This window comes from Mustela putorius, unplaced genomic scaffold (assembly GCF_011764305.1).
Source record: "Mustela putorius furo isolate JIRA1106 unplaced genomic scaffold, ASM1176430v1.1 tig00000253_pilon_pilon_pilon, whole genome shotgun sequence".
NCBI classification, from domain to species: Eukaryota; Metazoa; Chordata; class Mammalia; order Carnivora; family Mustelidae; genus Mustela; species Mustela putorius.
The window spans coordinates 10,130,656-10,202,149 of record NW_025421329.1 but is presented as its reverse complement, the minus strand read 5'-3'; the positions used below and the strand labels follow the sequence as shown (position 1 = coordinate 10,202,149).

At 40.6% G+C, this 71,494-nt stretch overlaps 3 protein-coding genes and 1 pseudogene across 7 annotated transcripts in view; 2 read left to right on the top strand and 2 right to left on the bottom strand.

Annotated features, from left to right (window-relative positions):
• The window catches only part of CSTL1 (cystatin like 1), a 5,399-nt gene extending 5,384 nt beyond the window's left edge, over window positions 1-15 (bottom strand). Inside the window, exon 1 of the mRNA XM_004754104.2 lies at window positions 1-15. This exon is cut by the window's left edge and continues 131 nt beyond it. The gene's annotated coding sequence lies outside the window, so the exon portion shown is untranslated.
• A 14,773-nt stretch (window positions 16-14,788) lies between these two features.
• On the top strand, window positions 14,789-65,696 carry NAPB (NSF attachment protein beta). Of its 2 annotated transcripts, XM_004754105.3 has the most exons (11): window positions 14,789-14,969; window positions 37,355-37,434; window positions 40,106-40,222; window positions 42,524-42,570; window positions 42,734-42,811; window positions 51,587-51,642; window positions 51,822-51,906; window positions 60,143-60,247; window positions 61,249-61,317; window positions 61,689-61,739; window positions 62,711-65,696. In XM_004754105.3, exons 1-11 carry the CDS (start codon window positions 14,872-14,874, stop codon window positions 62,819-62,821), a joined length of 897 nt encoding a protein of 298 aa, XP_004754162.1. In that variant the 5' UTR covers window positions 14,789-14,871; the 3' UTR covers window positions 62,822-65,696. The 2 variants fall into 2 exon arrangements, with proteins under 2 accessions (XP_004754162.1, XP_012912500.2); XM_013057046.2 differs by lacking the exons at window positions 14,789-14,969; window positions 37,355-37,434; window positions 42,524-42,570.
• On the top strand, window positions 44,708-46,337 carry LOC101677095 (annotated as a pseudogene).
• Window positions 65,697-67,496: 1,800 nt separating the features above from the next.
• The window catches only part of GZF1 (GDNF inducible zinc finger protein 1), an 18,923-nt gene continuing 14,925 nt past the window's right edge, over window positions 67,497-71,494 (bottom strand). For 3 of the 4 annotated variants that reach the window (XM_004754108.3, XM_004754110.3, XM_004754107.3), the window contains 3 exons: window positions 70,732-70,899; window positions 70,028-70,185; window positions 67,497-69,659 (listed from right to left, as the gene is read on the bottom strand). In XM_004754108.3, coding sequence (XP_004754165.1) covers window positions 69,309-69,659; window positions 70,028-70,185; window positions 70,732-70,899 — 677 coding nt within the window. In that variant the 3' untranslated portion in view covers window positions 67,497-69,308. The remainder of the gene's footprint in view (window positions 69,660-70,027; window positions 70,186-70,731; window positions 70,900-71,494) is intronic. The other variant, XM_013057045.2, reaches the window with a different exon arrangement.

Genomic DNA, 71,494 nt, shown 5'->3' with positions numbered 1-71,494 from the left:
AGGCCCTGGCACTAGCTCTTGCTATCTTGGTGTGACCCTAGTAAACCTTTGTGAGGTAATATTAGCTTCCCTGTGAGGGGGGAATAAACTCTGATCCTTATTCAGAAATTAATCCTGAAGACCCCTGAGGGTTAGGTGTTGCTAATTTGGGGCAGGAAAAAAATTCTCTTCAGCCCTCTTGGGGTCTCCGGTTGGACCTAAGAATTAAACTAATAGAAGAAAAGCATACAGGTTTTATAGATGGTTTATATATGCATGGGAGGCGTCACAAGAAAATGAGGACATGAAGAAGTGGCCAGAACAAAAAGCTTATATATTCTGTAGACAAAGAAACAGTAAATGTGTGAAGAATAAACAAGACAAGGTGTTCTGACTAGGAGTAATAAACAGTGGAAAAAGAACAAGGTTTGCTTATACAGCCTTATCCCCCATCTCTGGGGATAAGGATGTCCTCCCTCTTCCTGGTACATGGAAGTTTCCTTTCACATGGGCGATTTGTCTTCTGTTTTCAGGGAAGAACGGCTCCAGTGGGGGGTGGGGGATGATCAGAGTGTCCTTCCTGCTTCACCATTTTCTCAAACTCCTTAGGCTTAAGATCTTCAATGCACCGAAGTGCCGTATTTGGGGGTAACATGCCCTGAACCCATCGCCTGCATCCAGAAGCTCCCCAGTTTAAAAACTTTTAAGGTGGGATATTAAATGAGGTCCTGCCACAGGAAAAAAAAAAAAAGAATTAGTGGGACAATTAATGAAATGTGAATCAAATCTGTAGATCAGTTCATAGCACTGCACCAATGTTAACTTCCTAGCTTTTACCATTGCACTGTACTTACATGAGATGCTAACATTTGGGCAAGTGGGGTGAACATTTTTTTTTCTATTTTTGTACCCTTTTTGTAACTCTGAAATTATTGTAAAATAAAGGTTAATTTTTTTAATTTTTTTGTTTAAATTCAATTTGGTTAACATACCCTGTATTATTAGTTTTAGGGATAGAATTCCCTTCAGCAGTTCTCAGTTTGTTTCCTAGAGTTGAGTCTCTTATGATTTGCCTCCCTCTATGTTTTCATCTTATTTTTTTAATTTAAATTCAATTAACCTAACACATAATACATCTGTAGTTTCAGATGTAGTGTTCAACAACTCATCAGTTGCATATGACACCCACTGCTCACCACATCATATGCCTTCCCCAATGCCCACGACCCTGTTACTCCATTTCACACCCACATTCCCTACAGCAGCCTCAGTTTGTTTCCTATAGTTACTAGTCTATCATGGTTTTTCTCCCTCTCTGATGATTTCCCTTTCAGTTTTTCCCTCCCTTCTCCTATGATTTTTTGTGCTATTTCTTATATTCCACATATCAGTGAAACTATATGTTTATCTTTCTCCAATTGACTTATTTCACATAACATAATACCCTCCAGTTCCATCTATGTTGATGTGAATGATAAGTATCCATCCTTTCTGATAGCTGAGTAATATTCCATTGCATATATAAACCACATCGTCTTTACCAATTCATCTGTTGAAGGACATCTCGGCTCCTTCCACAATTTGACTATTGTAGACATTGCTGCTATGAACATTGGGGTTCAGGTGCCCCTTCAACTCACTACACCTGTATCTTTGGGGTATCTTAGTAGTGCAATTTCTGGGTTTTCATCTTATTTTATTTTTCTTTCCCTTCCCCTATGTTCATCTGTTTTGTTTCTTAAATTCCACAAAATAAAGGTTAAAATGTTCAAAAATAAATAGGACCTTAGTCTTCAGGAAGCAGCACACATGCAGCACCACCTTGCAATCTGAATCTCCTGGGTTCATATCTCTGGCTGGGTGATTCGGAGAGACAGTTAATCTCTGAGTCTCAGTTTCTTCATCTGTAATGTAAGAATAGGAAAAACTACCAATCTTGGTTTGTGGTGGAGATTAAATCCAGTACCAAACAACCTGTTCCCAGGTCAGGCATCATCCAGAGCTCAGAAACATCCTCTAGGGGATTCTTCCATGACTCTGAATGTACACACAGAAGCCCATGGTCTGTCAGACCCCAACTGCCCAGGGATAAGATCACCTTCTAGTGTGAAAATCCTACTAGGACTTGTTACAATATCCTCCCTGACCCTCAAAGCCTGCCTTGTAGGACTTGTCCATCTGATGGAATTGGCTGCTTTGAACAACCTGAGCCAGAGCTGCAGGAGCACCACTGTCACATAGATGCATAAGGATTCTGACTGATGTGCGTACAGACTGGCCTGGAAACCCGAGATATACCCTGCGGACCTGAAGAAGGCAAAGTAATATTCAATGGACCGTATTGGAAAATCTATGAAGATGGGGCCAAATACATAAAAAAAATGATCTACTTAAAGTAATAAGCAGTGTGGCTATCTCCAAAAAGTAAGGGAAAAATGAATTCCCAGTAATTTGCATGGAATAAGAAAAAATATATAGACCATGGTTCTCCCCATACAATTAAACAGAAAAAGGGACCATATCTGTCACACCTGGAGTTCTTTGGCTTATGGTGGCATAACAATCTCTGCCTCTCTCCCCATGGCCTTCTCATTTGTCTCTTTGTCTCAAATCCCTCCCTCCTTTCTCTTAAGAATGCCAGTCGTTGGATTTGGGTCCTACCCTCAATCCAAGGTGATCTCATCTTGAGATCCTTAACTTAATTATGTCTGTGAAGACTCAATATCCAAATTAGTTCACATTCATGGGTACTAGGAGCTATGACTTGCATATATATTTTTGAGGAACACAATTCAACCCACTAACTTGTCCACAGAATATGAAGAAAATTGGGGAATACAAGTGTATCCATGTATATTAGTTTCCTATGGTTTTGTAACAAATTCACATGAATTTGGTGGTTTAAAACCACAGAAATGTATCGTCTTATAATTCTGGAGGCTAGAAATCTGAAGTCGTTTTCACTAGACCAAAATCAAGATGTTGGTAGGGCTGTATTCCCTCCAGAGGCTTCAAGGGAAAATCTACCGCCTGCTAGCATCTCTTGGTTTGTAGCCACAACACTCCATCTCTGCTTTATATGCCCTCCTTCTCTTCTGTCTGCCTCCCTCCTATAAGGATATATGGATGGTATTTAAGGCCCACCAAAAAAATCCAGAATGATCTGCCCATCTCAAGATCTTGAACTTAATCACATCTGTAAAGTCCTTCTTTACCACATAAAACAATGTTCACAAGTTCCAGGGGGCCATTACTCAGCCTACCACACTATGGATTCAGGAAAAATAGGAAGAGTGATTATTTCCATGAAGGGAGGGTGACAGGGGCCCTGGTCATGTCCCTGGAGAAGGAAAACGGAGAAATAAACACATCCATGGGAATAAGGGGAAATAGGAGACCCCATCAATTCTGTGCTTAAAGGAAAAACAAGTATCCTGGTTATGTCTGTGGAATAAGTGAAAAATAGGAGACCTGATAAAATTCATGGGATAAAATGCCATCTCATATGCTGAAAAATAAAAATAAAATAAAACAAAATAAATTTTCATTCTAAATTAAAAAAAAATTCATGGGATAAGTTGAAGATAGGGATCAGCATTTATGCATGAATCAGAGGAAAAGTTCAGGAGGATAGATGGTTTCCATAGTTGGAGGGGAAATGGTGGTTTTGATTATGTTCATAACAAGGAGAAAATAAGATTCCAATAATGTTTGTGGTATGAGGGATAAGCATGGGGAGTGGTTAAGATCATAGAATAAAGAGAAAATGAATAGCCTGGTTATATCCACAGTCAATTGTGAGAAAAGGCAGTAATATAAGGCCATAAAATGAGGGGAAATTAGGGACCTTGGTCATGTCCATGGAATATAGTGAAAATAAGGTGTCTAGCAATGTCCATAAATTAAAAGAAAAATACTGAGCCTGATAAAATCCAAAGAAAGGGAAAATATTAGGGCTGATATTTCCATTCAATGAGGAGAAAATACAGGGTGTGCCTGTTTAATGTGGGGAAAGTTGGGGGCTTGGTTGTGTCAGTGGAATAAGGGGACGAGCAGAGTTCTCTGGTCATATCTATGGAATAAAAGAAAATTAGGCAGCTTTGTTGTGTCCATAGAAAAAGAAATAGAGAGGATGGCTATGTCCATGAGGTAAGGAGAATATAGGAACCCTGGTTATGTCCATAGAATGTGAGGAAAAGCCCTAGTTGTATACATGAAAGAAGAGAAAACAGGGGACTTGGCATGTCCATGCATAAAGAAGAAAATAAGAGGCCTTTAGTGTCTGTGAAATAAGGAAAAGCATGAGGTCTGATTGCTTCCCAAGGAATAAAGGGAAAATAAGGGCCTCAGGTGTTCAGGAATAAGAAGAAAATTGGAAACATGGTCATGTCCCTGGAATAAGGGGGAAACATATGGCCTGATTAAGTCTATGAAAGTCTATAATGAAGATGGGAGGTGCTGATTATATCCATTTCATAGCAGACACAGGGAGTCTAGTCATGTCGAGGAAATTAGTGGAAAAGAAAGCGGGGTCTCTGTGTGTTTCCATGGAAAAGGGGGAAAGTAGGTAAAAGGGAAAACTCAGCTTCCCACCTTCCCACCTGTGTAGGGAAAACCCTAGCTCTTCCCTGTGTTCTCCTGGGAACTCCGGGGAGTCTCCTTTTCTATCTTACAAAACATACTTTCTGACACTTCTGGCTACCAAATATGTGAGTTTTTCCTCACAAGCAATTCTCCCCAACACAAGTTACGTGTCCACTCTACCTGGAGACAGCCTCAGACCCCACAGATGAAGGCTTAGTTTGCCTATCACCACCTTCAGACACTAGATGCAAGTACAGGTTGTCAACTGGGCTTCAGTGACCGACTGGCTATAAATCCAAGGTTCCCATGACTCCCTTTCTAGGTTTAATTAATTTTCTAGAGTGGCTCATAGAACTCAGAAAAACACTTTTTCCCAGCTTATTGTAAAAGCATACAGATGACCAACCAGATGGAAGGGATGCGCCGGGCAAGGTATGAGGGAATGGGTGTGAGACTTCCATGTCCCATCCTGGAGGGCAACTTTCCCAGCACTTTTACATGGTGACCAACCTGGAAGCTTTCCAAACCCTATATTTTTAAGATTTTATAGAGACTTCATTGTATAAGAAATGATCTATCTTTGACTCCATTTTTACCCTTCTCCCTTCTCACAAGCATAGAGGGCAGGGCTGAAAATTCCAAGTTTCTAACCACGGGTTGTTCTGTCTGGTGACCAGCCCCCCACCCAGGAGCTCACTCAAAGTCACCTTATTAGAACAAAAGGCACTCCTTTCACCCAGGAAATACAAGGATTTTAGGAGCTCTGTATCAGGAACCAGGATCAAAGACCAAAATCAAATATTATAAATAAAGATGCTGTTCGTACTCTTACCACTTAGGAAATTACAAGGGTTTTGGGGCTCTGTGCCAGGAACCAGAGGCAGAGGCCAATACATATATTTTATATTATCTCATAAATTAAAGCCTATTTATGTCCCTAAAATAAAAGGGAAGTAAGTAGAGGCCCTGGCTCTATATATGGCCCAATAATGTCCACAGAACAAGAGGAAAACAGAGAACCTATTTATTTCCATAGAATAATAGGAGATTATATTGTCAGTTACAATCATGGGCTAAGAGGAAAATAGGGACCCTGATTATCCATGGAATAATGATATATATGGTGGGCTGGTTATGTTCACAGGAAAAATGAAAAATAGGAGCCTCATTTTGGTCAATAAAAGAAGGGAAAATGAGGTTCCCAGTTATAGCCTGAAATTATAAGAAATATGGTCTGTGTATGTCCATGAAATAAGGGTGGGTGGGTGGGAGGAAATGCAAAGGCACATGAGGAAACTTTGGGTGACAGATGCGTTCATTTTATGGAGTAGAGTGGTGATCTCACAGGTGACACACATCAAAGCTCATCACATTGTGCAGTTTATTATAGTCAATTATACCTCAATAAAGCCATTTGGTTAGACGGATGGATGGATGGATGGATGAAGGGTGTGGAGGAATAAGCACAGAGCTTGCTATGGGACAGATTTGGCTGCCCTTTTGTCCCTTTCCATGACTGGCCCCCAGGGCACTGAGAAAGAAAAAACTGCCCTTGTCCAGAGTTACATGGGTGCAAGTATGAGAACGTTGAGGACTGCAACGCAGCATCTCCCACCTGCATGGGCCCAGGCCACCTTCTCACTTGCTGCTGCACCCTTCAGAGGAAAACAAGTCAGCCTCATTAGTAATTGGTGCTTAAGAAAGAATAAGCATCTTTCCCAAAAGCCCAGCACACCTGGCCTTCTGACTCATGGGCTAAACCTGGTAGCAGGGCCACTGTTGGAGCAGTCACAGTGGCAAGGGCATGAGATGTGTCTTAGATCAACCCACAGCTGTGTGGTGTGTGGGTGATATGGTGGCAGGCTAGAGGGGGCTGTCTGTGAGTGCACAACTGCCTAGTTGTTGCCAACCAGCTTGGAAATTCTTTGTCAGGCTGCTCCCAGGGGGAAAAAATAGCAGGAAAGAGAGGGAGAATGTATCTTATCACTGCAGGCAGTATGGCTCTGCTGGTGTGGGGTGAGGAGTCTGGAGACTGTGAATTTCCTGGCTGCGGCTTTTAATCTACCCTTTACCCTACCTTGTCTTTACTACCCCTCCCTCACAGATGAACTTCATAGGCTCTTCCTTGACCCCAGTTCTCTTGGGCCTGCACAGACCACTCACCAGTCTGGTCAAAACCATTGCTCATCATGATTTGCTTCTGATTGGAAACCTGAAGCAGGGTGCTATTGCTCCCCAAAGCGGGAAGGGACCGGGAGGTCATCTAGCAGGTGAGACTCCATGCCCCAGGATGCTGTGTATGTTCCAGGACAGGTAGCTAGGTAGACCATTCCCACTGAGTCTAGATCTCCAGGCTGGTCCGTTCTGGTGTCGCTGTGGGGCCAGGGGCTGCCATGAAGAGTAGGAGAGCTGCACAGCAGAGTCAGACATGGAGCTGCCTTTCCACAGTTGCTTGGCAGCTGCTTCACCTTCTGAGTCTTAGTTACCTCATCTGTAAAATCCATATAATAGTAAATACATCAGGTTATTATAAAAGGTACAGAAGTACCTAGCAGAGCCTGGCACACAGGGCTCTATCATGTTGGCTATTTTAATAAGAAGGGGAAACCTCCAAAAGCCTTGGCAGTAAAGCAGGTCGAACTGCCCTGGGGGCTTCAGGCTATTTCCTGGGAACTTCGCCCTCCTGGCCTCTCTCCATCCCCATTGTCATTGACATCACAAGACATAGAGAAGAGTCATGGTGTGATAACTCTCAGAGAACAAATATGCCATTGCAAAAAGCAGGGATGATCTCACTTGGGTTCTTCTCCCCTTATTTATTTACTTACTTACTTACTTATCTATTTATTTGTTTGAGCACTGTTTGATAAAATCTTCCTTGTTCTGCTGTCCACTGGCTGCTGACCTGAATATTACCTTGACAAGAAGCAAATATATTTGAGAGCCCCCCGCCGCCAGAAACCCCTCAAAGCCAGCCCAGCGAGGAACAGTCTGGGCACCTACTTGAGTACTCTCCCAAGCACAGCTGCAGGGGAGCATTGCTTCAGCTGCTAGTGGCAGCTCCAATGACAGCCCCAAGCCCCTGAGCCCTCATCCCTAGAGCTGCAGCAGAAGAGTACGGCTGACATTGGCTGGAGATGCCCGCTGGTCCTGGGGAGCAGGCCAGCAGCAGGCACAAAATGTCAACAATGACAAGGTGGTACTACAGATGGCTCAGAGCTGGCATTGCCCCAAAAGGCTCAGTGTACAATTTCCCTTTCCAGTCAAGGGAACAGGGGAAATCACAAGGCTCAGAAAGTCAGACATGTCACAAGACACGGAATATTCTCAATGTCTCTGTAGGACCTTCACCTGGGGACCGAGGGTAACAGGGTTTGTCGGCTGGCCATTGTCCTCATGCAGCCTTTGGTCTCCTTTCTGTGGCCGTTCTCCCTGTTACAGCATCGGCTTACCAGCTCCTAAACAGGCTACTCCATTTAAGGAACCCTCATGTCTCATTTTGAAAGCAAATAAAAAACACATAGTCTCTGCAGACGGTGGTGCTCCAGCTGGACTTCCATTTTCCTGTGAGCAGGCAGCCATCCTCCTGAAGCAACAAGCAGTAGAAGTTGAAGAGGCCCAAACTTTGTTGTAACTTTCAAGTGTTCAAGTTCAAGTCCTTTGTCCATCTTTTCTATGTGGTTGTTTGCCTCCTATTGATTTGCAGGGTTTCTTTATCCTTAGTAATAACTATTTTGGGGTATATTTGCTGCGGATACCTTTTCTGGATTGTGATTTTGTCTTTTCATTTGAGTTCTATGCTATGTTAGTGAAAAGAAATCCTTCATCTTAATGGAGGAAATGTATTGATCTTTTCTCTTATGGTTTGCAGTTTTGATATCTCACTTAGGAAGTCAAGGTCATGAAGCTACTTTCCTGTATTTTCATCTAAAACTTCTGAAAGATTTCACCCAAAACTCATGTGACACTAACTATACTTCAATAAAAAAAAAAAAAACTTTGAATAGTTTTAAAGTTAAGCATTTCACACTTATGTCCATAATCATCAATATTTTTGTGCCAGGTGTATTTGCTAATATCTCATTCAGAATTCTTGTATACATGTTCCTGAGTGAGACTGGCCCAAGATTTTCCCTTCTTATACAGACCTTTACTAGTTTGGGTCTCAAGATTGCACCTTATACAACAAAGCTGGGGAACATGTCAGTCAGGGTCCCTGCAGTAGATAGAGCCACGATGAAAATAGGAAGGTTTATTTAAAGGGGATACTTACAATGTTGCAGGTATAAATGAATCCAAGGGCACAGGACTGTCATTTGCTGGAAGATAAGGGGAGTAATCGAGATGTCAGGGAGCCTCAGCTGGCCACCTGGCAGAGGGACCAGGGAACAAATGCCTTGATCTCACTCACTTTCTGCCCTCCACCTCAGGCTGGGTACCTCATTGGCCTCCTGCACCAGAAGTCAGAGGACATGGGACCCTATTGGTGGAGTCCCTACAGATAAGCCTCTTGGGGCAGAGAACAGCAGAAAGCAAGGTAATAAGTGGGATGGGGGGTTGATCAAACACAGGGACATTGCCCTCTATCTTAATTCCCTGGAAGAGCTGCTAGTTTGTTACTTTTTGTCCATGTCTTTTAGGGACTGGGAAAGAGAGAGTCTTCATGCGGCTGCATTTTATTTTCTTTATTTGGACACTCTCCCAATGTACAGCCAATTCTCAATTGAAGTAGTTACGGTCTAGAAAATCACTACAAACACTGAGTTAACAAGTACTGAACCATTGCTCCTAAGAGAAGCACAGGTTTGGTTCCCTTGAGTCTCTGGTCACATTTTTGTAAGCCCATTAACACAAAACCTTGCTTTTATTTGACACATATCTTGGCATGTTAACACTGAACTCATAGACAACAGCATTATAACTTGTGCCTGAACAAATCTTATCTAACATGTATCTTCTCCCTAAGGCACAGCACCATCTTCTTGTGCTGAAGATCACCAGGACACTTATTTACAGTATGAGCTTAAAAAACAAAAAACAAAAAACAGTGTTGCTTTGTCCAGCCTGAGCTGAAAACATGTATATCATGTCACTCAAATTTTTCATGGCTCTACATATGTCTGTAAACAACTGCAGAAATGCATAGTAATGATATGAGGTTTATAAATGGATTTTAGCAAATAGACAAATTTGCAAATACAGCACCCGTGAATGCTGAGCATTTACTGTATTTTCAAATACAGTCACTATGACAGCGTGGAGTGGGCTTAATTGCAAAGATCAGTAGCAATCTGGAAAATGCTTATATATCCTAAAAATGAAATATAGATATACATTCTAATAATACCTGTGCATCTGTAGGTTTAAAAAGATTTGATAGAAACAAACAAACAACAACAACAACAACAAATCTAGTAGAAATGGCTGACTTTTTCCTAAAATTTCTTCTAGTTAAAGAAATTTAGATCAATTAAATTAATAATGTGAAAGGAAATCAAAACAGTCCAGGAAGTACACCCATTTTCTTTGTAAGCCATTGTGCCTGTAGCTTAGAACCATAACTCCGGCAAGAACTATATCAACTATTGAGAAGAAAAGTCTTAGAATATTTCATTACATAAATAAAAGTTGGGTAATCTTGGTTCTTACGTCCATTTGGCATTTTTAAAAGCATCCAGTTAATTTTAAGCTGTGTGGTGGAATTTCATATCAGTTCATGAAAAGAAGAACATTAATTAATGACAATATTACTTTTTAAGAAGTATTTACTTGAACTTAATTTACCATTTTCTATGTTTCCTTTAACAGATATTTTGTAAATTTAATTTTGCTTTTTCTAATATTTTGGTCTAAATTTCACAGAATAATTTCTTAAGAAAATAATATTAACAAATATAATTAAAAATAATAAATATAAATAAATATTTAAATATAATATTTAAATATAAAATAAATATAAATAATTAACAAAGCTGTCTTCAGGAATATTTGTAGCAATTTCGACACGTGAAATCTCTCAAACACACAAACATACACACACTACTACTGGCTTGAAGGTTAGAAATATATATATAATAAAAAACACTTATTTAATTATCCCTCTGAAGTTCCCCATTCAATTTTCTCAGATTTTGTGAGTCCATGAGGAAAATGAAAAGAATGACCATAAATAGAGTAATTAAATTCTATCCTCAAAGCTGCACAAACTGTGGAAGCCCAACCTCATCAACATGAATAGAGAACATTTATTTTCATGAATTCATTATGTTGATGCTTTTGGATGAAGAACCTGGAATAAATTCTTTTCTTCACTGCCTTCTAAAGGGAACCACACTGGAGCAGCCCAGGCCTTCTCCCTCCCGACACCTTTGAGCCACTCTTTGAGTAAAGACAGAAATAAGGCTGAGATATCAGTGAAGTTGGGGCAGAGTCTCCCAGGGTTCCAAGGCCCTTGCAGGTGACAGGCTGCTCCCCAGCCTGGAGGAGTCCAGCTTCACAGATTTGTCATGCAACCAGGCTCCCTTGAATACAACTCTGGTGGGTTTAACACATCTGCAAATCCTGTAAGACCCTGTCCTTGAAGACAGGTGAACCTGAGCAATTTTCTTCAGGAAAACAGAACTGATGCTTCAAACTTGAGACATTAAATCGTAAAAGTAATTCAGCAGCCGTCTGGCTACCATTCCTCTAGCACCTTTGGAGCCCTGGCCACCATGCAAACATTCAGAGAGAGGTACTAGGAAGCTCAGCTGGTCTAGCCTTTCGAGTCTTCCCCTCTCAGGCAGCAGGCATGAGTAGCCCTAAGATGACCACAGCTCCAGCTACCACCTGAGTGAGAAACCCTCAAGTGAAAACAACCCATCTGAGCCCAGTCAGGGCCCAGAACCACAAGTGATAACAATAATAAACAACTGCTATAGCTTTACACCCCTACATGTGATGTGGCAACTGGACCCTCAAGTATACAGTTATTCACAGATGACAATACCAGTTTATGAATTTGTAATGAACACCATGATTGTGCCTGGGTACCAGAACACACCTACTATTCCTCAGTGCATATGCCCCCTATCTTAGTTTGTGTGGTCCCAGAAGCAGACCTTGAGACCAGGATTCTAGGGAAAGCAATTTCCTGGGAGGTGACACCAGAAGGCAGCACCAGTAGGAGTGTGGGGAAAGGCAAGGGAAGAAAGTCAATAAAGAGTACAGAACAGTGTTCTACTGTGAACAGCTGGAGCTCATTGCCACTGCGGATCCCTAGGAGAGAGTGTAAAACATTGCTCAGTTGTCCCACCAGAAGGGTACTTATCTTCCAATTTTCCAACACTCATTGATTGGGAGCTGCTCTTATGAGGCCAAGAAGTATTAATTTCCTTGTTAATGTAATTAATCCTCCTCATTTCTTTGGCATTCAAGCAGAGCAGCCTGGAATGCCAAAGAGAACCCTGAGGAGAATTTCAGGTGCTAGCAATTGGGACCCACAGACATGGGAACACCCAATGCTAGTCATGGCCAGAAGTTTCCTACAGACTTTGGAATCAAAGGGAGGGATGACACTAGGTGAACTGCTCCTCACGTAGCTGCAGCTCAGGTGTGGGTTAGGCAGTGGTCCTAGGAGCCAGCTGAACTCAGCAGCGTGGGAGATACTCACCCAGTGCATTGGGCTGCTGCACTGGCCACTCAAGACATTAGTCTGGACAATCCTGGAGATACAATGCATTTGTGCCCGCTGCACCTTCCCTTGGTGCTGGTCTCCACACAGGACTCTTCCCATGCTGCACACCCTTCTATGAAAACATACAAAGGACCATACCTTGTTTTTCACACAGACCATTTTCCGATCCTGCCTCTCTAACAGCTGGCTATTCTTAAATGGCTTCAGCCTTGCCTTTGCAGAGCACCTCTCAGGGTGAATAGTTGGACACTCAACATTCCAGTTTAACTTCCAGTGTGTTCATTCAGTCTGAATGCCCATGAGTCTTCCCTGAGGCCTGCAGGTTGTGTTTTGTTCTGCCTGGTAAAGTATGCAGACTCCTCCTTTCTTGCTCCATCTTCTAAGAAACTGTCTGAAGTTTCTTCTTCCAAGTGTCCAGAGCTGCTGAGAGGCAAGACATGTCTAGACCAGCAATGCCAACTTTGTGCAATAAATCGAAATGATCTGTATTTGTGCATTCCAATTGAGCAGTTGAAATGTGGTTAGAGTGACTGAGAAACAAAATTTTACATTTGATTTCATATTATTTGAGTTAGATTTAAATGGCCTCTTGTGGTGAGTGGCTACCATCCTGGTCAGCACAGGTGTACATCATGGGTCCTTCGGGCCTACTCTAAGACAGTTTCTACTTGAGGGCTTCACTCTTTCCCTGGTCCACAAGAGTGCAGGTCCCCATCTTCCTCCTGCTTGGAGGATTCCTCATCTGTCTCTTGTTATCCTTGTTCTTTGAGTTTTGTCTCTGTGTCCTGCTACATTCCCTTATCTAGTCTCTGCAAGAAGAAAACAAGTGCTTTATAAAATTGTGATTTGAAGTTTTTTTTCCCACTTGGGTGTGGATTGGGGAAGGATGGGAGTGCCTGTCAGAAACAAGAGAATGAAGGAAATACCCAGAAACATAAAAAAAATGTCAGGATGTACCCTGTCATCCCTAGCTGCATGTTCTGGCTTAGAGGAGGCAAGTCTATTCTACCTCCTTTTGAGCTGACCACAGATTTGAGAATATAGAATTGTATGCTTTACAATAGTGCACAGAGAATTCTTTTTAAAATGTACATTTCCTAGTCCCCAACCTCAGGAGATCCTGATTTTAAAAGCTAGCAGCTTAGAGATCAGTATTTTTGAACATCCTTTTACTTTGGGCCAGCTTTGGGAGCTGCTTAAATCAACATATTGATGCTGCACTTAGGAGCTTTTGACTCCATGAAATCCCCATGGATTGCTCTGCTTTTCAAATGTTTATGTCTGATTTTGCAGTTTTTCTCTTTAATCCTACATTTACTGACACTTCTAATTTCCTGCCTCCTTATTCTCCAATACTGCTATAAAAGAACACAAATTAGGTTTTCAAAGTTAGAATACTGCATTTAGTGAATAAATTCTGCCTGAAGACCTGACACTTCCATCTCTAGAGTGCCTTCAATGTATGGACTCTGCAACAGATGCTTTAGTTACCTTTCTAGGAGTTTGGCCTTTGTTGCCTTGGTCTCCGAAGACAGCCTCATTCTCTTAGATATATTTCATGTGCCAGTGCCCACAGTGTATTTATTAATAGTTTGACTTTGTCACAAGTTCTCATTTGGCAGTGATTTTCTTGTTTCACCACCATTGCTTTAGCATTGCCAAATGTAAATGGTCTATCTAGATTTTGTATAAAACAAAAACAAAACAAAACAAAAATAGCCACTCCCTCCAGGACCGGCCTGGAAATTGTTGGCACATGATAGCATCTATCTATGGATACTTCTGCCCTGAAATTAGAAGACCTCTGGGCAGGCCAAATTGTGCCCGAGGAGACTCAGTCTCTACGGCCAGCACCGTGTAAAGGAAAAGAGAGCTCAAAGCCTCCCAAACATGGGAAATAATTCAGTCAATTAAAAGAGTGGATTATGCATATGTAGCCTAAATGCAACTTATTTATAACCAAGGAAGAGAAGACCCACATTAGGTTGTAACATGAAAAATAACTCTGAATTTATATTGGGGAAAATGATAAATTCTTAAACGCCTTGCTCTGGGGATAAAAATGGCTCTTTCTGCCAGCTGTTGCTGGTGGGTGGGTGGGTGGATGGGCATCACATGGTTAATGAATTTGCTTTCGGTGGCTGCGTTAGATTCCCTCCTGCAGAACTTGCGCGTAGGCTGAACGTTCCAATCTGTTACCTCCGGTTTCCTCGTCCATCGCCTCGCCAGATGTCAGTCGCGGTGAGCAAGGGATTCCTGAACCAACGTGATACTGCGTGTTTGAGGTTATCCTTACTAGGGAGCCGCGCGTCATCTTCCATTTCCCCCGCATACTTAAAAGATTAAAGTTCACCTTGGACTAAGACCCCTACGGAGACTCATGCCTCTCGCCCCGAAATCCCTGGCGCTGGCAGTCTGCAAGCTCTGATCCCCACCCCGCCCCGCTCTGCGGCCTTCTGGGAAATGTAGTTGACGCCTCACACATCTCCGCCTTCAGGACCGGACCCGGCACTACAAGTCCCGATAGGCCTTGCGCGCCTCGCCGGCGCTCCCCGCCTCTGCGAGAGGAGGGCGAAGGCGCGGAAGGCGCGTCGGAACCCGCTGAGGAGGTTGTGGTGGCTGCAGCGGGCGACATGGACAACGCGGGGAAGGAGCGTGAGGCAGTGCAGCTGATGGCGGAGGCCGAGAAGCGAGTCAAGGCCTCCCACTCCTTCCTCCGAGGGCTGTTTGGGTGAGCACCAGACTGCGAGTGCCCTGAGTGGGGAGTCTCCCGTCGCGGGCCCCCTCCCCAGCCAGTTGCCCCCTTGCGTGTCCTGTTGAATCCCCTCTCTCCCCTGAGACGCCTGTGGGTCCTCATTTCCCCTGTATCTTCCGGACAGCTCCTAAGCCTTAGGGCATCCTAGAAGCACCCCCTCCAAGAATGCCCCGGTGGCTCTTAGAACCCCCGCCCTCTCTCCAGAGATGCCCTTGGGTCCCCAGACCTCACCCCCGTACCTCCTGGAACCTCCAGAATCTTTCGGGGTCCCTCAGCCCCCACACCGTCCAGACAGCCCCTGGGGTCCCCAGAGGGCCCCCACGCCCTCCACGCCCCCACCTGCCGGGTGTTATCTTTGGGTTGGTGGGGGGTGCCCCACCGTCTCACCTGGAGGGTGCTGTCGCCGCGGCTGCGGGACACATTTGTTCATTTCGCCATGGTTGAAGCTGCATCTCTAGGAGACCGGTGTTGGTGGGAGGCCAGCCCAGGAGGAGCCGAAGGGGCAGGTCCGGGGACACCCCCGCCCCCCCGCCCCGGCGCCTGACTCTTGCATCTGGGCGCCTCTGGCTGAGCGGTGGGCCCCGCGGAGCAGCAGACTGGCGTGGCGCCCCCATTCCAGAGATCGTCTGCGGATTTGCCTTGCGCCAAGTAGATATTTAATAAACGTTCGTTGGAGAACGAGTACGTTTCCTCAGCGTAGTATTTTTACTTCAGCAGAGATTGATGGGTTTGCCAGGGCCTGCTGTTTGATTAAGGATAACGCAGCTCCTGTCTAAGTAGGTGTCTTTTGGGAATCCCGTTAATTTTTTGTAATTCTCCCATGTTCTCCTAGGGAAGGTCTTAAATTCAGACTTAGCAAAAAGCAGAGCTTGCATTGACAGTTCTGGGCGGTTAAATATGTGAATGATTCAGCTGTTTAGGATTAGAGAGGCTGAAATTTCCTTGTGGTTTTTGTTGTTGTTTTTCTTTTTGAAAGTGAAAGATCTGCCGAGCAAGAGCATATTTTTATTTTTGAGAAGGACCAGTACTTAATCGTTCCATTATTAGACAGGTTTATTTCTGCTCTAAATTCAGTTTGGAATCTGTTTGTTTTACCACCAGGATTCTTTTGATTATAATAAAACACTACCATTGATACATCCCCAGGAAATGCTTAGACGCAGCTTTCATGCAGAGCACTGTAGTAGGATGGAAAGATGCGTAAAGGTAAGGGTTCCTATCTGCAGGAACCTCTCAAAGGGCATTTATCCTAGCTGGTTTCTAAATTTCTCATAGGATTTGTAGTTCCAAACATAGCAATTAATCACAAGTTCCCTCCTTTAAAAGTTACCCAGATATACAGTGATACTTAAGAAACACTGTTCCCCCTTTAAAAGTTACCCCGATATATGCTGTTACTTAAGGAGCACTACCTAATACTTGATGCTAACACCAAACAATAGCTCCTTTCTGTGATTCACAGCACATTTAAAATATATTCATATAAAATTTAATGTCCTAGCACTCCTGCCTAGAGGTGATCTTAATGTCACAGAAGATTCCAAGTCAGAATGTACTTCCCTGGAAGAGAATCTATAATTGGCAGAGGAAAACATTACAGCACTTGATACTGGTCTCGGGGAACCCTCCTTTTTGTGAAGAGGTGTTGTGTTTATTGTTTTTATGAAACTGGGCCAAGTCTTGAGCCAGTAATCCTAAAAGGATTTTAAAAAGGCTTTTATTTATAAACAAGCGTCTGTTTTCTCCTTGATTGTTGATCACCTGTTTCATTGACAGAAGGTATAGGAAGACTTTATTTAACCTTTGCCCTTTACAGTCAGTTTGCACAAAAGTAACTTCATCCTAGGCCTGGATATGGCAGGCCAGTTGATTGTCTTAGCTTTTGGAGGGGGCAGGGGGCGGGGGTGGCAAGGTATTTAGCCTTTCTGTGCATTAGTTTTGTCTGTTATAAAAAGGGATAATAATAATATATCTTACAGTGAGGGTTGAGTGAGTTTATGCTTGTAAAACATTTAGAACCATTGGAGATGGTGATTATGAAATATTAATTAGTATATTCATCAAAATTGTCAGGCACTACTTACCGAGGAAGCAAAGAGCCAGACAGATTAAGTGACTGCCAGAATTTCAGAGCCAAAGACCTTGAGGACTAGGTCTTTGGTCTTTTAATTAAAGATTTGAAAGAGCTTTGTACCATTTAAGTTTATTTATCCTATGGGGGACTGTGTTATTTTCAGTGAATGTTGGTTCCAGGAAAGTTTAGGGAAGAAGAGTACTCAGGGTTCTATGAGTTTTAATGGTATATAATTATTTGAAGCAAAAAACCAGGCCTAGTTTCTCTGTCAGTAACAATAGGAAGACTGATTCTGTATCAGTTTTAGATGTTTAGAATCTTCCAATGTATTTGGCATCATTTGTACTTCTCCTCATCCTTCTAGGCTGGAGCACATGTTAGTCCACCCTGCCACCCTTCCTTTGATATAGAAATTTTCCATCTACTTGTTATCCTTTCTTGAAACCACAGTGTAGTCCATCTCCCTGTGTCAGACTCCTGAATTCACTGAACATACATAACTGATGTGTATCATGAGTATCATCCAAGCCCAATGTAGTTAAGAGCTGACCAGTTAGTGCTTTAAAGGGAGCAGGTGCTACTGTTCTAAAGACATTGGCCACCATTAGAAGGTGCTCAGCATACTGTAGAGTACTTTGTATGGACTCATTCTCATAATCCAAACTGCAGATTAAAATGTATTAGGAGCTTAACTTCTTCACCCCCTGTTTATCCACCACCCACACAGGTTTTATGGCAATACTGTATTCTCTGTACTATTCTTTTTCTCTTCTTTGTTGCTTTCAGTAAGGTTAGTTGAAAATACACATTGTATATTCCTGAGGAAAGGTCAATCATGTATTCTGTGTAAAAGGCACAACAAGTCCCATTCTTGTCTCCAAGATGTTAGCGAACCACTGAGGGATGCCGCCATCACCAAATACCTATTATGCGTGTTCTGCTTTTCTCCTTGACTGCCAGTTTAGAAAGTCGTGTGTTTTTATAGCTGTAGTATTGAATTAAAATTTACTATTTCTGAAGAGCTTAGCACAGTATAGCAAAACTACCACCAAAAGAGCAGTGTTTTCATTTCATTTGTTCCCAGGGACGAGCTATGGAATTTTGTAGTTAATTTCAAATTCAATTATAGAATCTTAATGAACTGCCAGTAAGATCTTAAACTGGCCTGAGTGTGACGTAGTTTTGAATTGCTAAGGTCTCTCTTACTGTCTTTTCCTTGTTAATAGGAGGCCAGATTGGGGATAGCCTGCACAGTGCACATCACAGAGAATGGCTGCTTGAGAATGACAATTGGAAGATGTTCTGCATGGCTGCTCTCTTTGGGTTGTTGCCCAGCCATAAAGCTTGTAAAGAGCCATGAATTTGGCAGTGTCAAATTTAATGAAAGACCCTATTGGGTTATCTTGATGCTATTGAGTCTGTAATTTCTTAGCTATTTTTGAAAATTGGGAATATTTCGGGGCACCTGGGTGGCTCACTGGGTTAAGCCTGCCTTTGGCTCAGGTCATGATCTCAGGGTCCTGGGATCCAGCCCTGCATCTGGCTCTCTGCTCAGCAGGGGGCCTACCCCACCTCACGCCCACCCTGCACCCCCTGCCTCTTTGCTTGTGATCTGTCAAATAAATAAAATCTGTTTAAAAAAAAAGAAAATTATTATTTTCTTAAATTTTTATTTCTTAAATATTGTAGGCCATTAATTATGAGTATTCTTCACTCAGCCTTATTTCTACAAAGACTGTTTTTAAGTTTTGCCAAAATGTGGTAAGGACATATGATAGCATTAGGGGCACCTGGATGGCTCATTCAGTTAAGCAACCAACTCTTGGTTTTGGCTCAGGTCATGATCTCAGGGTGGTGGGATTGAGGCCTGAGTCAGGCTCCTTGCTGAGTGTGGAACCTGCTTGAGATTTTCTTCTTCTCTCTCCCACTGTCCCTCCCCACCACTCCTCTTTTAAAAAAAAAGGGGGGGGGTTGGTTTTGTTTTCTAGTTTTAGTGCCAAGTTATAGTTTGTGTATCAAATGATAAAATCGTTCTAGATTGGCCTATATTGTTTGCATTTGCAGTGTTCACCTCTGTTCTCTCATTGTTGTGAGCTCTGTGAGGTACACTTGTTTAGAAGAGGTAGGGAGGACCCATGGTGGTGTGTAGCTCCAGAATGTAAGCTCCTGGGGAGTCTGTCCTCTGTCATTGCTCTAACCCCACACCTCACTCGACCTGTGTCATGCAGTAGGCACTTAGTGGATATTGGTGGAGAGAATGTGTGAATCTTCCTATCATGCTGATTTTTTTTCTCTTTAGTTTTCAAGAGCAAAGGCAACAAAGTGAAGGGGAGTTCATGTCACTTCCTTCTATGTTTTACTTAAATATGTGTTTATTATAAATGTAGTAGCTTCTACATATGTGAGAAAAATGCAAGGACTATGGTAAAGTTCCAATTAAAAAGTAAAGTATTCCCTGAGTCTCCTCTCTCCTAAAGAAGAATGATACTCCCAAGAAGTAATGATTTTTAATTTCCTTTTAATTTTTCTGATGATTACCACTGTAATTCTAAATAATTTTGGAATACTTCTACTTCCTGATTTACTAATTTTAGACAATATCTATTGACTCTGCTAAAAATGATGAATAGTTGCATGGCCTTGTATTTTCTCTCTTACCTCTTGATTTTACTTAGTTAACTGTCAATCTCTGAATATTAATGTTTATATATGAATAACATTTAAATTGTAATTCTAGTTTTAATTTTTAAAAAGTTTTTTTAATTTTTAAAATTTTTTAAATTATAATTTTACAATTTAATTTTTTAAATTAAATTGTAGTTCTACTTTTAATTCTTTTTTCCAATGGTTCCCTGTTTCTGTGAGTTACGTAGTGGCCATGAATAGGTTGTCCAAACTGGGATATTTTCGAGCTGTCAGGAAGATGGGTGTAAGCCAAGGGTGTCTGTCCATCCAGCCAGGACACAGAATCATCCAAGTTCTAGTACTTTGCAATCTGTTCTTATGCTTCACTTCACTTTGATTAGATGGTAAGATCAGTAAAGCTTTTGTACCTTTAAAGCATTTTCAGTGACTAACACTTAGGGTTCATCCTTTAATCTTAAGCCTTTTCAGAATAGCTTTATTTTAGTTGTATCTCTCTTATTGAGCACACAGTTGGTTTTTGTTTTATGAGCAAATCTAAAAACCTTCAGTCCATTTACATTGTTTGTATGACTGGTATATAATTGGTTTTTAAATCTGTCATCCTGCTTTGTTATATTTATTATGTCTTTGTATTGATTATGTATGATGCTTTTATTTTCTTTCTTCAGGTGATCTCTTTTTTTTTTTTTTTAAGATTTTATTTATTTATTTATTTATTTGACAGAGAGGAAATGCTAGAAGTAGAATTTCAGAATGCTAACCATTTCTGTATTTAAATGGACTTACAAGTAACGGTAATTTAATTATAATTGAAATAACTAACATCATTATTTTCTTGGCTTAAAGTGCATATTCATGATAAGGAAGTCTCTGTCAACTTGTTTTAATGAGTGTTTTCATTAAATATTGAAGAGTTATATTTTAAAAAAGATTTTATTTGAGACAGAGGGAGAGAGAGAGCATGAGGGGTGGGGAGGGGCAGAGGGTGAGGGAGAAGCAGACTCCCTGCTGAGCAAAGAGCCAGACTTGGGGCTTGATTCAAGGATTCTGAGATCATTACCTGAGCTGAAGGCAGACTCTTAACCAATTGAGCCACCAGGTGTCCCAAGCTTACATTTTGAAGGCCTCTTTAGTATCTGTGGAGACAAACATGATTTTTCTCCTTAGTTACTAATATGTTAATGGATGTCCTCATATTAAACTGCTCTGGCATTCCTTCAATAACCCCTCTGGATTATGATATAATTTTTATTTTCTTAATGTGCTATTCGATTCTGTTTTTAATTCTTTTCTTTTGAATTATTTTCTTTATGGTTCTTTTGTGTATAGCCCATCAGGTTGATGTATCAATGTTACAGGTGCCTCATAAAAATAATGTAGAGATTTTCCTTTTAATCTCATGCTATGGTTTTGAAGGTTTAAGTGAACCCTCAAACGGACTTTTTTTTAATGTTCTTCAGTTCAGTAGTTTCTTCCCTCTGTCACTTCTGTGTTTTTGCATTTACCCTTCTTTCTTGATTCTTTCTATCTTTTTCCTCCAAACAACTAATATTTTTGACTTATGGGTTTTATTATTTTCCTGTTTTCTGCTTTTACCTCGATTGCTTTCTTCCATTTTCCCTTCTGGCTTTTTTGGAGTGAATGGAAGATGGTGTTTGTTTTTTTTTTCACTATTTTCATTATTGTATTTATATGGATCCGAATATTCATGGATGAATTTTCCTTTAAAACTGTATTAATGTTGGGGCGCCTGGGTGGCTCAGTGGGTTAAGCCGCTGCCTTCGGCTCAGGTCATGATCTCAGGGTCCTGGGATCGAGCCCCGCATCGGGCTCTCTGCTCAGCAGGGAGCCTGCTTCCTCCTCTCTCTCTCTGCCTGCCTCTCTGCCTATTTGTGATCTCTCTCTGTCAAATAAATAAATAAAATCTTTAAAAAAAATAAAATAAAACTGTATTACTGTTTTTAAATTGTATCCCCCCCATCTTGATATATAGTGTTTTTTATTGTAATTTGTTTCCTCTTTAGCCCAAGGGTTTATGGGTTGTGTTCGAAGTGGAGGTGCTTTGATTTCTAGTTTTCTTTCATTATAATCAGAGAACTTACTGAGGTTTTCTTTGCCCCTGATATATGATTGGTATTTATGAATGGTTCTTGCGCACTTGAAAAGAAGGCAGATGTTCTCTTATTGGAGTATATGCCTGGATAGAGATCCCTGAGATCTAGATATTGATTATGTTGTCAGGCCTTTCACATCTGTATTTATTTGTTGGCCACTTGACTTTCTTGAACCAAAAGGGGTCCAGTCAGATCTCCTTTTATAAATGCATTTCTGTCTGTCTTGCATTTCTTGTAGTTTCTGGTTTATAAAAGTGGCTACTTATATTTTGGTAAGTAGATATTCACAATTAATATAATTTTGTTAGGAATTGTATCTTTAGCATTAGCAAGTGAATTTCATTTTTTCATTTGGTATTTTTGAGCTCAAATTCTGCCTTGTCTAATACTGGAGTAGCAGTTCTTGCTTTTTTATTATTTGCATTTGCCTGCTTGAGGACCCTATTATGTAAAAGGATTATACATTAGGCCTGCTGCCATGTGACCTGTGCTGTCTGGCTCTGGGCAAAGTGCACTTCCCTTCCCCATTGAGTCTTCTCTGGCCCATGACTGACTTTGAGGGAGTGTGTGGAAGGGGGATGCACACTTTACTTGAGCAGAAGCTACAGGGGTCATCCCTTGCCCTGGTTTAAAAAAAAAAAAAAGAAAGGAAAAAAAAAGAGTACTCCAGATAGGGCTACATGCCAGAATAGAGAGATGACACATGGAGAAAGAACAAGCACAACTGGCCTGCAGTTATAGGTAAACTGAGTGAGAGAGAAGCCTTTGAAGATTTGAGGGTTATTTGTTGTTGCAACAAATTGAAGTTGGTAGATATATGTGGTATACTTGTGATGATCTCTTTATTTAATCTTAAGCCTTTTCAGAATAGCTTTATTTTAATTGTATCTCTCCTATTGAGCACACAGTTGGCTTTTATTTTATGAGCAAATCTAAAAACCTTCAGTCCATTTACATTGTTTGTATGACTGGTATATAATTGGTTTTTAAATCTGTCATCCTCCTTTGTTATATTTGTCTTTGTATTGATTATGTATGATGCTTTCATTTTCTTTCTTCAGGTGATCTCTTTTTTTTTTTTTTTAAGATTTTATTTATTTATTTATTTGATAGAGAGAGAGAGAGAGAGAGATAGCAAGGGAAAGAACATGTGCAGAAAGTGGGAGAGGGAGAGAAGCAGGCTCCCTGCCCAGCAGGAAGCCAGATGCCGGTCTTGACCCCAGGACTCTGGGATCTTGACCCAAGCTGAGCTAAAGGCAGACACCCAACAACTGAGCCACCCAGGCACCCCCATGTGATCTCTTTTCTGTGCATTTTTTTGGAGGGGGGGAATTTTGTATTTTTGTTCTACTGGTAACCTTTATACTATGAATCTTTTTTAATGCCCTTAGCTCAGGTAGGCATTTAGTATTTGTTTGATGTGGAAAACACCCTTTACCTCTGTGCCAGTCCCTGAGCTTGTTCTAAATTTTTCCCTCTGTCCAGCGTATGTGTGTGGAAGGACAGGGTTCAGTTATTTGTACTTTATTGGAACAGATGTCTCCATTTTATTTTTCTACCCTGTCTCTACATTTTTTCTCTTCTCTTTGATCTGTAGTAAAACATATTCAATGCCCCCACCACCAGCCTTTTCACTGATGTTCCTTAGTCATCTCCGTAGTTGGAAGCCAATATGGTATTCCTTAAGTCCTTGCTTCCATCAGTAGTACTTATTTGTTGACTTGGCTGACTGTGTGATCTTTTCTTCCCTTGAGTTTCTTCAAAAATATTGTTCCCCTGTCAACTTGCTTTGTAGGTTGTCTTCCTTTGTATGTTGGTGCTGAAGTCTAAATCAAGCTAACCTGATTTTCTTAATTTTGTAAGTGACTTTGCCTGGAAGCCTAAAGATTTTCTTGATTTATAAAATCTGATAGTCTTGAGGTGCCTGGGTGCCTCAGTGGCTTAACCCTCTGCTTTTGGCTCAGGTCATGATCTCAGGGTCCTGGGATAGAGCCCCACATCCGCACATCCGGCTCTGCTCAGTGGGGAGCCTGCTTCCCCGCCTCTCTCTCCCTGCCTCTCTGCCTACTTGTGATCTCTCTCTCTCTGTGTCAAATAAATTAGTAAAGTCTTTTTAAAAAATCTTTTAAAAAAATCTAATAGTGTTACTAGATGTGTTTCACTGGGTCAGTTTTCCTAGTACATGACGGACCCTTTCAGTATTTAGATTCACATCTTATTTTGTTTATATAAAATTTTCTGAAATTAGATTTTTAAATATTATTTCAATATTTTCTTTTGTTTTACTCCTATTTTCAGATACTATGTTTATCCTATCACTTTTTCTTGAATCCATTTTCTTCCCTTATTTCACTTCCATGCTCTTGGCTGTTTTCATTTTTCTCCTCAGTATTAATAGAATTTGTTCTCCCCATAGGTATGTTCTAGATGAGACTTTACTTCTGAGATGACTTGGTCTTTTTCTTTCTTTTCTTCTAGAATTTGAAATAGGAGTTCATGGTCTTATTTTTGGTGTACATGTAGGGAAGGAAGAACTTCACCTTTGTTCTCTACTCTCCTAGGTTCTCCAGACAGACTAACAAGAAAAAGTAGTTTATTGAACACAGGTAGCAATGAGTAACTCAGAGGAGTAATTAGAACTGGGCTTATAGCGCCTAACAAAGAACGAGGTATTTATAGAGAAGTGTCAGAACAAAAGGTTTTAGTCTTCTAAGGAGGCAAACTGGAAAACAAAGGAGTAAAGTTTGTGCACGCTCATTTCTGTATGAACTTTCCATCTGCTTCATGACCATAAAACTTTCCCAAGAGAGGGGATTATGGCAGTCCTCATTTCTTAGAAATTTCTGTGTTTAGTCAAATGGGGAAGCTCTTAGAAGGTGTCTTTCTGGATCTGCTACTCTCGTTTTCCTCCAGCTCAAAATAATCTTTATGCCAAAGTGGTGTATTTTGGGGTGGCATATTCTGGTCCCCTGCATGCTCTTGCATTCTGAGTTTTAAGTTTCTGGCCTGTGATGTAGTTTCATATCTATAAATGTTTGTTTAATAATATTTAAATTATACGGAATTGTTTTTGTCTGCTTTGTGGTAGTTTGAGGGAACATTTTTGTCAGTTGCAAAGGTTTTATTCTTAATTCTTACATGGTAGCTTTGTATGGTTGCTGCTTGCCTTCTTCTGTTTAGAGTGTGTTGGATTTTCTTGGGATCATAATAGCATGTGTTTCTGTAATGGGAGATGAAGGGTTTGGGTGCTTTCACAGGTTTCTTTCTTAATTTAAATCCTCTCTTCCATAGATACCGTTAAGGACTTTTTTTTTTTTTTAATATAATTTTTTATTTTTTATAAACATATATTTTTATCCCCAGGGGTACAGGTCTGTGAATCACCAGGTTTACACACTTCACAGCGCTCACCAAAACACATACCCTCCCCAATGTCCATAATACCACGCCCTTCTCCCAAACCCCTTCCCCCCAACAACCCTCAGTTTGTTTTGTGAGATTCAGAGTCACTTATGGTTTGTCTCCCTCCCAATCCCATCTTCTTTCATTTATTCTTCTCGTACCCACTTAAGCCCCCATGTTGCATCACCACTTCCTCATATCAGGGAGATCATATGATAGTTGTCTTTCTCCGCTTGACTTATTTCGCTAAGCATGATACGCTCTAGTTCCATCCATGTTTTCGCAAATGGCAAGATTTCATTTCTTTTGATGGCTGCATAGTATTCCATTGTGTATATATACCACATCTTCTTGATCCATTCATCTGTTGATGGACATCTAGGTTCTTTCCATAGTTTGGCTATTGTGGACATTGCTGCTATAAACATTCGAGTACACGTGCCCCTTTGGATCACTACGTTTGTATCTTTAGGGTAAATGCCCAATAGTGCAATTGCTGGGTCATAGGGCAGTTCTATTTTCAACATTTTGAGGAACCTCCATGCTGTTTTCCAGAGAGGTTGCACCAGCTTGCATTCCCACCAACAGTGTAGGAGGGTTCCCCTTTCTCCGCATCCTCGCCAGCATCTGTCATTTCCTGACTTGTTGATTTTAGCCATTCTGACTGGTGTGAGGTGATATCGCATTGTGGTTTTGATTTGTATTTCCCTGATGCCGAGTGATATGGAGCACTTTTTCATGTGTCTGTTGGCCATCTGGATGTCTTCTTTGCAGAAATGTCTGCTCATGTCCTCTGCCCATTTCTTGATTGGATTATTTGTTCTTTGGGTGTTGAGTTTGCTAAGTTCTTTATAGATTCTGGACACTAGTCCTTTATCTGATATGTCGTTTGCAAATATCTTCTCCCATTCTGTCAGTTGTCTTTTGATTTTGTGAACTGTTTCCTTTGCTGTGCAAAAGCTTTTTATCTTGATGAAATCACAATAGTTCATTTTTGCCCTTGCTTCCCTTGCCTTTGGCGTTGTTCCTAGGAAGATGTTGCTGCGGCTGAGGTCAAAGAGGTTGCTGCCTGTGTTCTCCTCAAGGATTTTGATGGATTCCTTTCGCACATTGAGGTCCTTCATCCATTTTGAGTCTATTTTTGTGTGTGGTGTAAGGAAATGGTCCAATTTCATTTTTCTGCATGTGGCTGTCCAATTTTCCCAGCACCATTTATTGAAGAGGCTGTCTTTTTTCCATTGGACATTCTTTCCTGCTTTGTCGAAGATGAGTTGACCATAGAGTTGAGAGTCTATTTCTGGGCTCTCTATTCTGTTCCATTGATCTATGGGTCTGTTTTTGTGCCAGTACCATGCTGTCTTGATGATGACAGCTTTGTAATAGAGCTTGAAGTCCGGGATTGTGATGCCACCAACGTTGGCTTTCTTTTTCAATATCCCTTTAGCTATTCGAGGTCTTTTCTGGTTCCATATACATTTTAGAATTATTTGTTCCATTTCTTTGAAAAAGATGGATGGTACTTTGATAGGAATTGCATTAAATGTGTAGATTGCTTTAGGTAGCATAGACATTTTCACAATATTTATTCTTCCAATCCAGGAGCATGGAACATTTTTCCATTTCTTTGTGTCTTCCTCAATTTCTTTCATGAGTACTTTATAGTTTTCTGAGTTTAGATTCTGTGTCTCTTTGGTTAGGTTTATTCCTAGGTATCTTATGGTTTTGGGTGCAATTGTAAATGGGATTGACTCCTTAATTTCCCTTTCTTCTGTCTTGCTGTTGGTATAGAGAAATGCAACTGATTTCTGTGCATTGATTTTATATCCTGACACTTTACTGAATTCCTGTATAAGTTCTAGCAGTTTTGGAGTGGAGTCTTTTGGGTTTTCCACATATAGTATCATATCATCTGCGAAGAGTGATAATTTGACTTCTTCTTTGCCGATTTGGATGCCTTTAATTTCCTTTTGTTGTCTGATTGCTGAGGCTAGGACCTCTAGTACTATGTTGAATAGCAGTGGTGATAATGGACATCCCTGCCGTGTTCCTGACCTTAGTGGAAAAGCTTTCAGTTTTTCTCCATTGAGAATGATATTTGCGGTGGGTTTTTCATAGATGGCTTTGATGATATTGAGGTATGTGCCCTCTATCCCTACACTTTGAAGAGTTTTGATCAGGAAGGGATGCTGTACTTTGTCAAATGCTTTTTCAGCATCTATTGAGAGTATCATATGGTTCTTGTTCTTACTTTTATTGATGTGTTGTATCACATTGACTGATTTGCGGATGTTGAACCAACCTTGCAGCCCTGGAATAAATGCCACTTGGTCGTGGTAAATAATCCTTTTAATGTACTGTTGAATCCTATTGGCTAGTATTTTGTTGAGTATTTTCGCATCTGTGTTCATCAAGGATATTGGTCTATAGCTCTCTTTTTTGGTGGGATCCTTGTCTGGTTTGGGGATCAAGGTGATGCTGGCCTCATAAAATGAGTTTGGAAGTTTTCCTTCCATTTCTATTTTTTGGAACAGTTTTAGGAGAATAGAAATTAGTTCTTCTTTAAATGTTTGGTAGAATTCCCCCGGGAAGCCGTCTGGCCCTGGGCTTTTGTTTGTTTGGAGATTTTTAATGACTGTTTCAATCTCCTTACTGGTTATGGGTCTGTTCAGGCTTTCTATTTCTTCCTGGTTCAGTTGTGGTAGTTTATATGTTTCTAGGAATGCATCCATTTCTTCCAGATTGTCAAATTTATTGCCGTAGAGTTGCTCATAGTATGTTCTTATAATAGTTTGTATTTCTTTGGTGTTAGTTGTGATCTCTCCTCTTTCATTCATGATTTTATTTATTTGGGTCCTTTCTCTTTTCTTTTTGATAAGTCTGGCCAGGTGTTTGTCAATTTTATTAATTCTTTCAAAGAACCAGCTCCTACTTTCGTTGATTTGTTCTATTGTTTTTTTGGTTTCTATTTCATTGATTTCTGCTCTGATCTTTATGATTTCTCTTCTCCTGCTAGGCTTAGGGTTTCTTTCTTGTTCTTTCTCCAGCTCCTTTAGGTGTAGGGTTAGATTGTGTACCTGAGACCTTTCTTGTTTCTTGAGAAAGGCTTGTACCGCTATATATTTTCCTCTCAGGACTGCCTTTGTTGTGTCCCACAGATTTTGAACCGTTGTATTTTCATTATCATTTGTTTCCATGATTTTTTTCAATTCTTCTTTAATTTCCCGGTTGACCCATTCATTCTTTAGAAGGATGCTGTTTAGTCTCCATTTATTTGGGTTCTTACCAAACTTCCTTTTGTGGTTGAGTTCTAGCTTTAGAGCATTGTGGTCTGAAAATATGCAGGGAATGATCCCAATCTTTTGATACCGGTTGAGTCCTGATTTAGGACCCAGGATGTGATCTATTCTGGAGAATGTTCCATGTGCACTAGAGAAGAATGTGTATTCTGTTGCTTTGGGATGAAATGTTCTGAATATATCTGTAATGTCCATCTGGTCCAGTGTGTGGTTTAAGGCCTTTATTTCCTTGCTGATCTTTTGCTTGGATGATCTGTCCATTTCAGTGAGGGGAGTGTTAAAGTACCCTACTATTATTGTATTATTGTTGATGTGTTTCTTTGATTTTGTTATTAATTGGTTTATATAGTTGGCTGCTCCCACGTTGGGGGCATAGATATTTAAAATTGTTAAATCTTCTTGTTGGACAGACCCTTTGAGTATGATATAGTGTCCTTCCTCATCTCTTATTATAGTCTTTGGCTTAAAATCTAATTGATCTGATATAAGGATTGCCACTCCTGCTTTCTTCTGATGTCCATTAGCATGGTAAATTCTTTTCCACCCCCTCACTTTAAATCTGGAGGTGTCTTCGGGTTTAAAATGAGTTTCTTGGAGGCAACATATAGATGGGTTTTGTTTTTTTATCCATTCTGATACCCTGTGTCTTTTGACAGGGGCATTTAGCCCATTAACATTCAGGGTAACTATTGAGAGATATGAATTTAGTGCCATTGTATTGCCTGTAAGGTGACTGTTACTGTATATGGTCTCTGTTCCTTTCTGATCTACCACTTGTAGGCTCTCTCTTTGCTTAGAGGACCCTTTCAAGATTTCCTGTAGAGCTGGTTTGGTGTTTGCAAATTCTTTCAGTTGTTGTTTGTCCTGAAAGCTTTTAATCTCTCCTTCTATTTTCAATGATAGCCTAGCTGGATATAGTATTCTGGGCTGCATGTTTTTCTCATTTAGTGCTCTGAAAATATCATGCCAGCTCTTTCTGGCCTGCCAGGTCTCTGTGGATAAGTCAGCTGCCAATCTAGTATTTTTACCATTGTATGTTACAGACTTCTTTTCCCGGGCTGCTTTCAGGATTTTCTCTTTGTCACTGAGACTTGTAAATTTTACTATTAGGTGACGGGGTGTGGGCCTATTCTTATTGATTTTGAGGGGTGTTCTCTGAACCTCCTGAATTTTGATGCTCGTTCCCTTTGCCATATTGGGAAATTCTCCCCAATAATTCTCTCTAGTATACCTTCTGCTCCCCTCTCTCTTTCTTCTTCTTCTGGAATCCCAATTATTCTAATGTTGTTTCGTCTTATGGTGTCACTTATCTCTCGAATTCTCCCCTCGTGGTCCAGTATCTGTTTGTCCCTCTTTTGCTCAGCTTCTTTATTCTCTGTCATTTGGTCTTCTATATCACTAATTCTTTCTTCTGCCTCATTTATCCTAGCAGTGAGAGCCTCCATTTTTGATTGCACCTCATTAATAGCTTTTTTGATTTCAACTTGGTTAGATTTTAGTTCTTTTATTTCTCCAGAAAGGGCTTTTATATCTCTCGAGAGGGTTTCTCTAATATCTTCCATGCCTTTTTCGAGCCCGGCTAGAACCTTGAGAATTGTCATGCTGAAGTCTAGATCTGACACATTACCAATGTCTGTATTGATTAGGTCCCTAGCCTTCGGTACTGCCTCTTGTTCTTTTTTTTGTGTTGAATTTTTCCGTCTTGTCATTTTGTCCAGAGAAGAGTATATGAGGGGGCAAGTAAAATACTAAAAGGGTGGCAACAACCCCAGGAAAAAATGCTTTAACCAAATTAGAGGAGATCCCAAATCGTGAGGGGGGAGAAAGGGGATAAAAAGAGGTTCAAAAAGGAAGAAAGAAAAAAAAAAAAAAAGAAAAGAATTTAAAAAAAAAAGAAAACACCTTTCAGAAAGTGGTTGTTTTCTGTTTCCAGAATTGCTGTTCTTCTTCTCTTCGATCTGCCGATGGATTTTCAGGTGTTTGCAGTCTTTAGATAAGCTATCTAGCTGATCTCCGGCTAGCTGAAGTAGTCTCGGCCTGCTACTTCTCTGCCATCTTGACTCCTCCCCCCCCCTTTTTTTTTTTTTATTGAAAAGTGTTAGGGAGGAGTGCTAGGGGTGTGGTGTGACTCTTGGTACTGTGATACTCCTTTGTTTCACAGGACTCTTAGTTTATTTCTATCACTGGTTTTCTTTCCTTTCACTACCAAGCTTCCATGGAGCTGCCTCTGCCTCTCCCAGAAGCCAGTTCTTCTGGAGGCCACCACCTCTAGCCACGTTTTCCTTGCATTTCCCTAGTTCTAGTGCTCTAGTGGCTGTGATGTTGTGATGTAATAAGAAATGTATATTTTTTCTTCATCCTTGGTTCCTGGCACAGAACTTGTAAAGCACTTGTGGGATCCTCAGTGATAAGAGTGAGAGAAGGATCTTCTGTATCATAATAAACCCCTTTCAACATTACTAAAGTTTTTGCTAATGAGGTGACTGTTGTTGGGGCCCTAGGTGGCTTCAGAATGAGGGCTGGTCCTCAGAGGAGCCAACCATATAGTTAGAGGGTTGGAACTTTCAGCCCCACCCCCAAACCTTCCCAGGAGAGAAGAAGGGTTGGGGATTGAATTGATCACCAGTGGTCAGTGATTTAATTAGTCATGCCTATGTAGTGAAGAATCTTCCCAGAACCTTAAATGGTGGGTTCAGAGAGCTTCTGGGATGGTGAACATATGGAGGTATTGGGAGGTGGTGCCCCTGGAGAGGGTATAGATGCTCCTTGTACTCCTTCCAATATACCTTGCCCTGTGCATCTCTTCCATTAGCTGTTTCTGAGTTACATCGTTTGTGATCTTAAGAAAATGTTTTCCTGAGTTCTGTGAGTTCTTGAAAATTAATCATATTTGAGGAGGGGGTTGTGGGAACTCATTTTTAGCCAAGTTAGAGATGTGAGTACCTTGAGGACCCATTACTTGAGAATGTTGTCTGAAGTAGGGGCAGTCTTGTGGGACTGGCCCCTTATCATGTTGGGTTTGCATTGACTCTGGGTAGTGTCACAGTTGAATTGAATTGTAAGACACCTAGTTGGTGCCTGCAGAGAACTGGAGAATTAGATGTGGAAAACCCACATGTTTGGTGTCAAAAGTGTTGTGAGTAGGGAAATAGCATTTCTGTTAATGGAGATATTTTAAACAGAGTTTGAATTTTTCTCTCCTTTCTGGATACTTTTTGTGTTTGCTTTTCAGTTTGGATGATAAATGGGAAAACTTCCCAAAAAATGTAATGTGGGTAATTTCTTCCACGCAGATCCTGAATGGTCAGCATTGTTACTGAGACCTGTGTGCCAGGCCCTGTTCTGGTTTCTGTCCCTAGGGTCAGCCTAAGGGCTAAAGTAATGTTACTCAAAGATAGTGAAAGTAAGGAGCTGTCCTGGTTGGTGAGGTCTTCTCCCACGGGTCCCAGGCATTCGGAAAAGTTATCCCTGTTTGCAGTCCTCTGATGTAGTTTGACATCCATTCAGGATACTTCGATTATAATAGAGTTGAATTTTGTCTCTAGTTCTGCTTTCACACCGAAACAGCACTATCAGTGTCATTTTTTATATTTCTTCTCTGCTACTCTGTGATTTTAGAAGCAACTTTGCTTCTCCCTCAGCAGTTGCCTCCTTTTCTTTTGGGTACATCTCATTGTGGGTGCTGTTAGTCCCCATCATGCTACTTTAACGTCCCCCTCTTCTCACCCACAGTCCTAGAAGAGCATGTACTATGATTGCCAGTGTTTTGTAGTACTCCAAAAATAGTTCTTATTCAGGATGAGGAAAAATCAAGACTTTAGATTATTTGAGGATTAATTTGTTTTTAAAAAATCAATAACTGATCTGCGTTTAGATGTTATGGGAGTTCATTGAAATAATGGGCTGTAGTTTCCTAGGCTGGATTCTCCTCCCCGTGCCCCCCAGCATCTGAATCGGAACAGACAGGGTGGGATTGTGAAGAGAAGGAGGGACTTGCAGGCTGGGCTCAAGGTACAGCTCTGTGGTTCACTGGCTCCTGGTGGGACATGTTGGGGCTCTCACCATGTTTCTTCAGTGGAACATGGGAGGTGGGATGGGCACTCAGATCTTTTCCAAGCACTGAAGTTAAATATTTTTTCCTCGGTATTCTGATCTCTTCATGGGTGAGAACATTTTTTTTTTTCTTAGTGTTTTCTGACACTGATCTCAGTGAGTGTCTCCTGAATAAGCAGTGTCAAGAAGGGAAGGGAGTCCGCCTTGCCCCTGGAATCGAGAGTTGGTGGAGTCAACTGAGGCTGCATGGGTGGGATAGTGATGGTGGTGGCAGTGGTGATGGTGATGGAGGTGATGGTGGTGGCAGTGGTGGTTCTTAGGCTGGTCAGTTTCCTTTTGTAGTGCAGAAGGCGTTTTCTTCAAACGTCTGGTAGCATAATCTCCCCAAATAGTTAAGTATGGCTCAGTTTAGCTTCTCTTAATGTCAGTTTAGTGCCCTGTACTTATATTTATATCACTTTATAATGTAGATTCCCTCTTAGAACTTAATTCTCTTTTCAAGGATCTTATACCTCACTTATGGAGGCTTTGAATAATAACCATTTGAATTATATGAACATAAGTTCTGAGTATCTGGCCTTAAAATTCAGAAACATTAACTTTCACATGAATAGAACACAGTAGGCATTTGGAATGATTTCAGAAGTACATTTCTTCATAAGTTGTTAAAGTTATGTTTTGTTTATGACAAGTGAGTTTTTCTAGTGCTTATAAAATGAGTATACTTCTCAAGATTCTATTTTAGGAGAGGGGAGTGTTTTAGTTTTTATAAAAATATATTCATTATTTTTATAATGATCACTGAACATGACATCAGGTTCAGCGCCACCACTGACCTTGACTGGATGAACTTGGGTGAGCCATTGACCTCCATATACTGTTTTGTTTTTTCTTTTTTTAGTTTTATTTAGTTATTTGAGAGAGAGCACAAGCAGAATAAGAAGGAGAAGCAGGCTCCCCACTAAGCAGGGAGCCTGACGAGGGGCTCAATCCTAAAACCAGGGCTCAATCCCAAGACCCCTAGATCATGATCTGAGCCAGGCATCTGCAGATAGAATTTTCTCTTCTGTCAAATGGATTTAGCATCTTTCACTGTGGTTGTAATAATGATGGAAATGACATAACACATGTGGAACTATCCAGCATAAAACCTAGCATAATGTAGGCGTTCTATTATTCCTAGCTGAATCTGTCTCCAAAAATAATAGGGTAAAGTACATTTTAATTAAGCTAGTTTTATTTGGAAACCTTTAATAAGAATGATTGAACTATAATTACAGTGTAAGATTCCTGGTACACTTTAGAAAAATAAGACAAGAAAGTGGTAAGCCTTTGCTTGCTCCAGGGAATTATGGATGGCTAAGATAAAAAACTTAGGAATTTTCCATTGGGGTAATTAGCTAATTGTTTTATTGTTGTTTTAATATATAAGGATGTGATTGAAAGAAAGCTTTGCTAATTCTGACAATATATTTTTGGTGTGGCTTGTCGCCATCCTGTCATTCACTGTGTGACATAGCCCCAAAAGGTTGTTTTTTTTTTTTTTCTTTTTTTGTGTGTGGGGTGAGGAAGAGAGTGGTACAGCTTTATATATAATAAGTACTGTATAATTCATCCATTTAAAGTGTCCAGTTCAATAGTTTTTACCATAGTCACAAAGCTGTGCATCCATCATAATCCAATTTTAGAACATTCTCATTGCCACCAAAAGAAACTCTACTCTCCGTGCTCCTGCCCATTTTTCTCCCACACTCTAGGCAACCCACTAATCTGTTTTCTTTCTCTATAGATTTGCTTACTCTGAAATGATATCTTATAATATGCTCATGGCTTCTTTCATTTAACATAATGCTCTCAAGGCTTATCCTCATTAGAGCTTTAGAGTACTTCATTTCTTTTTATTGTCCAATATTCCATTGTGTGCATATACCACGTTTTTTTTTATCTTCTCATCAGTTGATGGACATTTAGGTTGTTCCCACTTTTGGGCAGTTATGAATAATGCTAGGGTGAATGTTTGTATACAAGTTTTTGTATGGGCATAGTCTTTTCATTTCTCTTGGGTGTGTACCACTGGGTCATATAGTAACTCTACGTTTAACCTTTTGAGCAACTGGGGCGCCTGGGTGGCTCAGTGGGTTAAAGCCTCTGCTTTTGACCCAGGGCATGATCCCAGGGTCCTGGGATCGAGCCCCATCCGGCTCTCTGCTCAGCAGGGAGCCTGCTTTCCTTCCTCTCTCTCTGCCTGCCTCTCTGCCTACTTGTGATCTCTGTCAAATAAATTTTAAAAAAAGAAAAAAAAAACTTCCTCGGAAGTATGATTTGAGCAACTAACTAAATGTGGCTGCAGCATTTTACATTTGTACCAACAGTATAGGAGGGTTACAATTTCTTTACATCCTCCCTAACATTTGTTATTATCTGTCTTTTGATTCTAGCCATCCTAACAGGTGTGAAATGGGATATCATTTGTGGTTTTGATTTGCATTTCCCTGATTACTAATGATGTTGAATAACTTTTCATGTGCTTATTGGCTGTTTGTGTATCTTCTTTGAGGAAATGTCTAATCAGATCCTTTGCCTATTTTTTTTTAAATTATTAAGTCATTTCTTTTTTTATTGAGTTGTAAGAGTTCATTACACATTCCAGATATAAGTCCCTTCCTTAGCAGACAGGCATGTTCCTTATTTGTACAAATATGCCCAAAAGTCTTTATGCCTTAGTACCTGCACATAATTATAATAATCATCTTGATTGAGTACGGACTCTGGGTTAAGCCCTGCAGCGGCCACTATATATGGATTATTTCCATTGATCTTTATAATGACCCACAAGTAGATATTCTGCTATCTACTGTTTACACATGCAAAAACTTGAGGCCCAGAGAAGTAGTTACCGCCTAAGGTGTGAGTCACACTGGAGTCAGTGTACTGCACCGGAGGTATACTGACACAGAATTGTCTATGTCCCTCTGCTAGAGCTCAGACTCTCTTTGAGTTTCTGATATATGCATATGTGCTCACTGTTGTTCATATTGTGCCCACTCTCCAAGGGTCAACCTTGATCTCCCCTTTCTCTTAGTCCTTGTGTCCTTAAACCACTCTGAATTCTTCACTGCATATGGTGTTTTATCTTCATTCTTTGGTTATTTATGTTTATAGTATAGATCGACAAGGTAGAGAAACATCATTTATAAAAGGGTCTTCGTTTAGCTTAGGAAGAACAAAGGCTGAATTAGAAAACTCTGGTGCATGTTACAGAGGATTATTTTTGCCTTTGTGTAAGAGGACATGTCTGACAGCTAAAGCTGTCCCTCAGTAGAATCAGCTGCCTAGTGGAGAACTTTCCATAACAGTATGTATTCAAGCAGCAGTTTTTAAATTTTTCTCAGGATGTTATAAAATGCATTTCCACATGGGTTGATGGTCTGGACACTGAGGCCCTTCCATGATGGAGAACAGCTTGTCTCCTGCCAGAGGTGATAATGTTGCAGTCAAAAAGCATGGCTTCAGGCTTTTGTTTTTGTTTTTTTTCATTTGTTTGTTTTTAAAGTCTGGATAAACATAGTGCTAAACTCTTAAAAAACAGGGTAAAAAATGTCTTTAATCTTCAAATTTTAATCTTATGCAAAGATTGTACTTCTTGGGGCGCCTGGGTGGCTCAGTGGGTTAAGCCTCTGCCTTCGGCTCAGGTCATGATCTCAGGGTCCTGAGATCGAGCCCCACATAGGGCTCTCTGCTCAGCAGGGAGCCTGCTTCCCACTCTCTGCCTGCCTCTCTGCCTACTTGTGATCTCTCTCTCTCTGTCAAATAAATAAATAAAATCTTTAAAAAATATATATTGTACTTCTTATTTCTCCAATTGACCTAAAACTTCAATTTCTATACATGGAAAACTCTGATTAAAAACTCTGGCTCTAGAGCGTATCATGCTTAGCGAAATAAGTGAAGCAGAGAAAGACAACTATCATATGATCTCCCTGATATGAGGAAGTGGTGATGCAACATGGGGGCTTAAGTGGGTAGGAGAAGAATCAATGAAACAAGATGGGATTGGGAGGGAGACAAACCATAAGTGACTCTTAATCTCACAAAACAAACTGAGGGTTGCTGGAGGGATGGGGGTTGGGAGAAGGGGGGGTGGAGTTATGGACATTGGGGAGGTTATGTGCTTTGGTGAGTGCTGTGAAGTGTGTAAACCTGGCGATTCACAGACCTGTACCCCTGGGGATAAAAATATATGTTTGTAAAAAAATTAAAAAAAAAAAAAAAAAACTCTGGTTCTAGGGCGCCTGGGTGGCTCAGTGGGTTAAAGCTTCTGCCTTTGGCTCTCAGGTCATGGTCTCATGGAGCCCCACATAGGGCTGTCTGCTCAGCGGGGACCCTGCTTCCTCCTCTCTCTCTGCCTGCTTCTCTGCCTACTTGTGATCTCCGTCTGTCAAATAAATAAATAAAATCTTAAAAAAAAAAAAAAGACCTCTGGCTCTGAGATGAGTCTGTATTTGAGTCTCAGTCTAAGACTCAGTCTGAGACTCTGTATTTGAGTCTCAGTTCTGTGGCATCCTTGGGGTATTTGCTTTACTTTTGTATGCCTCAGTTTCCTCATTTAGAAGACAGGAATAATAAGTGTGTACCCTTTGAGCAAGCAGCTAAGATTCTTTACTTGTCTGGCGCATAGTAAATGCTCATTAAATGCTTATTATTTGAGGGAGGGAGAGTTAGAGATGTGGATGGTTGCTGTAGGAAAACTTAACCTCATTTTTAAATTTTTCTCAGAGGAAACACAAAAATAGAAGAGGCTTGTGAAATGTATACCAGAGCTGCAAATATGTTCAAGATGGCTAAAAATTGGAGTGGTATGTATACATTTTTTTGTTTTTTTGTTTGTTTGTTTGTTTTTGCTTTTCAGGCAGGTAACTTTAAAATCATCTTGAAGGAAGAAATAGCTGTCTGCATTCCTCCTGTCTCACCTCCCTGGCTGAGACAGGTGTGCTTGCTGGAATAACTGGTGTGGCCACCATGGCCTGGAAGAAAAGAACCTTGATCTAAGTGAACAAAGCCTGTTTTTTTTGCTTGTTTGTTTTTTTACCTAAACATTGGTTGAGAATTTCTTACTGTGGGAGGAGCTCTGTGGTAGCTGATTGAGGTTACATTGAGAAATGTGACAGTAAGAGTGTTACTTCTATAAACTCCAACAGATTTATTGTTACTTTTTAACATAATGCTTTCTATCCAGTGAAATTACATGTAACAAAATCAATTCCAAAATAGTGGAATTATTTTATTGGTCTGAGAAAAGATGACTCTTTCTAACAGTGATTTGAGAATCAAACTTGTCCCCTACTATAAAAAAGGGGCTTGTTATGTCTCTGTGATAGGATCTTTCTGTAATGAAAATGGAGCCAGCCTTCAGCTAGAACAGGGACTGGGTCTGTAGTCCTGGCTTGCACCTGCTACATGATCTAAAGTAGGGATGTTGCCCTCTACACAAATCTTTTCCCCATCTGCTTTTTTCCCCTAGCTTTATTGAGATATAATGGACTATAATATTGTATAAGCTTAGGGTGTAACTGTGTTGATTTACCCATTAAGGCTGACACTTTAAAAGCATTTCAGTGAAGAAATTACTATAGAAATATAAGAATCTGAATGAATGGTCCTTTCTGAGTAAAATTCACTTATCGATTCAGTTTTAGGTTAAAAGGATATGTTATGTTTTCAAAATGTACTTACACCTGAATTATAATATATTGAAAACTGTAGAGGAGAAAAGAGCATTGTCTCACCATTTGTATCTTTTGTATCATATAAAGGTATAATCCAAGGAATGATTTGCATGTACTGATGAGATTGGCCATTGTATGCATAACAGGAGCCAATCTGTTAGAAGCATTTTACTTGGGAGGCCCAAGCTATTACTGTACTCTACTGAGGCGGAGCCCATCAGAGCTGCCATTCAGTTAGCTGCTGCCACATGTGCTTGCCTACTCCCCTGGCAGCCCCTCCTGTGGGACCGCCAACCCCATGATTCACCAGTTTAAGGGTTAAAGCATGGTGGGCAAGGGTTCCCCAGTCTCACTCAGTGGGGGGCCACTTCCTCTCTGATTGCTCAGACTGATGTCTCAGATTTTCAACACTACCTGGGCACTCTTTTTCTCTGGCTAGAGCCAGAGTTGAGCCAGGGCAGGCTGGATCGGGAGTCCGTACTGATTCTTTTCTTTTCCCTCAGGTGGAAGTCCAGAAGCCTGAGTAGGAACTGTGTGGTTACCTCTGGAAGAGGAGTCAGAATAAGGGATGATAGCCAAAGCTTTGTGGAATTGAATGCTTTATTTCTTAATACCAGCAATGGGTTTTTTTGGTGTCTGTCATGATTTTTGAAATGACTAACAATATTTTTTTTAAGTACCAAAAGGTCTTCTGATGTTCGTCATCATGTTTTTTCTAGTGAAGGGATCTCTTTCCCATCTATTCCTATAAGTGCTGACTTCCCTATTCCAGACCTCACTGAGCTGTGACCCCACAGGCTTTGTGCTTCCCAGTCTGTGGTGGTTCTCTCTGAGCCAAGAACTTCATGACACTGGGGGCTCATCCTTGTCCAGGTTCCTCATGCTGGCATTAAGGCATTAAAGCCTTCCAGAATTGTCCCCATAGCATTTTCAGCCTTCACCTCCCCTGCCCGCTGTGTTCATCCCTCCTGCAGGTAGCGTGGGCTTATCAGTGGCCTCTGTTCTGAGGTTTTTCTTGCCTTCAAGCATTTATTCCTTGTTCATGTCACTCCTGTGGCTAGGCATTCCTTCCCTCCTTCTTTTCTGCCACTCCAGAATTTACAGTCCCTGATCAAAACCTTTTTGAAAAAATTCTGTGCGTAAACCTTTCACATTATGTCTTGTCCCAGCAGAAACCCGGACCGCACCTAACCAAACCCACCCATCATCCCACAAGGAATGTGCAAGTTTTCACACTAACTGGGAGAAAAAAACATATTAAACCTCATATGAAGTTCAGTCAGATTTTGTTATAACTTAAGAAACTTTGAGTTTTGAAATTGTGGGCCTAATTTTCACTCTTTGAGATACTTACTTTGTCCGAGAAGGTTCCATCAGCGCTTTCTTCAACAATGACAGCCAAGTCCATGGGGCGCTGTGAGAAAAAAGATGAGCAAATAAGTATTCCTGACCTCAGTGTTTTACCTTTCTTCAAACACCTATAGCTTGATGCCCTGGTCAGTGTTTAATATATGCTGGAGTTGAACGGGACTGGCTCTGGTTCTAAATGGAGACCTGTTACTCAGGTGCCACTTGGAGGTTTCCTGGGGCTGAGAGATACTTTTGTCACTGTTCAACTTGGTTCAGGTTTCTTTACACATATCTGAGTTGCACTTGACCACATTTACATGTGCTTTTGACTGAAATGCTGCTTTTCAGTGACAAGGAACTTTTCCAGGAGTAGGTCCAGTACTTAAGAGCACAGACCACCCTGGGAACACCTGTTCCTCTGTGATTAATTGTAGTGACCTGTCTTCTTCAGCTGCAGGAAATGCATTTTGTCAGGCAGCCAAGCTCCATATGCAGCTTCAGAGCAAGCATGATTCTGCCACCAGCTTTGTGGATGCTGGCAATGCTTACAAGAAGGCAGACCCTCAAGGTAAGATGCACCTCCATCTCTGTGACTAGAACCATAGGGTCAATGTCAGGGACCTTTCTCACAGGATATGGTGCACAACCTTGGAGTCCTGGGAAAAATAAATTTTTGTGCTTTGGGATGATAGACATTTTAGTAATTTTAGGGATTTTTCCATAATTATTTTGAGGTTTTATGAGGAGAAATTATGTTCAATTTGTCCTGGCTATTTAGTTGACAGCACTGTTTTCTTAAATGCCATTTAACTTTATGAATATATTATTACTCAGTAAAGAAAAAGAATGGTCCCTCACTCCTAAATATAAGTGCATTTTAAGATCCAGTTAATGGGAGATTATAATATCTGATAGGTAAAAACAACTTATTCACCCAATATTCATCTGACTTTTTGAGGAATGTTTTTCAAAGTACTGGTTTTGAAGAAAGAATGAACTTGTATATTTAAAGTGGCAAAATTTGGGGCGCCTGGGTGGCTCAGTGGGTTGGGCTGCTGCCTTCGGCTCAGGTCATGATCTCAGAGTCCTGGGATCGAGTCCCGCATCGGGCTCTCTGCTCGGCAGAGAGCCTGCTTCCCTCTCTCTCTCTGCCTGCCTCTCCATCTACTTGTGATTTCTCTCTGTCAAATAAATAAATAAAATCTTTAAAAAAAAAATAAATAAAAAATAAAGTGGCAAAATTTTGCAGATATTATTTCTTTTCTAGTTAAGAGTATAAACTCAGTGATTAAAAGTACTAACTTCTTCCTATAGCACATGCACTAGTAGCTGTGGAGTCTCATTTTTCTCTTTTTTTTTTTTTTTTTTTTTTTTTTAAAGATTTTATTTATTTATTTGACAGAGATAAATCACAAGTAGATGGAGAGGCAGGCAGAGAGAGAGAGAGGGAAACAGGCTCCCTGCTGAGCAGAGAGCCCGATGTGGGACTCGATCCCAGGACCCTGAGATCATGACCTGAGCCGAAGGCAGCGGCTTAACCCATTGAGCCACCCAGGCGCCCTCATTTTTCTCTTTTAGCAGTGCATTTTAACAGAGAAATCCCAACTTTTATTATGAATATATAATTGAGAATGAAGCTGCTTCCAGGGCTTTTGTATAGAGATTAATCACATTCTATTTCCACATGTTAAAAACTGGACATGGCCTAAATGAACAGCACGGATAGGATGGTAAAATTATAATGCATCAGTATTCTAGAATATGATGCAGGCATTAATAAATTCCCTGGATTAAGAGCTTCTTCAATGAGCGTCAATATCTACATGGTAACCAAAGAACCTCATGAGAATTGAGATCTCAAATTTATGAAGAAAGGTGTGCACATAGAAATGCATCCAGAAAACACTGGAAGGAAAAGTGGATCAAAATACTAGCAGTGGGTTTGAGTGGCATCGTGGGTAGGTTATTTTTCTGTATTTTTAAAGATACAATAAACCGCATTTCTTAATATAGCGTGGGAGGAAGTTGAATTTTAATTTTGTTAATCTGTGCACCTTTCTAATGCTTCAGTCAGGCCTTTTCTCTTTGCTGCCTCCTTTAAAGCAAAAGCAATAAATTTGGAGCTGTCCCCCATATGTCAGCCTTATAAAGACCACCATTTTGTGACAGGAAATTTGTTGGCTCAGTGTTTCAGAAAATGAATAGAATTTATTAGCAGTATCACTAGATTTTTTTTTCTTCCTTTTGGCATATATCGGTAAACCAAAAATTAGCGTCTTTTAATGTTGTATGAAATGTTGACTTTGAGTTGTTTGAACAGGTATTTCGAAGTGCTTTTGATTTTGGCTGCATGAAGAATCAAATCTATTGAAATGATCTTCTTTATGAAGGACTGTCTTCTATAATTCATATATATTATATATATATAATTCATATGAATTATATATATAAATTCTAGAAGACATATATATGTACACATATATATATATAACATATATATATGATATCATTTGAGGAATGTTTTTACATTTATATTTTACCAACTAAAGCTGATCAGTGTTGATGACAGCCCACATGGTTTTGTCTGCTTTTTAATGTAGTCTTGGCCCTGGCTGGGGTCTTCACTGTCAAGTTGAGAGTACTGAGCCAGTCCCAGGCCAGCTGCAGTTACACCTGCTGGGAACTGACCATACTGAGGGGTCTGGCCTTGTGTGTGATTTCTGCTTGCTTTTTACTAACTCACCTGCCCACCGTCCACAGCAAATGCAACCTCTTCAACATTCTAGTAACAGCCAGGAAGGTAGGCTCCCCAGAACCCTCTTTGACTGAATGGATTTTTCATTGTTTTTCTTAAATGCCTTCGCTTCAGAGGCTATCAACTGCTTAAATGCAGCCATCGACATTTACACAGACATGGTAAGACACTGCCTTGCTTGGGCGGCTATGGGGTGGAATCCTGGAGATGGCTTACAGTTGTACTTTTGTCGTTGTTTTTTGCTTCCCAAAGGGATTGACATTCAAAATGGTAAAAGCAGGACGTACCTCTGTATTTTTGTTTGTTTTTTTTTTTTAACCCCAGGGAAGGTTTACAATCGCAGCTAAGCACCACATCACCATTGCGGAGATCTATGAGACCGAACTGGTAGACATTGAGAAGGTAAGCTGGGCACAGTTCCTCTACAGCTGGGTACGAGGCAGGTGGATGACATGACTCAGGGAGCTCTCTCCCAGAGTTAAGTGGTACAGCGCCATTGAGATGGCTTCATATGGAAGGTGGGTGGCCTGACAGACTGAAGACTAGATGGGCCTCTGTTGGGGTGAGCACGTGGCCCCTGAGAGCTGGGTAAGGTTTACCAGGCCTTCCTGTTATCTCTGCTCTGGGTGACTCATGTCAGGATGGTAGTGTCAGCAGAAGTCTTTCTCTTGGTCACCAAGGCCTCTGTGGCCCTGTGAAGGAAGCTTTAGGACTGCAGGCGTCTTCACACCTTTATATTCAGGCCCTGACCTGGAGGAGGAAGGAAGCTGAATGCCAGCTTGGCCACACCTGGTCTGGTTTGCTGAGCTCTGATTTATAGTAGCAAAAGAAGAGAGGCAGGAGAAAATGCTCACTGAGCACCACTGTTTCCCAGGCTCTGTTCTTGCTTGCATGCTGTGGATTTAACTGCTTTCCAGTTTTATAACACAGAGGTCCCCTGATGGGTGTGGGAGTTCGGACTTGGAAGGACTGCACTGCCTAGAACCACTTAGGTTGGAACCAGCGGAGCTGAGGCAAAGCTGGCCCCAGCACACAGCTTCCTCCTGTTTCATACTGTCTTCTCACAGGAGATGGCTGGCAGGGCTCAAGGTACCTCAGCAAGAGGAAGACATTTGTCAGACTCCAGAGGCTGCCACAGTTCTGGAGACAGATGTTTGTGTAACACTGTCTTAAGTACTGTAGAAGGAAGACAGGAGGTGTGACTGAGAAGGACAAACAGTAGTGGAATCCATTGGTTGTTTTTGCCAGGCTGATGAGCACCAGGCATGCTCTTAGGAGTACAGCTGTGTCCTATCTGAATAGTCAGAGCACTCCTTGAGCCTGCTGTGGCATCAGACAGGTGTCCCTCTTCCTCTCTTTTGTCTCAGGGTTTCTCTCAACCTCTGGCACAGGTGCCTAATGATGCCTCCTCTTCTCCCCGCCCTCTTGTGTGGGGCACCCAGGGTTGACTCCTTGTCTTCCTTTGCTCCACATTGCTCCCTTAGTACTCTCTGTGCACTCAGCATCATAGCTTTACAGATCATCTGTATGCCAGTGGCTTGAAAGTCCATCTGCAGTCCGCATCTCTTTACACCTCAGATTCTACCCTCCTGTCTGTGACCATCAACCTCCAACCCAGTGTGTCTGAGTCAGAATTCTGATACCCCACCATGATGTTCCCCTCCAAACCATAGGCATCCTTGCCTTCTCCTTTGCTGTACATCCAGCCTACAGGCGATTTCTCTGATGGTGTCCTCCATGCTCCCACGTCTGGGCACCTCTCACTCAACCTTGTTGTCAGCTTTCCCTGGATCTCTGCATGGAGCCTCCAAACTGGCTTCCCTTCTTTTCCTGCTTGAGCTCTGAGTCCTGGGCATAGGGTCCTCATCACCCCTTCTTTTGGATTCACCCTCTTCTGCTTCTGTGCATTTTCTTAGGGAAAGGGGGCTTTATACTGACAAATAGCATGTTGACCAAAATTCTAGGGGACCATCAAGAGGGTAGGTGTAATATGTTAGCAAGTTAGGAAGATAGACACTGTTGTCAATATAAGAAATTTCTTCCTGATACGAAATGGTAATTTCGTATATATTATACTGGTTTTGATACTGTGAATAATAGTGACCCTCTACCCCAGTGTAAGGATTGCCAGAGCAATCCTCTTTAAATGGGCTTTTTAGAAAAATTATCTTAAGATTTAGTCATTTCTTTTAAGGAGAGAGTGTGCACATGCATGTGTGTGTATGTGTGAGAGAGAGAGAGGGCAGGGGGAGGGGCAAAGGGAGAGGGAGAGAGACAGAATCTTCAAGCAGATGCCTCACTGAGTGCAGAGCCTGACTCAGGGCTCAGTCTTATTCCATGACCCATGAGATCATGACCTGAGCCCAAACCATGAGCCGGACGCTTAAACAGCTGAACTACCCAGGCGCCCCTAAATGGGCTATTAAATGACCCAGAGGAACTGTGATTCATTTCTGTTTCAGCCCCTCAAGAACATGATTTAATACTGTTTGTTACTGTGTAGGTGTGCTGTGGCAAGTTCATGTTAGGTCCTATCTAGGGGTACATGTTCTAAGAATTGATCCCATCTGAAAGCCGTTTAAATCTATCTACAAAGTAGACTCTTCTTGTGACTTAGAAATTGCATTTGCTTTAGGACACTGATGAGGACCACAGTCCTAGAGGGTCTTGTCTCTCATTTCAGGATTCATATATTTTCCAGCATCGTGACATTTACCAGATTTCCCAGGAAGGAATATTATTGCAGTTCCTTTGGTGGGCTACTTAAATAACAGGATAACAAGCTGGTTTTGTATTTATTGTTATGTGTGGTGTTGCTATTGGTGGCTGTGCTCTACTTTTGATATTTATCATGATCTTTGAAATTGTAAGAAACAGCAAGCAGATTTCTAATGGGAAGGGTCTACTTGTGCCTGTTAAATTTCACTACATTTTAAAATTCTAAACCAGGTGTGGACATCCAAAGATGACCTGTGAGGCTGTTGCCAGGCACCCGCTGGTGAAAGGACAACATAGGCTAAGGGTGGGGGCCACGGGGACTCTGGAATCCCCCGCCCCTTATCCAGAAATAGTTGTAGAGGAACATGGTATTGCTGGTGCGAGTCCTTAGGAACCAGATTACTATTTCCCAGTGGGTTGCAGTTTGCAGCTGATTGGAACCTGTATCTTCTACACAGGGATAGTAGGGCAGGTCTCTGTCTGGTACTTTCCAGTGTCCTCGGAAGAGCCAGTCCCTAGAATGTGGTGGGTCAGAACTGATGCCTGGGATAGATGTTTAGTGGAGTAGGAAGTATCACACCACAAATAAGCTTTCTACTACCAAATATTCACCACAGCCTATGGAGGAGAAGGTTGGTGCCTTCATGAAGATAACAGAAGCCATGGGATTTATAGGACCTTTGAAATACAGTAAATGGAAGATTAAGGTTGTAGCCCTGCGCATGTATACTAGCTGTGTGGAGAAAACTGACTTTGAGGAATTCTTTCTAAGGTGTCAGATGCCTGATACATTCAATTCATGGTTTCTTATGACTCTGCTTCACATCTGGGTGTGTCTAGTCCAAATGAAGCAGGAAGGGCAGAGTGGGAAATACTTGTGTGGGATCATAGTTCATTTATGTGGGACGATGTTACAGTGTGGCAGAGTCATGGGGCTTAGGATCATCTAAAGCAAAACTATCAGATGGGGTCACAAAATGGGTTAATGTGGTTTTTTCCATTACGATGTTCTCCCTACAGAGTGAGGAATGAACAGAGTTTACATATGTATTATAAAAGTCATACATGTTCATAGACTAAAAAAATCAAACAATAAAAAGCATTTAATGTAAAGACAAGTGTCCTTTCCTCATTCCAACCTCCCAAAAGTAACCATTTTTTTTTTTAAGATTTTATTTATTTGACAGAGAGAAAGATCACAAGTAGGCAGAGAGGCAGGCAGAGAGGGGGGGGGAAGCAGGCTCCCCGCTGAGCAGAGAACCCAAAGCGGGGCTCCATCCCAGGACCCTAAGACCATGACCTGAGCTGAAGACAGAGGCTTAACCCACTGAGCTACCCAGGCACCCCAGAAGTAACCACTGTTAAGAGTTGATGTGTATCTTTCTAGTTGTTTCCTATGTAAGTGTAAATTATAAATATGTGTCCTTTAACATGACACAAATGGGCTTAACCATACAGTTTTGCATCTTGGCTTTTTAACTGAATACATATTAATTTTTTTTTTTTTTTAAGATTTTTTTAAAGTAATCTCTACATCCAACCTAGGGCTCAAACTCAGGACCCTGAGATCAAGAGTTGCCCCAATGACTGAGACAGCCAGGTGTCCCTATATGAGATACGCTTTTACTTTATGATTGTTTTTAAAATTCAAAACATTTTAACTAAGACAAAAATCCCTTTAATCATGAATCTCATTGATAACCTAGTCGGTTACCTCTTTTAGGTGGTAATCACCTGTTTCCACTCTGGTGTTTATCTTTAAAAAGCTTTCTTCTGTGTTATCTATAGAAAATATATAATATTGATTTTGTGTGTGTATATTTGATTATACATATCATCCTGTGTACTAATATGCAATCAATATGTACTTACTTTTTTTTTCACTTGACAGTATGTCTTGGAGATTTTTCCATGCTACATGGGAGTTACTAAGTGGGAGGTCGTCACTTGTATTTGTTATAATTATTTGTTATAATTATATTATTTGTTATAATTATTTTCACACACTCCTATATCATCATCAAATGGTATCCTGTGCTTACTCTATGTATAAAAATTGTGGTCTTTGAGGCTAAATCATGGAGGTGATGGTTTCCTACTGAGAGGATATTTCCAAATTCTCATGTCTTTGGAGGAATTGTATATATAGGAACCACAGTGGACATGTGTTCATCTTAAGATGTTTTCAGGGACATTTACATGCCTTTCTCTGGGACAGCAGACCATTGGCATTTCTGTTCATTCTAAAAGAAAAATAGCATATGTCAGAGTTTTAGCTCCTATATAGCAGCGTCATGATCATTTGTTTTGGAGTCAGTGAGTACTGACTGTCTTTGTAAGTGTGTTCTTTGGTTTCTTGTTCATTTTTTTTTCACTATCAGGCCTTTCTGCTATCTTTGCTATCCAGAGTGGGTCAGCAGCCTTGAAGCTATTCATGTAGCAGAGTGTTCCACATGCCCTCAAGTACTTACTGTCCAACTCTGGCAGCACCCAGTGGATATAGGGTGGTACTTCTAGTCCCAAATCACTTAATGACAACCAGTGACACCCCCTGGCCAGCCAAAGCTTTAGCTGACTGCCATGCAGTGGCACAGTAGCTCTTCTGATTAGCCTGTTTTTTTCTTGTCACCATTGACTAAACTTGCTTGGACGTTAGACTGCTAGAGCCATGTGGGCACATGGCTTAATGAGCTATAGGTTACTGACTCTTAAACCTCAGGAACCTCTTAATTATCACCCCCCACCATGAATTTCCTTTGGACCTCCATAAATATCTCCATCATGATCTCCAGCACTTTGAACCTTCTGTGTTACTTTATAATGTTAGTTTCACTTGACTGCATGCTTTGTAAAGCCAGGAGACCTGTCTTAACCAAGTTTTTGCTTACATAGTAAAGCGAAACACTGAGTGAATAAATACTTGTTGAATGAATGAATAAATTGAATTTCAGCCTCTGAAATTGTTTTAAAGCTTCCCCCCCCACAAAAAAAAATGAGCTGTGACAACTTCTTTTCTCTGAAACTTCCCTGTTAAGCCACTAGATAAGGCTTTCCTTTCAACTACAGCTTCTTTCAAAACTTGGGAATATCATAAAGTTTGATTATTGTTTTAATTAGTATTATTAAAAACCAAGCTTTGGTTTTCCTTTTTACTATGATAAATCTAGCCGTAGTTTACAGTTATAACATTTCGATGAACCACTATCATTATTGAAGAACTATTAGGTTAAACCATATTCTCCACATTTGGCCATTTATTTTTACCCCCAGAACAGCAGTTACAGACAGTTCAATCCAACACTGTTCATTGAGTTCTGGTGTTGTAAGAACTGTAGAAATAAGTAGTGACACTCCCCACCACCCTCCAGGAGGTCTAGGGGCCATCATTTGAAATGCAGCTTGCCTTCATTCACTTAGCATCTATTTATTGAGCACTACTGTATGATAGACATGCTAGGCTCAGGGACATAATGGTGAGTGGAACTCTCATACAACCTGCCCTCGCAGAGCTTACATTTTAGTGGGAGAAGAAATGCATTGATCAGATCATCCCACAGGCATGTGTATGTGACAGCTCTAACAAATGCTCAAAAGGAATCTGTCCCAGATGTTTTCTATATGTGTTTATGTATTTGTAAAAAGAGGGCCACAGTGTGTCTTTCATGTATTTTTGTTAATTTAATATTTCATGAAGAAATTTCCATAGTGATACTATCATTATCTTTTTTTTTTTTTTCAGGAGGCTCCAACCACCCAATGTGGAGCCCAACACAGGGCTTAAACTCACAACCCTGAGATAAGGCCTGAGCTGTTATCAGGAGTTGGACCCTTAATCAACTGAACCACCCAAGCACCCCATCATTATTCTTTTTTTTTTTTTTTAAAGATTTTTTAAATTTATTTATCAGAGAGAGAGAGGGGGAGAGAGCGAGCACAGGCAGACAGAATGGCAGGCAGAGGGAGAAGCAGACTCCCTTCTGAGCAAGGAGCCCGATGTGGGACTCGATCCCAGGACGCTGGGATCATGACCTGAGCCGAAGGCAGCTGCTTAACCAACTGAGCCATCCAGGCATCCCCCCATCATTATTCTTAATCTTAGGGTAGTAGTCTATTATATGCCTTGTTTCTAATTTTGCCTCTGTTATAAATAATACTCAGAAAATTTATTGGGGGAGCATATTAGTTAGGGTAGGCTAACCAAAAAGACCCAAACCATAATTGTTTAAACCTAGAAATGTCAGGGTGCCTGGGTGGCTCATTCGGTTAGGCTTCAGCTTGGGTCATGAACCCAGGGTCCTGGGATCAAGCCCTGCACCAGGCTCTCTGCTCAGCAGGAAACCTGCTTCTCTCCTTCTGCCTGCCCCTCTGTCTGCTGCTCTGCTTACTTGTGCTCTCTCTATCAAATAAATAAACAAAATCTTTAAAAAAAATCCCGGAAATGTCAGTTTTTCACACACTGTCAATGTGCTTTGTAGTCCAGACTTGGCTAATATTGACTGTGACCCCTTTAGCCCGAGGCCTCAGAGCAAACAAATTCTATAAACCAAGTCATTTTTGGTCTTGGTCATTGTACTAGTACCTGCAGAAAGTGGGGGCTGAGGCATTATGGCCAAGTCTGTCTCCAGTCAGCTCTGAGGAGCCATACCCAAAGCTTTAACATGGTTCCCTAAGCCTGTTTGGTTTGTTGTTTGTCTTTGTGCCTCCCTCTTAAGTCATTACTTGGTACTTCCTTGAAGCTATGGGCTTAGTGGGAAGGGAACACCTCTAGACTGTTGTTTGCATAATGCCAGCTTCCTCTTTAGGACTTACTGGGAAAACCTTGAAATTTAAGGCATAGCTCTATAGACCCACCACCTGTTTATGTACACCCACAAGTTAAGATTGGTTTTACAGGGACACCTGAGTGGCTCAGTCAGTTAAGCAGCTGCCTTCTGCCCGGGTCATGATCCCAGTAACCTGGGATTGAGTCCCACATCGGGCTCTTTCCTTGGCAGGGAGATGACTTCTCCCTCTGCCTCTGCCTGCTACTCTGCCTCCCTGTGTTCGCTTTCTCTCTGACAAAGAATAGGTTTTACGGGGCACCTGGGTGGCTCAGTGGGCTAAGCCTCTGCCTTCGGCTCAGGTCATGATCTCAGGGTCTTGGGAACAAGTCCCGCAGTGGGGAGCCCGCTTCCCCCCGCCTCTCTTTGCCTGCCTCTCTGCCTACTTGTGATCTCTCTCTCTGTCAAATGAATAAATAAAATCTTAAAAAAAAAAAAAAAGAACAGGCTTTGCATTTTTTAATCACTGTTGGGAAAAAAAGCAGTTCGTGACACATAAAAATCATGTGAAGTCGAAATTTCATTGTCTACAGATAAAGTTTTTGGAACATAGACACGTTGCTTTTGTGGCATTGCAGGAGAGCTAAGTTGTTGCAACAGACCGTTTGGCTCACAAAACCTAAAATATTTATAATTTGGGCAATTACAGAAAAGTTTGTCGGACACCTAGTTTAAAATGTTGTTCAAGCTTACATTTTGCTGTTTGGGATATAGAGGTCATTGGCCTTTCCAGTCTTATGAGGCCCTATCACTGGACTTTGCCTATTCTTTTATAATTGCCTACAAACAAGCTAATTCTTTCCCGAGTTCTCTCTCACAAAACTTTGCTGCCATAGAGCTTCTTCCCTTGGAGTTTCTGGCTCCAGTAGGGATGTGTTTGTGTTCTGCCTTCTGAGTTGTCATATGCTTGATTTCACTCTATGTTATGCCACAGGGTTCCTAACTTTCCAGCCTGCAATTTGTTTCCTCTCCACTTCACTGTTAATTTAGCACCACATATTTTAGATTGAAGGCAACATCCTTATTCTAGATGACACTTAAGGTATTAAGGAGGAAATTCTGTGCTGCTGTAGTAAGCTGTAGATCTCTTCATATGTCTCTAATATAGCTGTCTTGGGTTTGGCAGCAGTGGGTACATGGTGGTTGAAGTATATTCTTCCCTTTGTAGTAATTTAGGAATCAGGTGGACAGCAGTTCTGCTGTCTTCAGTTTTTGGCTTCCCCTATCACTCCAGACTTGTTCATTGGCATTCTAGGTCTTGGGAGCGGAAGAGACCTGGAGAAGGGTGCACAGTTAGATGGACAGACCAAGCCTGGAAGAGGCTCACAGCATGCCTCTTTACATTCTGTTGGAAACAACAGATCACAATGACCTGGAATTGCATTGGGGGCTGGGGAAATGATGTAGCTGGGCATTTGCTTTGGGGGAAAGGAGGAAGAGATTTTGATGGATGGTAAGTATTCTGTCACTAGGCTTCTGGATGTGCATGCTCTCTTGTCTTCCCCAAATAAAGGAGGCCAGCTGTGAAAGGTGTGCTGTTGAAATAGGTTTATTATCTATAGGAATAATACCACTGCAAATTAATGTGTAATTGTAGCTCTTCTGAGTAGTTTGAATAAAATGCATGTGTGTTTTTCAGGCTATTGCACATTATGAACAATCAGCTGATTATTACAAAGGGGAAGAATCCAACAGGCAAGTGCTGTTTTTCTTAATATAATTAAAATTGGTTTTGTTACGTGCGATAAAAGACAAACCTTTACTATACTCTGTGAGCATATCAGGCTGTACCAAATAAAGGTGTTGTACTGGGATACCTTTTAATTTTTCTGTTAAATTTTGTTAATTTGCTCTGCTCTGGTTCTTGATTTCAGTTCAGCTAACAAGTGTCTGCTGAAAGTGGCAGCGTATGCTGCCCAGCTGGAGCAGTACCAGAAAGCCATCGAGATCTATGAGCAGGTGAGGCTGCTGTGGTCTCAACAGTTTCTGGTAGAAGTCACTGAATCTTGTTCTTTCTTAATTATACATTTTATTTAATTTTACTTTTTATCGAGATATAATTCACACATCATATAGTTCACTCTGGTAAAGAATACAAGTCAGTGGGCTTTAGTATAGTCACAATTGTGTAACCATCACCAGCACCTAATGCTTGGAATTCCAAGCATTTTTGTTATCCACTAGTGGGGAGGACTCCATTCTTCCCTCCTCCCAGTCTCTGGAAACCAGTATCTAGTTTCTGTCTCAATGGATTTGTTCATTCTAGGCCTTCTAGGATAGGTGTCCTTTTTGGGACTCACTTCTTTCACATAGCAGTTTTTTTTCAAGGTTCATCTTTTTTTTAGCATGTAATGATACTTCCTTTCTTTTCATAGCTGACTAATATTCTGCCATCTGTTTACCTGTTTTTCAGGAAATGTTTACCATTTGAGTTTTCTTCATTTTTGAACTATTTACGAATAATGCTGCTCTGAACATTTGTGTTCATGTTTTTGAGAAGGGAGGCTTGCCATTGTCTTGGTTATATGCCTGGGATTGGGATTGCTGGTTTATGTGGCAGGTCTGTTTTTAATTCTTTGAGGAACCATCAGACTCATCCACAGCACCTGCCCCATTTTACATTCCCACCAGCAATGTGCCAGGATTCCAGTTGCTCCTCATCCTTAGCAGTACTGTCTTTTTGGTAATAGTTATCTTAGTGAGTATGAAGTAATTCATTGTGGTTTTGATTTCCATTACTTCTTACCTTCATGGTTGGTGATGTTGACCCTTTTCTTGTGCTTGTTAGCCATTTTATATCTTCATTGGAGAAATGTTTATTCAATTTTTTTGCCTATTTTTGAAGTGGGGTGTTTGTTTTTATGTATTGCATTTTAGGAATTCTTATTTCTAAGAAGTTAGAAATTCTTGTTTTAGATATTTATATTTTATTTATATTTTAATTTGTATTTTAGATATTAATTCCTTATCAGATATATGATTTACACATATTTTCTCCTATTCTTTGGGTTGCTTTTTACTCTGTTGTTGATGTCCTTTGACATGTAGTTTTGTTTTTGTTTTGTTTTTAAAGATTTTATTTATTTATTTGACAGAGATCACAAGTATGCAGAGAGGCAAGCAGAGAGAGAGGAGGAAGCAGGCTCCCTGCTGAACAGAGAGCCCGATGTGGGGCTCCATCCTAGGACCCTGGGATCATGACCTGAGCCAAAGGCAGAGGCTTTAACCCACTGAGCCACCCAGGTGCCCCTGACATGTAGTTTTTAACTTGGATGAAGTCCTAAGAGATTTATAGTTAGAGCCCTTAGGTTTTTAGGTCTTTGATTCATTTTGAGTTAATTTGTGTATATAGTGTTAGGTGAGGACCCAACTTCACTCTTTTGCTTGTGGCTATGCAGTTTTCTGAGCACTTTTTGTTGAATACACTTTTTTGCCATTAAATGGTCTCAGCCCCCTCATAGGAAATTATTTGAGTGATACTCTGTTTGACTATTCTGTCCCATTAGTCTTATATGTCTGTCTGTATGCCAGTATCACATTGTCTTGATTTTATGGCTTTGTTTTAAAATTAGGAACTGTAAGCCCTTCAACTTTGATCTTTTTTTTTTTTTCAACCCAAGATTATTTGCCTATTCTGGGACCCTGTCATGTCCATATGAACTTTAAGATCAGTTTGTCAGTTCATACTTCTTAGCCAGCTGGAATTTGATGAGGATTACATTGAATCTATAGACCGATTTGGAAAATATTGACATCTTAACATTCTTAAGTCTTCCATACTATGAACCCAAGGTGCGTTTGCTTTTGTTTAGATCTTCTCTAATTTTGTTCAGTAATATTTTGAAGTTTTTAGTGTGTAAGCTTTGCACTTCTTTGATTAAATATACTTCTAAGTATTTTATTCTTTTTAATGCTATTGTAAATGGAATTGTTTTCGCAGTTTTCTTTTCAGATTGTTAATTGCTAGTTTTATATACTGCAACATCGATGAATTAGTTTATTAGCTCTAATGGGTTTGGGATTTTTTTGTTTGTTTGATTTTTGTTTATCTCTGATTCCTTGGGATTTTATTTGTACAAAATCATGTATTCATGTCATCTGCAGGTAGCTCTACTTATTCTCCAGTTTGGTGGCCTTTTACGTCATTTTCTTGTTATTTGCCCTGACTAGACCTTCTAGAGCAATGGTAAATAGAAGTAGCAAGAGCACACATCCTTGTCTTATTCCCATCTTAGACAGAAAGCTTTCAGTACTCATCATTCAATAGGATATTAGCTGCAGGTCTCTGGTGGATATGCTTTATCAGTTTGAGGAAGTACCCTTTTCTTCCTTCGTAGTGTTTTTATCCTCAAAGTATACTGGCTTTAGTCAAGCACTTTTTTATCCATCTGTTGAGATGATCATATGTTTTTTGTTCTTTATTAATATGCTGTATTCCATCAATGGATTTTCATATTTTGAGCCAACCTCTTACATTCTTGGGATAAATCCTTCTTGATTATTGGAAAGTTTGAGGGTCTTCAAGAGTACCTTCAGGTTTGATAATTCTCTGGAAGCACTCACAGGATTCAGTGGTTAAGTTGTTATGCCACAGTTATGGCTTATTATACCAAAGGATACAGATTAAAATCAGCAAAAAGAAGAGGTGCTTAAGACAGGGTCCAGGAGAGTTGCAAGTATAGAACTTCCTTTTTTCCTTCCCCAGTGGAGTTGTACAGACAGTACTTACTTCTCCCAACAATGATGTGTGATGAAAAAATATCCATGGAGTATTGCCAACAGGGGAAGAAGTTCACCTTATTGGGTGTCTAGAATTTTTACTGTGGCTCAGTCACAGATTCTCCAGTCCCTCCTTAGGTTGAGCTGAACCATATTGTCAGAGACATCCAAGTAAGCAAAAACACTCTTTCAGGTGGGCATTCCAAGCAAGGGCTTAGAGTTGACTCCCCAGGAGCCACAGACAAAGGCAAGACCTCACTTAGGAGAAAACTAATCCTGTACTGTATAATGTGTAATCCTTTTTATAAGTTGTCTCAGTTAGTTTGCTAGTCTGTTTGGAGGATTTTCAATGTACATTCATGAGAATATTGATCTTAAATTTTCTTATGAAAGCTTTGGTTTTGGTAGCAAGGTAATACTGGCCTTATGGAATGAGTTGGAAAGTATTCCCTTCTCTTCGGAAGAATTTGTGAACGATTGGTGTTCGTTCTTTAAACATTTGGTAAAATTCAATGATTTTTTCTGTACTTCTGTTTTTAAGTTTCATTGATTTCTAATATTATTTCATGCTTTTTTTTTTTAATTTAAATGTTTTCACTCCTTTATAAATCTTCTGTACTCTGGCCACTCATCCCTCTCTCGGTACCTCACACCCCTGGCAACCACGGAATTTTTTATAGTTTTGCCTTTTCATCATGTCAAATGGTTAGGATCACACAGTATATGGACTTGCCCATTGGCTTCTTTCATTTTAGTAATCTGCATTTAAAATTTCTCCATGTTCTCTGATGTCTTGAGAGCTCATTCCTTTTTAGGGCTGAATTATTTCCCATTATGTGAATGTACCCCAGCTTATTTATCCATTCACCTACTGAAAGACATCTTCATTCCTTCCAAATTTTGGAATTGTGAGTAAAGCTGCTATAAACATCCCCAAGCAGATTTTTGCATGGATGTTTTTTTCCACTTCTTTGGGTAAATATCAAGGAGCACAATTGGTGGATCTCACGATAAGAATATGCTTAGTTTTGTAGCATACTGCCAAAACTGTCTTCCAGTAGGGCTGTACCATTTTGCATTTCCACCACCAGTGAATAAAGTGCCTGTTGCTCCACATCCTCGTCAGCATTGGGTGTTGTCAGTGTTCTGGATTTAGGCCATTCCAATAGGTGTGTGGAGGTATCTCATCATTATCTGAATGTCATTTTCCTGATATCGTATGATATGGAGCAATTTTTCATACGTTGACTTGCCATCTGTGTATCTTCTTTGGTCAGATGTCTTTAAAGATCTTTAGTCCATTTTTTAATTGATTATATACTTTCATTTTCTGTTTTAATTTTTTAATTTTGTTTATAAACATATAATTTATTATTAGTCCCAGGGGTACAGGTCTGTGAATCGCCAGGTTTACTCACTTCACAGCACTCACCATTCATGCTTATTTTTTTAGATTTATTTTACTATTCTTTTTTTAGGGAGTTGAGATAGGAACTGAGGTTATTGGTTTTCCTCTTTGTTGTGTATGCATGTTTTGTGCTATAAGTTTCCCTCTAAACACTGCTTTCACTATGTCTCAACAATTCTGTTATATTATTTATTTCATTGTATATATTGATTTCTGTGGATTGTTTAGACATGTTTTGCTTAATTACCAAGTGTTTGGAGATTTTCTTCTTTATCTTTCTGTTGTTGATTTCTGGTTTGATTCTGTTGTAGCTGGAGAATACACTATAATTTCAATTTTTAAAAATTTGATAAAGTTTTATGACTCAGAATATGGTCTGATTTGGCATTTGTTTGTGGGTCTGCTGTTGCTTCATAACATGTTCTGTGGTGTTGATCAGGTCTTCTTGGTTGATTGGACTGTTGAGTTCCATATATTTGTTGATTTTCTATCTCAATACATTGTTGAGAGGGGAGTGTTGGAGTCTCTGTGATTGTGGATTTGTCTCTCTTTCATTACTATCAAGTCTTTGCTTCATGTATTTGCAGCTCTGTTGTTTGCTGTATACATGTTTAGGTTTGCCATGTCTTTTGGTGGGTTGACACTTTTATCATTATATAATGTCCCCTGCTGTCCCTGGTAGTTTTCTTTGTTCTGAAGTCTACTTTATCTGATACTAATATAGTCTCTCCTGCTTTCTTCTGATTAATATTTATATTATCTTTTCCTGTCCTTTTTCTTTGAACCTGCCTTTATCACTGTAATGGAAGTGAGTTTCTTATGGATAGCATATAGTTATGTTAGTTTCTAATCTATTCTCTGAATATCCAATCTAATCTAATCTCTGAATCTCTTTTAGTTGGTGTATTTAGACCATTTATATTTAATGTAATTATTGATATATTCAGGCTTAAGTCAGCCATTTTATTTGTTGTTTTCTATTTATGCCCTTTATTGTTTTTCTGTTTTCTTTTTCCTGAATTATAGTGCGTTGGTTGATTATCTGTAGTGTTTTCAAGTAAATGTCTTTGACTAAATACTAGTCTTTGACTAGTTGCTGTAGGTGTAATATGTACATGATTTATCACAAGTTGATGATGTTACCATTTTATCATTTCCAGTGAAATATAGAAGTCTTACTTTCTGTCCCTTTGTCCTCCCCATTCAGTATAAATTAACTGTTTTCTCTACATATGTTGAAAACCACCTCAGTCAAGGTTATAATTTTTAATTTCAATCTTCTAACATAATTTAGAAAACTCAGAAGAAGAAAAGCCTATTATATTTACCCATATTTTAGTTATTGTGTCCTTTTTCTTCTAATGTTACAGGATTACTTCTTTCACTGTTTCCTTTGCATTTAGAGAACATCCCTTTGCCATTCTTTTAGGGCAGGTTTTACTGGTGCAAATTCTTGTTCCTTCATCTGGGAATGTTTTGATTTCCCCTTGATTCCTGAAGCACGTTTTCCTGGGGTTGATAATTCTTTCCTTTTAGCACTTGAAAAATGTGCCACTTAGGGCCTCTGTGGTTTCTGATGAGAAGTCTGCTTTCATTCAGACTTATTTTTCTCCTGTAGGTGAGGTATTGTTTTCTTTTCTAGCCACTTTTTTTTTTTTAATGCTGATTGTATTCATTCTATTTTTTTTTAAGATTTTATTTATTTATTTGATAGAGACACAGCAAGAGAGGGAACACATGCAGGGGGAGTGGCAGAGAGAGAAGCAGGCCTCCTGATGCTGGGCTTAATCCCAGGACCCTGGGATCACAATCTGAGCCAAAGGCAGACACTTAATGACTGAGCCACCCAGGTGCCCATTACTGGCCACTTTTAAAGTTTATTCCTTAGCTTCTGTTTTTGAGAAGTTTATGTGACTTGGCTTGGGTGTCTTTGCTTTCATCCAGTTTGGATGATTCACTACTTCAATCTGTAGGTTCTATGTTTTTTGCCAAATTTAGGAAGTTTTCAGCCATTATTTCTTCAAGTACTCTTTCTTCCCTTCTCTCTGTCCTTTCTTCCCAAGACAGACAACCTGAATGTTAGACCTTATTTTATAGTCATATAGGTCTCTGATGATACTCTGTTCATTTGTTTTTGTTTTTGTTTTTTTTTCAGTCTGTTGTCTGCTCTCTGTTATTCAGACTGAGTAATTTCTAGTGTTCTGTCATTAGTTCACAATTCTTTCCTCTCCTGTCTATTCTGACGTTGAGCCTATCCGCTTTTTATGAAGTTATTGTGCTTTTTAGTTCTGAAATATCCATTTGTTTCTTTTTTATATCTTATGAGATTTTTTTTTTTGCTGAAAATTTCTTTTTTCTTTATTGATGCTTTCTGGTTTTTATTTAGTTTTAAGCATTTTTTTTAAAGTTTTTATTTATTTGACAGAGAGAGAGAAAAATCACAAGTAGGCAGAGAGAGAGAGGGGAGGAAGCAGGCTCCCCGCGGAGCAGAGAGAGAGAGGGGAGGAAGCAGGCTCCCCGCGGAGCAGAGAGCCCGACGTGGGGCTCAATCCCAGGACCCTGGGATCATGACCTGAGCTGAAGGTAGAGGCTTTAACCCACTGAGCCACCCAGGCGCCCCAGTTTTAAGCATTTTTATAATCGCTTATTGAAGCATTTTTTCTGAGGGCTCCTTTAAAATCTTTGTTGTATAATCTTAACATTTCTGTTACCTCAGAGCTTTCATCTGTTGGTTTTCATGTAGCTTAAGATCTCGTGTCTTAGTGTTTTGAGCTACTATGACAGCTGGACCTGATCATGTTTAAACCTTCTCTCAGGGGTGCCTAGGTGGTACAGTTGGTTAAGCGTCTGACTCTTGGTTTTGATTCAGGTCATGATCTTATGGTCATGAGATCAAGTCCTGTTGTTAGCCTCAGCATGTGGTCAGCATGGTGTCTGCTTGAGAGTTTCTCTACCTCTCCTTCTGCCCCTCTTGCTCTGCGCTCTTTCTCTCTCCTTAAAATAAATAAACCTTCTCCTTCAGCTGGTTTTCTGTGACCCTGCTCTGGCAGAAGAAGGGGCGTGTTGCTTCACTCCTGGGTGGGGGTGGCCATTCCCACCCTTGCTTGCTCTCCACCAACACCACATTGGGATTGTTCTCATTATTGCCAAATGGTGATAGAAGTCTTAAGCCTACACTAGGCCTCTTCTGAAACCATGACTCCTGGGAGATTAGAGATGATGTCTTATTCCTACTGGGTGGAGGCAAGGCCCAGGCTCCCAACATAGTCTCCATTGCCTTGCAGCAGGCATGAAGGAGGATGGGCCATTACAAGCTGGCAAGGATGAAGACATGGCTTCCTTCTGGGCCTTCATGAAGCCACTTTGGCAGGGGTTTGGGGTTCCTTCACAATTGCAGTCTCAAAAGCATTAACATCTCAGCTCCATCTAGGGTCTTTACTGAAGTGAGTAGGGTTAGGGACCATGGTGTTCTATGGCATTGGCTAGAGTGAGCAGTAATTACCTAAACTTTTCTGTCTTTTTAGGTTGCCCTTTTCTAGGTCCTTCAGCTAGAGAAAGCAAATTTCTGAATATTCAGAATTTTTTCTTTCTTTGCTTCTTTCCTCCTGCATCTAGTGTGGCACTTATGAGTTGCTGGCTTTTTCTATTTTAGGTTGGGGATAGATGAAAGAAAAAACCCAGAGAACTCCCTGCTGTATTTTATGTGTGTCTCAAGGACCCTAGCTGGTCTGCTATCTTGTCTCTACTTTTCAGTCTCCTTTTGTTGATTTTATATAAAGTGACTGGGGCTCTCAGTTGCTCTTGGCAGGAGGGATAGAGAAAAATAATGTCTTTTCCATCTCCCTGGAAGTAGAAGTCTTCTGGGTCATTTTTAACATGTTAGTGCTTTAGGTATCAAATATTGTTTCTTATATAGTAAAATTTTCTAGTGTGTGATACTGAGTTAAAAAAATATATTCATAGCAAAACTGATGTAAGATATAGATATTTTCTAAAGGGAAGGTAAGGATCAGTTTGCCTACTATAAAAAAGCAAACCTTTGAAATCTATTCTGCTTTCTGTGCCTAGGTTGGGGCAAACACCATGGATAATCCTTTGTTGAAGTACAGTGCAAAGGACTACTTCTTTAAAGCAGCCCTCTGTCACTTCATAGTAGATGAGCTGAATGCCAAGGTAAGGAGTCACACAGCGCGAGTTTCCAGTGCACTTTACCCATGAGAACTCGCCTCAGGCCTTCTGTCATTCATGATATGCTTTGTTGGGTGATATTGGTTATAGCAAAACCAAGCTGCATGCATTAATAATAATAATAACAGTTATACTACGCTGTGCTTCCTAGCTGTAATCTTGAAACTGCTGCCGAAGTGGTAGCTGTGTTCCTTTCAGTAGTTTTGCTTTAAAGAAATTAGGGGGTTGGGGCACTTGGGTGGCATAGTTGGTTAAGCATCAGACTCTTGGTTTCAGCTCAGGTTGTGATTTCAGGGTCCTGGGATCCAGACCTGTGCCGGACTCCTGCTCAGTGGGGAGTCTACTGGAGATTCTCTGCCCCTCCTGCTCATGCACTCGCTCTCTCTCACTCACTCTCTCTCTCTGTGTCTCTCTCAAACAAATAAATCTATCTTAAAAAAAAGAAATTAGGGGGCAAAGTGGTGAGACAATAAAAGTGGAATAACATCCTTTGTTTTAAACTCCAAAATTGTGTGGGAACATGGACTGGGGAGACAGGAGGCAGAGACTTGGACTGTTGTTGTGTCTGGGGCTCGGACAACAGAAGTAAAGCTGCTGAGAGGAAAGGTATCCTTCCCTCCAGACTTAAGCAGAGTGATATTTATGTGGAATCTGGACATTGTTAAGGAAGGGTTTCTTTATGTACTGAATGGTCACAGAAACTTGGTTTGTGAGTTTTTACAAATTAGATTTGCTCCAAGTTGTTTTCTCTACAGCAACCTAATTTAGAAAAACTGATTTAGAAATTTATTCTTAACTGAAGTTAGTAATTCAAACTGAACAAGGTTTCCTGTGTTGATTTTGATGTTGAGTTTAACAGCATACTTCTTATACATTTAAATAGGCTGCAGATAATTCTTAACTGAAGTAGTAAGATGTTCAGATAGAAAGGGCTTTATTTCCTGATTCAGTGAGTGGGGCATTAATGAGTGGCTTTTCTCTTTCAGCTTGCTCTTGAGAAATATGAAGAGATGTTTCCAGCATTTACTGATTCAAGGGAATGTAAGTTATTGAAAGTAAGTAACACCACAACTTTGAAGAAGAAAAACACCCTTTGCTGTCAGGTGGGATCAGGTCTAAAATGAAACTCTAATTCTCTGAGGAGCACTGGTACTCTCCTGCTTTTGTAGAATAGGTCTCAGATGCCAGCAGAGTCAAAGACATAAGCATTGTGTTCTAAACCAAGCAACTCAGAAATGTTAGCACAAAAACTAGATTCCTGACTTGGGGTAACTTGTGGCTTATATTTGAGAATTTCCTCTATTCTGTAAGGTGTTTGGCAACATCAGTTAATGTGATACTAAGGCTATTTCTGTATTTAAAGTATCTATTCATAGGTGGAACATTTTAGCCTACCAAACTAATTTTTTCATGCTTACGCTACCAGAAACTTCTAGAAGCTCATGAAGAACAGAACAGTGAAGCTTACACTGAAGCAGTAAGTTATGCATTTGCAATGTAGTACATTCTCAGAAGTTTAGAAACATCTTTTCATTGTATGAGTGCTGAACGTTTATTTGAAGATTTTTCTGATATACCTAAGTTGTATTTCCCAAAGGCTATGTTTTATATGTCCCACAAACCTTTGTAATTACTTAATTCCATTAGCCTGTTGAATTTAGCTGGGAGACAAATTTAATACACTATCACATACTGTTAAAATTTGCTGTTTGAATGAAATACAGCTTGAAATATAAAAAACAGAATTTGGTATATTCTTGGCATAAAAGAAATGGAAGATTTTTTTTTTTATATACTCATTAGTTTTCTGTTTTCCCATATTTGCCATCTTATGTTTATAATTAAGCAGATTGCTCAGTATCCTCCATTAATTTACTCATGGCTTTGACACAATAGTGGAAAGGAATGTTTTCCATTTCACTTTGGCTCCCAAACCATTTGAATCATATTTGAAATATCACTCTCTGGTAATGCACTGAAATGAGTTAAAGAGATTCCACTTCCACATGTCTTTCCTGTCTCTGCAAGTACGCTGATTCATGTTCAGTGACTATTAGAACACCATGCATTTTCCATGTTCCATTCTTATACGAGGTTTCATTTCCCTTGTCACATTAAGTATGCTCTTCCAGTTACAAAGGCAGTTAGGAGCTCAGCATGTTAGCACATAGAGCGGTTTAGAAAGCACAGGAACTTGTCACTAGCTCCATCAAAATAGTCACAGAACACATAAGCCATTTTAGTGAAGAGAGTTATAAACTGGAATGAATGATATAAACCATTTTTCATGAAGAAAATTTATAAACTAGAATGAAGGATTTAAATGAAGAAAGTTGGAGGGTTATCACTTAGTAATGTTTAAATAGGTTGGGGTGTTTTTTTGTGTGTGTGCTTTGGTTATATTTCCATAGACTAATTTCTGTTCCCCTTTATTTTTTTTTAAACTAGGTGAAGGAATTTGACTCAATATCTCGCTTGGATCAGTGGCTCACGACCATGTTGCTTCGTATCAAAAAGTCCATCCAAGGGGATGGAGAAGGAGACGGGGACCTAAAGTGAACATTTATGTCTTTGTGGCATGCAGCTGACTCCTCTTTAGTTTCATGTTAGGGCCACATGATCTTTATGGGATGCCCATTAAATGGCTTAATTCTGTTGCACATGGGCCAAACCATCTGTGTGTTTAAGTTCCCTGTGTTTGTGTCTTCATGAAGTGGACGGCTGGGAAGCTCCTGTGCATATTGTGGGTGCAGTGGGCTATTTCATGTTTGTCAGAGACCCAGAGTTTTCTGAGAACTACTTCAGAATCTTATTCCTGTTGTTTTGATATCAGCAGAGCCTGTGTTTAACTTTATCATGATTTTTATGTCATTTTCTTAGACTGGAGTACCCAGCCTAATCATTGTAATAGATGCTTTGCATACTTTCCACAAATTCGCACCTGGATGTATTCTCTAAGTTTACATGTTTAGTTCAGGATGGTTGTTAGGAATGAGATTTATGGCTTCACTTACTAAAAATGGTTTTTATTGTTCTTGTGATTCTTTTGATGGTGCTAGTGATCATTTGTTTGCTTTTTATATTGTTGTGTTTGCTAACATGCATGCGAAAATTCAGAACAGCCGGGGTCTGCCAGCATCATTTACTTAACATTGTGAGAAAAGGGACTTTCCTGGCAGGGCTTGCTGATGTGTATGGGCCAATGTCAGGGTGAGTCTGATGGATTTATACTCCTTCACACACTAGAGATCTGTACACAACAGTTTTTCCTTTTCCTGGAGATAGTTCCCACTTTAAGTTGGAGTGGAACCCTTTATATTCACATAAAAGTAATTTGAAAGGCATGTCCTTTTGTTTACTTTCACGTTCATACACTTGTCCACGTTGAGATGATGCCTGGTGTGCCACCACCATGTGAATCCGCGTCAAGGCCACAGAGAGACCAGGTCATTAATTTTACCCTTTAATTAAACGTGATGGGTTAGGTGGTGTAAATACGGTACAGAGGTTTGCCATGTGTCCCGTTGGGGAAGAAGGGCAATGAGCTTCTGAGGAGAATTGATTTTCTTCTCAGCTAATGGAGTCATTTTGGCTTGAATGTTTGAATTTAGTTGTCATTTTGGTTTACATAATATTTGGTCTATTGGTTTATGAATTTAACATGCTGATACTGTGCTTTAGACATGGTCTTGTTTTCTGAATCTTCTCTGTATTTTTATGCTTAACTGACTTAAGTTTGATGTGTATTTTTTTGCCAGTCCTAGTTTGTAGGTCTTTCTAAAATTATGCTGCTACCATTAAAGACAGATAATGAAATTTCCCATGTTAGGTCAGATGGAAACTGGCATTTGAAGGGTGTTTTCATTTTTGGATGTCCCTCCACTAGCATCGGTAAGGCCTTTTTTGGGCGGAAGTAGAGGGTACGCCACAAAAAGGGCTGAGCATGGAGGAAGGCAAGGGGATGGTGAGCATGTTGGACTGAGATGAGGGAGAAAGTAGCTGATAGGGCCAGCTGACGCCTGGTAGTAGAGGCTGTCCTTCAGGTCACTGTGGATTTCCTAGCTGCGGTTGTGGGGTCACCTGTGCCAACATAGCCTGGTGGAGAGGAAGGTCAGAGATGTCACAGGGTGGGCCGAATGGACCAGAAGACTGGACACTCTGGCCTTGTGACCTGGGATCTGATGAATGTTCCTTCCTTTAAAGGTCTGGGATTCTTAGAAGAAAGCTGGCTATCACTTATAGTACAATTTGGAATGCAGCCCTTTTGGTACTTTTTCACTTCCTGTCAGAATCTCTTATGAAGAAATGATTAGAGCAGAGTGTGGGTTCCTATGCTTCATCTGTTCGACAACCAGCCAAATGCACTTTTGTAAAAGTGAGGTATGGGAAGGAGGGTGCTTTTTTGTCTGTGTCCTCAGACTGTAAGTCTCTCTCATCTGGAGAGCATTTAAATCCTAGCCTGCCAGGATGCTTGTTTCATCACTAGTGTGCAAGGTTTGTTTTCACTTGTTAAAAGGTCCTTCTGATGTGACCACTTAAAGTAAGAACCAAATGATTTCTCTTAGGATTCCTTTAGCTTTCAACATGGTCCTGTCAGACCCCTGTCTGAGAAAGAGGTATGGTTTGTAAAAATAGTACTGGCACCATTTTGTTATGTTAGTTGGAGAGTTGCTAGTTTGTCTTGAAATAAACACTGGGATCAGTGGCTGGGTTAAGAATTTTTTGTTTTTAGTATTTCACATGAAAAAAGTAAAAATACTTGTAATGGCTAGAACAGAACTGCCAGAAAATAAGAGAATGAGAAGAAAGTCCATTAACATTATCCAAACTTTTGAAATGTCCTGTCAACATACGGTAGTACCACAAGGCCCGAGTTAGGTTTTCAGGAGTTACAGAATGTTCTTTATGAATAAAATATAATGACCATTTATGTTGGGTTCTTGTATTTTATCAAATCTGGAGTTAGTTCGTAGTCAGAGTCAGTTAAAATTTCTTACAGGAAAGCTTTGCTTTTTGTGGCAACATTTTTATAGCTTGTGTGAGTTCCTTTTTTATTTAATGATTTGAAAACAGTATTTTTGCACAGTTGTGACAGTGTGTAATGACATCCCTGTAACCAAAGTGTGTGCATTTATTGTTTTCTCTGATACTGTGCATTTAAAATGTCCAAATGCAACTTCTGTGGCTTCCTTCAGGGGACCCGGCAGTACAGCATGGCACCTACGACCCTCCTGCCTGCAGTGTGAGCTGTGGCCTGGAGCAGGCTCCTGCCTGCGCAGTGTTGTGTTGGGCACTGCAGGGTCTCCTCCCTCATGTTCTCGGGTGGAGGATTATGTTATGAAAACTAACCATGTGATGATCACTCTACCTTAGCAGAAAGAATATGTATGTTTTATGTCACCCTGTACAGAAAATAAAGTGGAAATTATGAGTATTTTGATGGGTCTTTCCTATGTAAATTTATACAAATCAAGAGTAGCTTCCTTTCCTTAAAGGAGTTCCCATTAAGGTTTAAGGCAATGGATATTATTTGCTGGGCTCTTTGAATATCCATCCAAACAGTTTAGCTACCTCAAAACCTCCATCACTTGAAAATGCAAGGCACTGGAGCAGATCTGCTAGCAGAAGATTTATGTGGAAGCCCTGGTTCTAGCCTGTAGGTGCAGTCCCTGGGTTCACATGGTGTTGTCCATTCTGGCCACACCTGGCAAAGACTTTTCTGGCATCCCTTAGGCCACAGTCAGCTCCAGGTACAAGGAGGTTGGGTTTCTAGAAAACTGTTAGGGTGGGGGTGGGGGGGTGAGGAACCCTGAAGCCCCTCAAATCTGTTCATAGTATGGGTATTCATGTCACTCTGCAGGATGTCTTAGCGGGGTGACATGTCCCTGAGGCAGGTCGAGCCACAGGCCACTTGGGACTCAAGTTGGGGGTAGAGGCTAGTGTAGGCCGGCTCCTCCCCTCTGAGAACAGTGGTCCGGTCCATCAGTATATTCACAACAACTTAAATAAAGATATTTCAAAGCAAATTTTAAAAAATGAATGGTAGAACAGGCTGTTCCAGTTTAGGCATTCTGAGTTGATCTGTCTTATTCAGATGTCTCTTAGAATCCTTTCCTAATGAAAGCCACCATGGTGGTTTAAAAACCTGGTTTTGTCAGCTGTGGTAAGGGTCCTCGTACAGATTGGCAGAGGTAAGCGGGTGCTTTCCAGGGCTCAACTGGGATGTTACGCCAAATGGCATTCTAAGCCATGTTTATAGCCTGCTTGGTTATTTGAGGCCGTCTTGGTACAAGTGAATGAATGCCTCTTTGTAAGAGTGTCTCGGGCCTCATACTTCCCACCAAAATAATATTGTTACTTCAAGTAACATGACCACCACCAAGTTTATTAGTTAAAAGACAAGCACTCATTTGGTCTCCAAAAATTTCCCTGGTGTGGCAAGGTATAAAATTGAATAGGTTAGAATTAAAACTCTCAAATTTTTTGGTTTGGATTATCACATATAGCAAAACCATATTTCTCTTAAAAAGTCAGTCAGTATAAAGGTCTTCTCTACCTACCACCACCACAACATGGCTTTCTTCAGATTCTGTACAACAAATTTGGGTAAAATCAAAGGTGGCAGAGTGCTTTAGACTTTGTGCTGCGAGCATTTCCCACAAAATGTTTGGAAGGCACTAAATCACCCCATCGCCTATTATGATGCTATGGGAGGAACAGCACCAGCACTTTGGGTACTTTCTGATTACACTTTTGGGACCGATATACTCAGAGGGCAGCCTTGTTTTCTCTCAGCAAGACTGTACTTGGATGAAGAGGAATCATGACACCCCACAAATCCCTCTGTGCTGGATTTTCTGCAGGGTTTTTGCATTTCTCTGCTCTCAGGGGCAGCCTTACTTTCCTGGTAAGGACAGAAATGGGTCTAGTTGGAGACATAGCTGTGACGGAGCCTGTCACATCACACTGAAAAGGCCTCTCTGCCTCTGCCCCAGCACCAACTGCACAGGTAGTAAGCCGTCCCTCACAGGAGGCCAGCGTCCCTTACCACCAGGCTTTCACATCTGGCGTAAATATGCAGTCCAGTTACATAGACAATCCTAGGACTACACACCCTGATTTTACATTTCATTGCCCATGAAATGGAAGAGAATTATACTTGTTCCAGTTAAGAATCTTATTTCTACAGAGCCTAGATTCTAACAGTAGAAATAAACTTTAGATATGCAAAACATTTTAGAAAGCAAACATTTATTAACACATTAAACAATTTTTTTGTAGAATTCTAAAGAAACAAATTCAAGACAAAAATTCTTCCAGTAGGTAACAAAATAATGTATTATTTAAATTCCTTCCATTAAGAGGACTTTATTCCATGAAACAGTACATCAGCTGGGCAGGCTCATTCTTACCAAAAGTAAAATGCTTGTGTGACAGTTTCACTGTTGCTGTTCTGTAAACACAACCAGGATACACTGTCATCACTGAAAATTCAGTACTGCCATCTTCAAGAGCAAGTGTGAAACATGTTATCAGCACCTAAAACATCTTAGAGTGGTTTTAGTATTTACTTAACATGTTACAAGTTAAAACAAAATAAGCATTTAGGGAGAGTCTTCCCACATTAGTTTCTGGCATGGTACAGCTGTATCTTCATCCTGGAACTTAGGATAAAGTACCTTTCTCTTAGAAAGTGAACATGTTTTCACAGCAAGTTTAATAAATTAAAATACAAGGAAAACAACTAGTGAACAAAAAAACTCTTCGGGTTCTCTCTTTAAATTATTATGTTTAGGGTTACATGTGAGTCAAAGCACTTAGCATGCAGCCACACATCCAAGCCACTGGAACCAAGAATCAGGCTTAGCAAATAAAGAATTAACTTCACTGCAAATTCATTTTAAGCAGAAGGCCAGCATGAGCCAGCCACAGGAGCACTGAAGGCAAAGTTCCTGGTTCTTCACAATCTACTCTTAAGGCATAATCAAAGACAAGTTCCAAGGGTTTTGGTCCCTTCTGCTTATGTGCTCACATGTTCCCAAGGAAAGAAATGTGAGGGAACTACTTACCTGTTTCAAGCTCTTGATATATAAAAGAGGAATTCTGCATTTCTGAAAGTCACAGAGTTAAGTCAGGAAAACCTAGCCAAAAATACTAACACTCTGTGTTCTAAGATTTGCCAGATCACCTCATTGCTACTTGTGAATAAAAGGACTCCACAGTGTTTCAAGTGTTCTAAAGCCTCTTACTTTACTTTTTTACACTTCTGCAAAAACACTACACCATTTGCTGCTAGAATCTTTGGTAGGACAGCTTTTACCTAATCAGACTTAAGGAATGAAACCCAACAGCTACACTTCATTTCAGCAGTCACTCTACGGCCAACTTCCTAGCTGTGAATGTGCTGTGAGTACAGATTACAGAAAGCTATTTTTCAAGTGTTCAAATTGTCATTCCTTTTTTAGTGCCTACAGACAGGAGGTGGAAGAGAATGAATGCAACCATCCATTTCTTCAGTCCCAACTCAAGGGTCCCCAAGCAAATCGACTTGCTTCTGTTCAACAGCAAAGAGCTGAAAATACATGGTCCCAGTTTTCTTTCAGCTTGGTAGAAAAATAGCTTAAAATTATCAGGAAACTAAACCCACACAGAGGGGTAAGGCAGGCTGAGAGACCAGGGAGATCACTAACATAAACTTCATGAGCTGGGCCAGGGCTCTGTATTCTACATTTCCATAGTTGTCCAAACTTCCTACACATCAGGACAAGCGTTATGCATACGACCTGCACCAGGATCCAGTGAGGTCATGTTAACTGCTTTGTCGATCAAGCATAGCTGAGATCATGCAGACTAGGATTTTTTAAGGGGAAGCTCTAAAAATGCTTTGATAAAGACGTGCAAGTTAGCAGAGATTCAGGAAAATGTGCAGAAGGTATTGCCCACTCTGCTCGCAGACAATTCGTCTTAGCCCCTGACATGAACCTGCATACAGCAATCACACATGCGGAGACGCAGCGTAGGATCTGCCTGGCAGGCACCAAAGCTCTCATTCCATGTTGGTCAGCGAGTGAAGCTGTGTTGGCATCGTGTCTGCCTGTGGAGTCAGCTCACTGAGCTCACTGATGGTAGTGGCCAGCAGTGTGTCCTGAGACACCACGCAATCGTCCGACTTGCAGGCTGGGTCTGCAGAACTGTTCTCATGCACTGTGGACACACTGCCTTGGACTGTGGCAAGGTTGTGAAAATGGCCATTTTCTGCAAAAGACAGCAATTTATCCGAAAGTTTGGATGACGTATATTCTTCATCCAGCTGCTCAGTCTTGTGCGTGTCATCGCTCTTGGGTGAGCCATCTACAATAACAAGGAAAGACTTCCATGGAGTATTCTTATCATGTATCTACAAATCAAACACAAAACAGAAGTCACAACATGTCTCTGAACAAGTACATCTTTTACAACAGTGGTCTCTTTTCAACTTCAATTTAGTTTCCACCATGGCAAAATACCCTTCCACTAATGGCCAACTATTTCTCTACCACCACTGTCACTGTTAAGAAGCACGTGTCATAGACTGTGCTCTTGGGGACCCGAGACTCAGTTCTTCGTTCACACTGTGAATGTGCTCCCTGCAGAGAAAACCTGAAAAGGAAAGGCCCACTGTCGTCTTCTACGATGACCCTATGGAATGATGGCCGGCATTTCTGTCTAGAGTTACGTGCACCTGGGACCAGTGATTTGTCATGCAGAAACTGTGCTGCTGCTTACCGAGGTATGCCGCCGCAGGGTGGACTTGTCAGTGAATGTCCGCCCACACGCGTTACACATGAATGGCTTCTCCCCCGTGTGGATGCGATGGTGACGCTGGAGAGCGTTGAGCTGGGTGAACTGCTTCCCACACTGGTCACAGCAATAAGGACGTTCCCCTGAGATGGGAAGAGAAAAAAGTCACTGGTTGATTCTCCAGCCTACTGTGTTGAATTCTGGTATGCTCTGGAATCATGCTCCTAGGAGACCACTGGAAAGCAGCAGTCAGAAGGCTATGCTGGGAACAACTCAAGAGTCGACTGACTCTACTCCTGTGATATCAGGAGTTTATGCTAAACTTCTGGGAGTTTAAAAAGCAGGTACTACATCTACAGAACTAAACCTGTTTTCCACAGTAACGGAATATAAAATTCCAAGTCCCATAATAACTGAATTTGTGTGTGTGTACACTAATATATCTGGACCATTATTCCAAATTCTAATCTGAAAGTATTAAAATGTCCACATATCCACATCCACATCCAAACACTCCTACCTTTCCAGTTTGTGAGAGCCAGAAACTAGAAACTCAGAAATTTTAAAATGCTATATGACACACAAAACAATGCTAAATTCTGATAGTTTTCTAGTAAACATAAAACTTTTGGGACATTATCCTTGCCACACTAGGGAACTCCCCTTCCCTAGAGACATGCCAGCCATACCTGTATGGACTTTAATGTGCTGGTAGAGTGAATTCCGCTGGGCAAAAGTCCTGAAACAAACTTCACATTTAAAGGGTTTGGATCCAGTATGGATTCTATTGTGATGTTTTAAATACTCCTTAGAAGCAAAACTCTTGCCACATGTTTCACACATGAAAGGTCTTTCACCTACATGAAAAGGTGAGACAGAAAGTTAGAAATGCTACAAGCACCAGAACCCTCGACGAGCTGGCCCACACTCTAGAACACATATGAAGTCACAGCACGTGACATCTTCACATTGAAACTGTCCTAAAACATCTATTTGTGTAGGATGCCTGCTACTTCCTGCAAGTTCAGGTAAAATATCCTTGGGAATCCTAAGAAGGGTTCCACTAGCCTAGAATTAGATCATTAGTTGGCCCAAATTTTGTAAATTTAGTCATTCCAAACAAGAAATTAATATTACAATCTGTTTGGGGGAATTGTTGGATTTTTCCAAGGAGCACTGGTGTGGCACTTTATCAGAACCAAAGTGTCCCCTGAGAGGAGAGGAAGTTTATATGGATACATATGCACCGCTGTTCTGGGGCAGCAACTCCAACAAACCTGGGCTGGTTTACAGAACAGGAGAAAAATGTTTCTACTTCATGTTGCATAGTTTTAGTCTTTTAATCCCACAAATCAGACTCATCTGATCATTAGGTGTGCCCCTGACTTTACAAACATCAAAATAAAAATACTGGCTTTAACAGACCGTGAATACATTAATATTTTCATCAAC

What these genes read in the sequence shown, in the direction of transcription:
- NAPB (XM_004754105.3), top strand. Translation starts at nt 14,872, where the DNA reads ATGGACAACGCGGGGAAGGAGCGTGAGGCAGTGCAGCTGATGGCGGAG. An exon ending in GATGGCTAAAAATTGGAGTG is followed by an intron (nt 37,435 to 40,105) that starts GTATGTATACAT and finishes TGTCTTCTTCAG; the next exon opens with CTGCAGGAAATGCATTTTGT. An exon ending in TCGACATTTACACAGACATG is followed by an intron (nt 42,571 to 42,733) that starts GTAAGACACTGC and finishes TTTTAACCCCAG; the next exon opens with GGAAGGTTTACAATCGCAGC.